This window comes from Mesoplodon mirus (genome assembly GCF_964341445.2).
Source record: "Mesoplodon mirus genome assembly, chromosome: 5".
In the NCBI taxonomy this organism is placed as follows: Eukaryota; Metazoa; Chordata; class Mammalia; order Artiodactyla; family Ziphiidae; genus Mesoplodon; species Mesoplodon mirus.
The window spans coordinates 57385374-57454335 of record NC_138980.1 but is presented as its reverse complement, the minus strand read 5'-3'; the positions used below and the strand labels follow the sequence as shown (position 1 = coordinate 57454335).

Genomic DNA, 68962 nt, shown 5'->3' with positions numbered 1-68962 from the left:
GGACATCTGCTGTTGATTTACTGGGTAAGTGACACAATGTCTCTGAGCCTCAGTGTCTCCCCAGGTACACTGAGGGAGATGCAAACCTAGAAGCATCAGCATTTACTGGGGAGCTTTGAAAAATGCAGATGCAGGGGCCCCATAATCAGAATTGCCTGAGGTGGGGCCCTGGAATTGTCTTTCTAGTGAATCGCCAGGTGATTCCAATGCTTGGGCAAGTCTGGGAATCGTTAGACGGTCATTCCAGGTTGGACATTCACGTCTGTGAGAAAACTCTATCCACATCACCTATTTTCTCTCCCCACCCCCAGTGCCTTCCTGCATCCTCGTTAATCATCACCCTGAATAGTTTATGCCAAACAGGGTGCTGGGTGAGAATGAGGAAGCAGATGAGCTTCCAGAATGCAGCCCCTCTCAGCCTCCCACTCCTTAGTAACTGCAGGAAAGCTGAGAAAGAAGGCGGGGAGAGGGGCAAGCACTGGTACCCTCCACAGGGAGAGGAGGGGCTGGTGGTGGGGACACGGCCCATCTGCATAATTCCTGCCCTTCCGCCCCAAGAACCAACACCCCAGCCCCTAGAGACAGCTCCTTCCTCTCCTCCCTCCCTCCACGCCCTGGCGAGGGCAGGAGTCACTGCAAATCACAGAATTCTAGAACTAGAATGTCAGAGGCAGACCAATGTTTTCCCAATTGCAGCCATTCACCGCTGTCTTACCACCTGTACTATTATTTAATTGATACTTTCTTTTACATTGACTCACCGTTTTTTTTTTTACTTGAATGCCTACTTTAGCCCCACTCTAAGCAATGATACCTGTGAAATAACAGGTTTGAGGTGCTGGTTGTTTTTTGTCTAATACACTTTAAAATAAATACATAATGATTTCCATTTTGAAATGTCCATCTATGTATCTCCTGAAATCATTTTGTGAGTCACCGCACTTTTCAGAAACATTAAACTTGTCCATCCCTCTTGTTTACAGAGATGCAAACTGAGGTGCAGGCAGAGGTGGCATTTGCCACAGGTCACAGCCCTGGGTGGAACCTCATTTTTCCACAGGCATCCACACTGGAGAGACTAAGGAGTACACACCACAGGGCTCTCCGTGGGCCCCAGGCACCCTGGCGACCTTGACCTTTAGGGAGACCTTCTTTGGTTGTGCACTGCCCCCTCCTGGCCCGTTCTGCTGCAGTGTGGCTTCTCCTGGAAGGAGCAGCCGGAAGAGGGGGGGCTTGCTGCAGACGACGATGCTGAGAGGAGAAGCTGGGGTAGTCAGGGAAGGCATCATTGTGGAGGTGGCATTTGTACTTGGTTTTGAAGGATGAACAGACCGGGATAGGCCTGAATGCCTATTAGGAAACTGTGATTTGATCCTATGGTCAGTGGTTCATCTGGGGAAGGTTTGGTAAGCAGCAGAGTGGTGCAGTGCCAAATGCAGTGTGAAGAACACACAGGGGAAGGGAGAGCGACGGGGAGAAGAGAATGAGGACAGAGGTTGCCTGGAGGGAAGAGCAATGTGGCAATGGTCCAGGCAAAGAGGGACAGGGCCTACCTCTGACTACCCCACTGGGGACTTCTCCAAGTCAGTTCCTACCTTTGGGCCTGTTTCCTTATGGGCAAGAGGAGAGAGCTGGGCTCCATGCCCTCCAAGGACCCTTTTGGCTCTGAGAAATAACCACATAAAGAGGAAATTATGCAATAGCCAGGTCATGGAAGCAACCTAAATGCCCATCAACAGATGAATGGATAAAGAAGATGTGGTACATGTATACAATGGAATATTACTCAGCCATAAAAAGGAACAAAACTAGGTCATTTGTAGAGACGTGGATGAATTTAGAGACTGTCATACAGAGTGAAGTAAGTCAGAAAGAGAAAAACAAATATTGCATATTAACGCATATATGTGGAACCTAGAAAAATGGTACAGATGAACCGGTTTGCAGGGCAGAAGTAGAGACACAGATGTAGAGAACAAACGTATGGACACCAAGGTGGGTAAGCGGCCGGGGGTTGGGGGTGGGGGGTGGGATGAATTGGGAGATTGGGATTGACATGTATACACTGATGTGTATAAAATGGATGACTAATAAGAACCTGCTATATAAAAAAAGATTCAAAAATTAAAAATAAATAAAGTGTATTTGAGTCAAAAAAAAAAAGAAGAAATTATGCCGACAAGACCAGATTGTTACAACCCTTTTGGCAGTTAATCTGGCTTTAGCTATTAAAATAAACCTATTCATCTCCTCTGGCCCCCTTTTGATTCCATCCTACGAAAATTAAAGGTCTGGTCTGTACGAATGTATTTACTAGGCTGTTCTGAGCGGCACTGTTGTATTAGCCAAACAACTAGAAGGGAATAACCTATATCATACTATCTCCCGCCTCTGTCGGTCAGTGGTGCCACGGGGGAATGGTTAAGAGCACTGAACAGCTGGAGTCTGTCTGAATGCTGCCATTCACTGGCTGCACGGCTGAGGCCTTGACCTCTCTGAGCCTCAGTTTCCTCATCTATAAACAGGGCTGATAGCCAGTTATATGCTGCCTAGGGTGCACAGAAGAGGCTCATGGTACCCACTCTACAAATGTGAGCTGTTACTATTACTCAAAAGGCCGTGGCAGATCCAAACATCTGGAGAAATGGCTCTAATATGTTTTTTTTGCGGTACGCGGGCCTCTCACTGTTGTGGCCTCTCCCGTCGCGGAGCACAGGCTCCGGACGCGCAGGCTCAGCGGCCATGGCTCACGGGCCCAGCCGCTCCGCGGCATGTGGGATCCTCCCGGACCGGGGCACGAACCCGTGTCTGTTGCATCGACAGGCAGACTCTCAACCACTGCGCCACCAGGGAAGCCCTCTAATATGTTATTAACTGAAAAAAAGCAAGTTGCGTATTTGTGTGTTTAGTACGATCCCCTTTCGTAAAATAAAAAGAAGAGAGAACGGAAAAGGGGGTTGAAACCTGGTGAAGGATGCCTGTGTCTGTGAGGAAGAAGGACGTGAAGGGATCTGACACTAGGCCCCTGAGATGGGTTGGGCAAGGGAGGGACTGAGGGTCGGGAATGTTACCGAAAGCTCGGCCTCTCTGTACATCGGTGCCAAATCAAGGCTCAGAGACAGAGTTCTGGGTGAAGTAGAAAAGGATAGCTTTATTACTTTGCCAGGCAAAGGGGGGCTCCTGCCTTGAAAAACTATGTGTCCCAACCGGGGAGGATCTGATGAGGGGTCTATAACAATGGCTCAATGGTGGGGTCTCTGACAAGATTAGGGGTGAGGAGGGCTTGCGCGCCCTTCATCTCGTCTCAGGTGGTCGGTCTCCTAATCTTTTTTTTTTTTTTTGCGGTACGCGGGCCTCTCACTGTTGTGGGCTCTCCTGTTGCGGAGCACAGGCTCTGGACCCGCAGGCCCTGTGGCCGTGGCTCACAGGCCCAGCCACTCTGCGGCATGTGGGATCTTCCTGGACTGGGGCATGAACCCGTGTCCCCTGCATCGGCAGGCGGACTCCCAACCACTGTGCCACCAGGGAAACCCCGGTCTCCTAATCTTGATGAGCTTCTCTCGTCCCTTTCATCATCTTTTTTTTTTTTTAATTTATTTATTTGGTTGCAGCAGGGTCTAGTTCCTGGACCAGGGATCGAACCCGGGCCCCCTGCATTGGGAGTAGGAGTCTTTTTCTTTTTCTAAAGATTTATTTTATTATTTATTTATTCGTGTAATTTACTTTTGGCTGCGTCTGGTCTTAGTTGTGGCACGCAGGCCCTTCGTTGCAGCATGTGGGCTTCTCTCTAGTTGTGGAGTGCGGGTTTTCTCCTCTCTAGTCGTGGCATGCAGCCTCCAGGGCACGTGGGCTCTGTAGTTTGCAGTACTTGGGCTCCCTAGTTGAGGTGGGCGAGCTCAGTAGTTGTGGCATGCGTGGGCTTAGTTGCCCCGCGGCATATGGGATCTTAGTTCCCTGACCAGGGATGGAACCCGCATCCCCTGCATTGTAGGGCAGATTCTTTACCCCTGGACTACCAGGGAAGTCCCAGAATGGGAGTCTTAACCACTGGACCACCAGGGTAGTCCCTTTGGTTCCTTTAATCTTTCCTCGGGTGGTTTCTTGGCTGCGGAAGAAGGATTAGCAACTGTTCGAATCTGCCCTTTGGAACTCAGGGAAGGTCATGGAGGCTGGAGTCTTGACAAGAAACTGGGGACAAAAGGGCCTCCATGCCCGGGGGCCCCAAAAGGCCTCACTCAGTTTCAGGAGTGGGCTGGGAATGGATGAGAGAAGGGAAGATTAACTCGGTCTTTATATATCTATGAATTGTTTTGTTACTGCAATAATAACTTTTCAATCTTTTATAACCTTTAAAATCTCCAGTGCAGGGACTTCCCTGGTGGCGTAGTAGTTAAGAATCTGTCTGCCAATGCAGGGGACACGGGTTCGAGCCCTGGTCCAGGAAGATCCCACATGTCGCGGAGCAACTAAGCCCATGCACCACAACAACTGAGCCTGCACTCTAGAGCCCGGGAGCCACAACTATTGAGCCCACATGCCACAACTACTGAAGCCTGCACGCCTAGAGCCCATGCTCCGCAGCAAGAGAAGCCACCACAATGAGAAGCCCGTGCACCACAATGAAGAGTAGCACCTGCTCGCCGCAACTAGAGAAAGCCAGCACACAGCAATGAAGACCCAACACAGCCAAAAATCAATTAATTAATTAATTTAAAAAAAATCTCCAGTGCGATTGAAGAAAAAAAGAAACAGAGGAATTGTCATCCCAGGAGAGAGAAGGAAGCTGCAGGAAACACAGCTGGCCCAAGTGACTTGGCCAGGGAGAATCCATTTTCACAGTGGATGAAGGGGCCGACTTTGGGTGCTGGGGGCAAAGGCAGTCATCCCACATGGGCTCCTGTCTTGAGAGTGTCTGTGCTGGAAGGGCTTTTGTCCAGCTTCTCCAACAAAAAGAAAATTTGAAGATCAGAGAGGGCAAGAGACTAACCCAAGGTCACACGGTAGAGCCAGGCCAAAAAAGCAGTTTCCTGACTCCTGGCCCAGTAACCTCTCCCCTGTATCAAGCTACCTCCCACCTCTGTGCAGGAGCCACTCCTGCTGGGAAGAGAAGGGGATAGAACCCTACCTGCTTAGCTTCCTTTCCTTCTACTGACAGTCCTTCCTTCACTCATTTCCTGAGTGCCCTGCTCGAGAATTCAAGATGACTAAGGCATACTGCTTACCCGAGAGGCGCTCACAGTCGAGTGGCCTGGAAGCTTCTGGCTTCTAACAGTAACAAAGACATCTTTTTCTAAGTGTTAGAAAAATGCTCTGAGGCCAGTTTTGTGTGTGTTTTGTTTTGTTTTGTGTTTGCTGTTTTGTTTTTTTAATGCATTCTTTTGTTTGTTGCTGTCTTAATTGTTGCCATGTTATATTTTATCAGTTTAATGTTTTGATTTTGTGCTTGAGCCCCAAGGCAATGCAGCGCAGGGAATGATTTGGAAAATCAAAGAAACAGAGAAATTGCCCACAGAAGAGGCAGCCTCCCGGGAGCCAAGGATAAACCATAAACGCCTAAAATGAATTTCATTAGGAAGAAAACAAAAACAAACTACCTGTTGCCAGACCAAAGGTATTAGATCATCCTGGTTTGGCTTGGTTTTTGTTTTTTAATTTAATACCATTTCTCCATTTCTTCCAAGGTCAGCCAAGGACAGAAGACCCAGTTCCTTCTCCACTGTCTTCTAGAAGACTTCCACATTTCTGCTTCCAGGTCTGTACTCATGGTGTGTGCCCTGCCTGCTCTGCCCTCCTCTCTTCTTCAGGAGACAGGCTGTAACCACCCTTGCACTGGCCAGTATTTACGGACCAGGGCTGGGAATAATGCAGGCAACAAGAGGACCACCAGTCTGCCTTCAGGGAATTTACATTCTACTAAGGCAGGCATTCTCAACTGGGGCCATAATGCCCCAAGGGGATGAAAATTGGTTCTTGGAGGGGTAAAAAAAACTTTTATCTTCCTAATGATTTGCATGCTTATCAGCCTGTTCACTGTCTCAGTGAGTAGCCCTACCAGCCACCCAGTCATCAATTCGAGTTGCCAACCCTGAGCTCAGGCTCCTGGTTACTGACCTTGTGGCTGCTCAGTCCATGAAGGCTTCCACTCTCTCCCTGAAAATGGACCCCATCTGTCTTCACTTCCCACCCCGCCCAGCCTAGTTCCCAAGGCCAAAAGATTGGGCATCTCTTTTGCCAACACTTTAGAACCCTTTGCCCTTTTCCCCACCCATCTGGCAAAGCCCTGGGCCTGGATAAACCCCACCAAGTACTTTCCCCTGTTTGCACGTGGGTAGGTGACCCATGGTGGGGGAAATCACCCAGCCGACAGGACAGGGCACACTGGGTTGTCAACACTGTCGGACATTTGGGGATTTTGTGGGCAAGTTTGCTTCTCAACTGTCTGAATGCACACTCTCCTCCTTCCTTCAAACTCCTCACCACCTCTTCCTCACTCCCAGCAGAAGACCTTGCCTCCCACTTTGCAGAAAAAATAGAAGCTCAAGATGAAATCTCCCTTAACATCCCACTACAAACCTACATCTACATCTGCACCCATCCTCTCTTTGTTCCTTCTTTTGGTTCTAGAGAAGTCATCCCTCCTCCTTTCCAAGACCAACCTCTCCTCCTACATGCCTGATCCCATCCCCTCGCACATGCTCATAAACATCGCTTGCTGATTATCTCCCCTCTTTCCCACATCCTTAATTAATCTCTCCCCTTGATCTGCCATCAGCCTGTAAACAAACTCAGGTCTCTTCCACCTCTAACACACCTCCCCCTGCCCCAACATATGCTTTGACCCCGTCACAGCATCTCTCTCCTCCCCTTCACACAAATACATCTCAAAAGACCCACTGCCTCCTTCACCCCTCCTTCACTCATCAGACCCGCTGTCATCTGACCCTCTCATCACTCTGCAGAAACAGTGCTCCCTAAAGCCACCAGCATCTGCCCGTGTCTGTCATTAACCAAAGCCGCTGCTTCCATCCACATCCTTTTGACCTCTCAGAGCATTCGCCATTGACTCCTCCCACTTTCCTGAAACTCTCAGCTTCCTTCCCTTGGCTATCTTCCCTATGCCCACTCTCCAGGGTTTTCTCCCACCTCTCAGGCCCACCTTCTCAGCCTCTGCAGGTATATCCTCGTTTGCACAACCCTAACCTGTGGTGTGTCTCACAGCTCCATCCTGGGGCACCTTCTCTTTGGACAATCCAGCCCTCATCCACAGCCTCGTGATCATTTGTCTCCTGACAACTTCCCATCCTCATGTGCCTCCAAACCCAGGCCTCCAAGTGCCTACTCAACATTTACACTCAGTGTCCCAAAGGCCTTTCAAGCTCAACGCATCTAAAGTGGAAGTTGCTCTTTTCACGTCCCCTCCACACCCTCCCATCCTCGCTCACCCAACACCACCTCCCAGTGGTCTCCAGTTTTCCCCATCTCAGTGAAAACTACTGCCTGCCTGTTTGCAGGGAAACCTCAGAGTCCATCCTGACACTATCTCTCCCTTACCTTCCATTCCCACACATCTCTGTGACGATTTTACTTCCTGATAACTGGAACCTTCCACTGCTCTCCAACTGCACTGCCTGCGGCACCATCTCTGTGATATTCTCCCTGGATGCCTGCCCGCGCTCCTAACCCTAACTTATCCTGCAGCTACTCATACACACGCTACCCGACTCTCCACTAGGCCTTCACACGGGTCACATTAAAATGCAAATGTCCTCCTGTCCTTCTTGGGCCTACACTGTCAGTGGTTTCCTGTCACTCGGAGGATGAAGAGAAAGATCCTTAATGTAAAATCTGCCTCTGCCCACCTTCTGCACTCCCCAGTCCCCCTGCTCTCCCTCTGGCCCTGTTACATAGGCCTTTTCTCACCTCTTCTCTAGCTGTAACTTCTGCCCCAGGCCCTTTGCACAGGTTCTTTCTTCTGCCTAGGATTCTCCCCGAACCCCATCCTCCCCTGAATATAGTTCAGATTTCCTCACAAAGATCACTTCCTCAGGGAATCCTTCCCCGAGAAGAGATAGGTCCCTCCATCCTGTCAAATGCTTTCACAGTAATGGCTAATGTACACACAAGCGCTGTACTATTCTCTGGAACTCTTCTGTGCATTTCTGCTTAGAACTCAGTTACTCCTCATGGCAACCCTATGAGGTAGAAATTATAATTATCTCTGTATTATGGGTGAAGAAACTGAGGGACCAAGAAGTTATGTAACTTACCCAAGGTCACCTAGTTAATAAGAGGCAAAGTGGGAATTTGAACACAGGCAGCATGACTCCAGTGTAGCTTTTTTTTTTTTTTTTTTTTTAATTTATTTTTGGCTGCGTTGGATCTTTGTTGCTGCACGCCGGCTTTCTCTAGTTGTGGCGAGCAGGGGCTACTCTTCATTGCGGTGCGCGGGCTCCTCATTGCAGTGGTTTCTCTTGTAGTGGAGCACGGGCTCTAGGCGCTTGGGCTTCAGTAGTTGTGGCTCGCAGGCTCAGTAGTTGTGGTGCACGGGCTTAGCTGCTCTGCGGCACGTGGGATCTCCCTGGATCAGGGCTCGAACCCATGTCCCCTGCATTGGCAGATGGATTCTTAACCACTGCACCACCAGGGACGTCTCCAATTCTTCCATAAGAAAACACTATCCTTTTCCTTTCTGCACTTACTACTGTTTGTAACAGTGTATTTGTATGACTGTTTGCTTAGCTTGTGTCTCCCCCATTAGACTATAAGCTCTATTGGGGTAGAGACAGTTTTATCCCCAATAGTAGGTACTCAGTAAATATTTGCTAAATAGCTGAATGTAGATTAGTCTCCTCTCTCACCACATTCCATCAGTCACCTGGTCCTGTCCCTGTTTCTTCCTAGAGCAGCAGTTCCTAAGCCTAGGAGGTTCAGGTATGTGCTTATCCATGTCCTAAAACTGGATGGAAAATGTTATGTGTCTGTACACTTCAAATTTTTCTACAGCAAAGGTTAGGTTCTTGCTGTCTTCAGTTTCTCGATGGATCCATGAAGTTAAGAACAGCTGATTCAAATATTCCCCAGCCTAGGTCACCCTCTCCCTGCCAACCTCCCCTCCACAACAACACCTTCACATCCAGTTTTGTTCTCCAAAAATCCATCATCCATGCTTTGGTCACAGCAATCTTTAAAAAAAATAAACCCAGGTCACCCTCCTGCATAAAATCAGTCAGAGACTATCTATTGCCCTTGGAGCAAAGGTGCAAACTGTGGCTGGGGGGAGGGGGTGCTGTAGGCCCTGCTAACTTCTCCATCCTTTTGTGTCCTCACTCGTTCCCTCAACCCTCCAACTCTACAGCCCAGCAGCACAGACTTGGATTTATGTCTGGGTTTCCCAGCCTGTACCAGGGTGGTTTCTCCTGTCTATACTCATGCAGTGCCCTCTGCGTGGGATGCCATCCCTCTCCTCTGCACCTAGAAATTCCTACTCCATCTTTAAGCTTAAGCTTAGATATCTCCTTGGGGTCAGGGGCCCCTCGTTCTTTCTCCCACAGGCTGTATCTGTCCCGGACAATGCACAGAAGACATTGAACCATAGTTGCTTGGTTACCGACTGTCTCTCTCCTCCCTGCTTGGTTACCGACTGTCTCTCTCCTCCCTGTGAGCTTTGAGGGCAGCTGCCGTATCTTATTCATCTTTTTATCCCCCAATCCTAGCCTAGCGCCAGCCCAAGGTATGGTGCTCAATAAGTATTTGTTCAGTGAATGAATGAACGATGCCAAATAGTACTTGGTTTATGGGTTCTAAAACACCTGTGAAATGAATAAACGAGTGGGTAACTGCAAGTTCGGGTCTAGAGAGAGCTGGAGATTAGGATGTTCAGAGATGAGTAAAACCTGATCGCACCTGTCAGACAGCTAAGTGGAAGACAAATCCCCTCAAGGAACGAGTCCGAAGGATTTAAGACGAAGTCATTCGAAACATGGCCGGCCCAGGGGGCGTATCCGGGTCTGACCACGCCCTTCCAGCCAATGGGAGGTCTTGTTGCCCTCCCTGCCTCCGCCCCTTATACCCACCAGGGCGGGCCGGCCACTCCTGGAGATAAGACTACATGTTCCGGCGTACCGCGCGGCGGGTGGAGGAGGAGCCGGAAGTGGGGGGCGCGAGGTCTAAGGGCAAGAGGGAAGTGGCGGGCGGGGACAGAGGGGGGCGTGCAGGTAAGCCGACAAGCCGGGGGTTGCGGGCATGGCCGAGGCCAGGAAGCGGCGGGAGCTGCTTCCCCTGATCTACCAGCATCTGCTGCAGGCGGGCTATGTGCGCGCGGCGCGGGAAGTGAAGGAGCAGAGCGGCCAGGTAAGCGTGCCCGGGCAGTGTGTGAGGGCCGCGTGCAAGATCTGAAGAGAGGAAGCCCGCGCCTCCTCCCCTGGCGGCCTGGAGGGCGCCCAGAGCCGGATTCCCGCGGTGCTCCGGGACGCGGCCTGGGGTGCCGAAGGAGGCTCAGCCTCTGCTCCCCACCCCTGCGGCTCCCAGTTCTTATGGGCCTCAGTTTCCCTGTCTGTGCAGTGGGCGGGCCGGGACGTGAGATATGACGCTCAGGGCTTTATAATTCCCGCGCCCCTTACCTCCACCCCCTTCCTGGGAGCGGCAGTTTAAAGTTCCCGAAGTCTCGGGCCACGTGGCTCGGCGCAGCTCCCTGGGGCGAGAAGGTTGCTGCGAGTCTGAGAGGTGGATTGTGACCAGCTCTGGTGGGGCGAAAGAGCGCCAAGAGAGGGGGTCTGAAGCCCCTTAATTAAGCTGGAGCTCAAGCCCTTAGCAGCCCTTCTGTACTGAGTCGGACAGCTTTGGGATTCGAACTCGTGGTGCAGTCATTTATTACTTCATCCATTCTTTGAGCAGCTGTTAATCTGGCGGTCAGAGTGCTGGTGACAGAATAATGAGCACGGTCCCCCAATTCACTGTTTAGAGTTTACAGTCTGAATTTGGTAGGGGAGATAGACATAAATCAAAGAGCCATAAAAGCACCTGGACACTTATCACTGCATTAAGTGCCAAGAATGAGAGGCATAGGGTGCTAAGACAAGAATGGCAGTTTGCCCTACTCAGGGATATCCAGGGTTGCTTTCCTGAGGAAGTGGATGTTGCTTTGAGATCTGAGAGAAAGGAGGTGGATATTCCAAGCAGAGGTGCAAATTGTTGCATATGTACTGCCCCAGAAAGTTGACTGAAGTATGGAGTACAAGGGTGATAGAGGTCCCTGGGGAGACAGAGGCAGGGAGTTGGCTTACTTTGGTTTTCATCTGAAGAGCAGCGGTAAGCCACTGGGAAGTTTTAAGCTAGTATGGTGGCTACTGACTTGGTTAATCAGTACCCCTTGGCTGTGGTGGAGGCTGTGGTCATGATGCTTGCTCTCAGGACCTCCTGGAGAAACTAAAGGATAATGGGCCTCACGACATTACCTGTGCTTTTTCCAGTTTTCTTTGGACCTCGGTAGCCCTTCTTACTCCAGTTAACATGACTTAACAGTTACAACGGGAGAAGGAGAATACCCATCTGCTTTGGGGCATTTACCTAAGCAAAAGTATCCTGCCCTCATGGAGCATACATTCCAGCAGGAGCCGAAAGATGACTGATTTTTTTTTTTTTAAGTTAATGATACAGTGTGTGGGGTGATGGTAGGTGCTAGCTATAAAAATAAGGCAGGCATGGGGGGATAAGGAATGTCAGAGTTAAATTATCTATATAGGGTGGTCAGGAAACCCCAATGAGAAGGTGACATTTGGGCAAGGACCTGAAGGAAGTGAGGGAGTGAGCCGTATAGTTGGCAGGAGAGAGCATTCCAGACAGAAAGAATAGCAAGCCCCCACGCGGGCAGGGTGCCCTGACAGATTTGAGGGACAGTGAGGAGGCCAGTGTGCCAGGGGCCGAGGAGAATGAAACTGACACTTTCAATTACTGCCAGTTACAGTCTCAATGTTACTGGCTCCTGTGCTGGGCACTGACTAGATGGTCTCGATCAGGCCTGACAGCAACGTCTTAGGTGGGTACTGCTGTTATCCCCATGTTAGAAAGAAAGAACCAGAAGTTTGAAGAGGTGAAGAGAGTAGCCCATCCAGTTAACACAGGCGCTCTGCCTGAGTCCAGGTGCACCCTCTTGACCACTCTGCCTAAATCCCCGGCACTGCCCTCGCCCCACATTACTCACTCAACCTCCTTGGGGCACTTGACACCCCAGGTTCTTGACATTTGCAGAGAGAATAGGGCTTCTGATCTTGGCTCCAAAGGCCTCTGCTTCTACCAAAGGACTGGCACCATTTGGTTCCAGTCTCTTCCCAGCGGGTGAGCTGACAGCGTGGTGTCTGGGCTGTGGTTCCTACTGTCCTGGGGAGATTGACCAGCCTGGCTTTTGAAAGCCTTCTGAAAGGTCAGGGGTGGAAAAAGCCCTGTCTCGTGGCACCTAAGCCTGGAGAGTGCCAGGGAGGCTGGGGGCTGGATAAATGCTAGCCTGGAACATCCCAACTCTAATCTTCAAAGGTACTCCTCACCAACATGTTGTCTTAAAAGGTTTTAGCTGGAAATACTTGCCCTGCTTGTCTCTGGAAGGTTTGGGTGGTACTGGAAGGGTCAAGCAGACATACTTCCCAGAGCAGAAAGACCCCCTTCTCAACCACCTCTCTGTAGATCATGACGTTGTGAGAGTGGGGCCCAAGGAGGACCCTTACTGTGCTTGGGGGATTGATTGCTGCTTTCTCTTTACTTCTCTGCAGAAAAGTTTCCTGACTCAGCCTGTAACCCTTCTGGACATCTATACACACTGGCAACAGTAAGTCTAATGGGACTGAGAGAGTACAGCAGGGACACTGCAAGCCCTCAGCTTGGGATCAGCTAGGATACTAATCTGGTCTAAGATCTGTCCCCATAGCCCACCGTAGTTACTATTATCACCTGCGGGAAGCCAGGTCACAGATACGGGTGTCCGGTGATGGAGAGGACACTGAGCTGTGATCAGTGCCTCTTAAGGACGAAAGTTTCTCAGCAGCTTTTATTATTCATTCAATCAATAAACATTTATTGAGTAACTACTGAATGCCAGGCTCTGTTCTAAGTACAAAAGTATTGTCATGAGTGAGACATACGTGGTTCCTTCTTTCCTGGAGCTGACATTGGAGTCCAGGAAGGTAAGCACGCCTCAGAAAAAACAAATGAGTGTACAATTATAGTGGTAGTAAGGATTATGCAAAGAGGTGCCCAGTGCCAAAACTACCTAAACGGGTTAGCCTAGCCTCATTTGGGGGTTTAGGGGAGGCTCCCCTGAAGTGACCTTTGATTTGAGAGCTTCAAGGAGTGGGGGAGTGAACGAGGCAATAGATGTGGAGGGGCCAGTAGAGTGTACCTGGCAGAGGGAACTACTGGTCTGAGGCCTGTAGCTGCGGGCACAGTGTAGACGAGGCTGGACCGTCGGCAGGGCCCACTCCACGCAAGGCCTGATCATCCATGGGGAGCAGTTGTGTCTTTACCCCAAAAGCCGTGGGAGCCACGGAAGGGTGAAGCAGAGAGTGGTGAGATCACTGCAGCATGGTGCGACCAGGTGAGGCTGTGGATATCATTATGCAGACAAGAGCTGATGGAGCTTGAGGCAGTAATAACATGGGCGGGAGACAGTAGATTCCAGGAATGTGAGAGGATGAGATGAGGGTCTGCGGGTGGTTTGGAGAGGCAGTCTAGTCCACTCCCAGGTGTCTGACTTGTACACCTGAATGGAAGGAACCCAATTTGGAGGGAAAGATTTCAAAGACATGTTGAATGTGAAATGCCTGTAAAACATGGGAAACAAGGAGGGGAATAATCTAAGGACATATCAGCAGAGGAATGGTTTGAAAATGAAGGAGGGATAATCGTTCTCTCCATGAACTGGCCTGACCACAGCCAACTACGGGAGTGAAGGACCTGCAGTCATGTCCCATGAGGAATGATAGTGAATACTGAACCGTCTGGGATGGGAAAGAGATTCAGAGGGGCAGGCAAGGGACCTCTGTATGCACATCTTTGAAGACAAAGGGAGTGGGGTGGTCCCTGGCGCCCGAGAGACTGAAGTGGGACCCATATGTACCTGCTTTAGGAAGACAGGTTTCAGCTTCTGAATAAAAGCAGCGGGTCATCAGAGCTCTCCAGAAATGAGGTAGGCTACAGTGGAGTTGTGAGTTCCTTGTCATAAGAAGTGTGTAAACAAAGGCAGGCATGGTGTGGAAGGGATCCAAGCTTCCAGTAGAGAGCTAAGGTCTTTGAGAGCCCTGTCAACCCTCAGTTCTTGGCTCTCTTCTGCTGCTGAGGTGAGCACAGGGCACACCCCCACTTCCTTTCCCACTTGCCCAGGTGTCTGTGTGTTTGCACAGCACTTCCTTCCCCAGAGAACTCCTTCAGTGAGCCACAGCGCACGCCCTTCCCCGCCACCAGCCCCTTCTGTGGGTGAGGAGTACTGACTGGGATGAGGACCTCACACCCACCAGAACTAACCTAACCTAGTGGTTCAAACCCAGCAACTAGCCATATGACCTTGGACAAACTTGGCCTCCCAAGTCTGTCTCCATCCGTAAAATGAAGATAATAATGGTAAAGTGCTAAACCTAGCCATTGGAGGCATCCCCCTCCCACCCCCACACACCTCCGTATTTATCGAGCACTTAACTGTGAGCCAGAACTGTTCTTGATGTAGCTGGGAACAAACCGGAGAAAAATCCCTGCCCTTGTGAAACTTACATTCTGTTGGGAGGAGAGAGGCACAGTGAACTGATGCATGTAGTAAATGAAACCTGTTTTTGCAGAAGATTCCCTGGGAACAAGGGACCCAAGCAGCACATCCCAAACTGGCAGAGCAGCATCCGTCCCATCTGGAGAACATGGGGCACAGACAGTGACTCCCTCGGGGCAGGAGGCTGGGGTCAGGGGAGATGATGCTTGAAAGTTCCAGCAACTCAGCCGTCTGGGTGCTTATCCTCCCCAGTGCCTGAGACTTACTCTTTGACTCTGGGCAACTCACTTGGCCGTGAGACTCATACTATGTGCTCCAGGTACTGAGGGAGCTGGACAAGGTTCCTGCCAGCCCTCCTCTCCAGGGGCCTGGCTGTGCAGTGGGGGCTTCAAGCAGGAAGTAGGTTAAATAACAGGAGAGAGAAACGTGCTCTGAAGAAAATGAAACAGGATGGTGGGGCAGAGAATGTCTTAGGGGAAGGGGGGTGATCAGGGAGGGCCTCTCTGAGGAGGCTGTATTCGAGTTGAGGCCTGAAGGACAATAGGGACCGACCTGGGCAGACTCTTCCAGGAAGAGGACACTGCAGGTGCCACAAATTCTGGAGGAAGGAGGAGCCTGGATGGTGCTGTGAAGTGTCTGTAGTGCCGGCACTTAGCGCTCAGTGACTCTTAGCAGCTGTTATATAATATTGTCCACCCTTCCTGAGTATTTGAAGACTCATAGACAATTGTAAAAATACGATGAACTGAGTGAAAATGCAGAACACAAAATTGTATCTAACACTGTTTCATCACTGTTTAAACTCTCTTTATGCACGTTTCCTTTGGGGGCAGGGAGGATGTGGGGAGGTTTCCTTTTCAACTCTCCTGGGGTTATCCTTGTCACCTGGTTGAACTAGCCAGTCACCCTTGTCCTGCAGAACCTCGGAGATTGGCCAGAAGCGGAAGGCAGAGGAAGATGCAGCCCTGCAGGCTAAGAAGACCCGCGTGTCAGACCCCATTAGCAGCTCAGAGAGCTCAGAAGAGGAGGAGGAGGCGGCGCAGGAGGCAGCAGCGGGAACCACCAAAGCCAGTAAGAGCCCTTTGTGCTGGGGGCTCAGCTCAGTGCCCTGCACCTTTCGGGAACAGGCTGTTGTATATTGGATTGTTCCAGGGGAGAGTCTACCTCCAGCTTCTCCTTCAGTGAGCCCTCAGAGGACCAGCCCTTTTAGAGGGAAGGTTGGAAGGGTCCCACATACCTATTTCAGTCTTGATTTGAGCCCTTCCTCTGGGCCAGACATCGTGTCCCAGGTGCTAGGAATCCAGTGGTGAACAAAAACATGGATGGGCCCTTACAGTCTAATTTGGGGTACTTGGAGTCAGCCCCTCCAGTGGGGCCCAGGAGCTGTATTTTTACAAGCCCTCCAGGTGATTCTGGTAAAGATAGAAAGAAGCCCACATTTTCAGAAGAACTGCTAGAGAGATTTCAGAGAGGGCAGCTGGCAGGCACCTCTTCTGTGTGCTTATGGGTTGCTTCAGGAGTTGCCGATCTTCCTGTTATTTTGGAAGTGTGCAGGTGAGCACTGGCAGGCCGTCCCGGGCACTCTGGTTTCAGGGTGTTGGCAGGGGTGACTCGGGGAGGCCTTCACAGCCCCTTCTCCCCATGTTCTCAGGGCAGTTTGTGCTTTAACCAACAGTGGTCATAGCTCCACAGAGGAATTATCGTTCTTCTTTGCATTATTGGTTTTTACTTACATAGAAGATAATTTCTTAATTTTTAAATACGTTTTCTGATGGTAAAAGAAATATAGGCTTTTTATGGAGTATTCATTATAGAATATGTGAAAATTACTTTTCAGAAAGGTAGGGAAAAATTACCCATATTCTTGCCACATATAATTTGGCAAATTATTCTTCCATTTATTGTTCCTGAACATGTTTTTTCAAATACTTGAGATCATAGTGAATATGCATTTTATACCTTGCTTAATCTTTTAGAATTATAATGCAAAGCAAGTTCACTGTGAACTGTACAAAGCATACAGAAGAAAAGTGGGAGGTTGCCTGTTCCCCTTCCACTCCCTAAATGTATTTCCTGGAGGGTAGCCTTACAGTGCTCTCCTTTGTATCTGAAATCATACAGATAGACATCCATACTTGCCTACGTTCATACCTATACACTATTTAAAACAGAAATTGTAAAATTTCCTACGGACGGGCTACTCGATATTAATACATTTTTAAGCTGTAATCATGGAATTATAATTATACTTTTTAAGAGTCCTCATTGAGAGAAACATGCAGAAATATCTGTGGGCAACATGATACGATGTCTGATGTTTTCTTCAGAGTAATACTCAGCAGGGCATGGCAAATGAGGGGACAGTTGAAATAAGATTGGCCACAAGTTGATAACGGTTGGGGCAGGGTGGTTTTATACACTTTCTCTCTACGTAGGAACGGGCTTAACATTTTCCGTAATTAAAAATAGAGAGAGATGGAATTAAATGTCAGGAAAAGAATTAGATCATATCATTCATCTCAACAACATCCTGTTTATTTCACAGCATACATTAGAAGCCTTTCCCTAATCTGAGCTCTAAGGAGACGATACCCCGGTGTAAAAGCAACAAGAATCTGGAAATCTCGACATCTAACAGGGTCCCGGTCTCATGGTTCAGCTACTTCTCCACTGAGAAACCGCTTAATTCGAGCAGCTTTCTCTGTGGACCTGGGGCTGCCTGACCTGCCCCTGTCTCGCTGAGTGACGTTAGGGCTGCAGTGTGGCAGGTGGCCTGTGAGAATGGCACCCTGGAGTTGTGCGGGGCCTCCGGGGCAGTATGCAGCAGGACCAGGAGCCAATCCCTTTTCCTCTGGGGGCTTCAGCGTCTCGTGCCACCAGGGAATCGGGACCCCCATGGGGGATGCACACACATGGCTTTCATGTCGTCACTCTCCTCTCTTGCTCCTGGGGGATGTGGCTGATGCACCACCGAGCTCTTTCCCAGTCCAGGCTCAGCCTCAGATCTCATGCCAGCACCAGGCAGCCATACCAGTTGAATTATTAGGTGAGCTGAGCCTGTTTGCCGCTCACCCATGAGAAAATGCTCATCTGGCTCACCCAACCGGTGTTTGTGTCTTGCAGTCCCGGCACTAGCATCTACCAACTCCTCAGCCACGGGGATGGTTTTGCCTTCAAGTGTGAAAGAAAAAGCCAAGGTGAGTGAGACCACCTTCCAAGCTGTCGCCCGTGGGAGTTGAAGTGCCCTGGAGGACACAGTCCCCTGTGTCAGAAGGATAGGATTGTGGGTAATGGCCCAACCCTTGGATTGGATTCAGATCTCAGCCTCAGTCACAGTGTGATTGTGGTCTGTCCCTTCACCTCTGTGGTTCTCAGTTTTTTTTTTTTCTGTAAGATGGGGATAATACCTACTGCCATGGGCCACTGGGCACATTACACACCTGGAAGAGACAGTTCCTTTCCTTCTCCGGCCCCGCATTCACCTGTTCACTCAGCAAATCGTTACCAATACAATTATGTTCCAGGCACTGCACAAGGCAGTGGAGACACCAGAGCAGATAAGACACTTGTGGCTCTGAAAGCTTGAGAAGCACTTTATTTTGTTTTTTTTGTTTGTTTTGGTTTTTTTTTTGGCCGTGCCGGGGGGCTTGTGGGCTCTTAGTCCCCCGACCAGGGGTGGAACCCGTGCCCCCCACAGTGGAAGTGTGGAGTCCTAACCACAGAACCACCAGGGAAGTCCCTCAAGAATCACTTTCTAGGCTGGAAACTACTTGGAAAGTAGAATATCCTTTTTTGGTCATCCACAAAGCAGTGTCACAGGCATGTAAAGGATTATGTCCCTGATATTGCCTGTAGCATTAGCAAAAAATATGTAGAAAGAATTATGAGGCCATGGTAATGTCCACAGCAAAATGCTACTCACCACTGAGCAAAAGTGCTGTGTCCCAAGAGCTATAATTCGGTTCTCTCCGCACCTCTGTGAGGGGAGGTACCATTTTTAGCCCCACTTTGAAGATGAAGAAACTGAGGCTTAGGGATGTAGTGTGCCCAAGCCCACAGGGCTAGGAAGTGGTGGACCTGGGATCAGATGTGGTCTGTGCTCTCATTTGCCAGGCCATACCCACTGTCTGTCACTCCTGTTCTGTGTAGGCAAAGACCAAGAAAGCCAGCAAGACGGTGAACTCCACGGCACACCCTGCCTCCACGAAGGCAGTGGCCCACCTCCTCACCAGGAAGTCACCCCAGAAGGCGGCAGGGCCCTCGGCAAATACCGTCCTGGTCTCAGAAACTGAGGAGGAGGGCGGTGTCTCGGCCCTCAGAACCACTGCCAAGCCTGGTGAGCAGCCCTGCCCTCTAGGACCAGGCCCCCCGAGTGTGGGCTGAGGAAGCAGACCTGGGCGCTGCTTTGTCAGGCCCTGGGACCCTCTGGAATTCAGGGGGTTGTCTCTATGACAGCGAGGACCGCCACCTCAGGCCATTTTCCCCTCCCCTGGGTGAGGAAGAGTCAGCTGCAGGGACACCTCAGGCCTTGCCAGGGAGTGTGAGCAGCCGGGGTGAGCTTGGAGCCCTTTCTGGTTTATTGCTCTCAGGTGGGTGCAGGGCCCGCCGCAGAGGCTCAGAGGCTAAGTTGAGAGGCCTGGGCTTGCCTCCATCTCCCATGTAAAATAGGCGTCTGCCCTGCCTGCTGCTGTGTGCTGGTGGGAGGAGATCATCTGAGCCATCAGCTTCTGGCGCTCGTGTGCTAGGACCTAACATCACAGGCCTTACCAGGGCCTCAGAGCCGCGCAGGAGCACAGGCAGAGTGACATGCCCCTCGGCTGTGCGCCTTCCAGAGAGCGCGGAGCTGCGGCGGGAGGAGGAGCGCTCACACCTGGCCCTGAGTAGTTGGCGTGGAGGGTGCCGGGCGAGGGGTGGGCGGGTCTGGAAAGGCCCTCAGCCCCTCCTTGTTTATTCCTCAGGAATGGCGGCCGCCAGCCAGGCCGCCAGTTCCAGCGAGAACACCTCCAGCTCGAGCGATGAGACGGACGTGGAGGTAATTGCCGCCCATCCTGAGGAGCTGCCCTCTGCAAACCTCTAACCCTCCTGGGGGCCTGGCCGGGGCCCCACCTACCAGGGGCACCGGATCAGTTCAGCAAGGGTGTCAGGGTGACCGGGAGCTGGGAAGGCTGAGGCCTGCGGAGGCGGGGAGCCAGGCGCTGCTCACTGTACTCCAGGCAGGCGAAGGTGTGGAGCTGGGGGGAAGAGACGCCATCCTGCCTGTGAGGTGGGGGGAAGCCTTCCTGGGAGAGGCGGCACTGGACCGCGGCCTTGACGCACAGGAGGCTTCACCGGGGAGGGAGGTGGGGGGAGGGGTATTTGAGCGGGAAGAACTGCGCAAGCAAAGGCCCCAAGCAAAGGCCCCGGGGCAGGAACGTGGCTGTCCGGGGAATTGGAGTGTGGGTGAGGCTGCTGCAGAGTCTCTGGGCCTGCTGGTGAATGCCAGGCCTCAGCACCGGCCAGGGATAGGCAGGTCTTTTATTCTGGGGCCGTGTCTATTCTGTGAATCGTGACCTGGGGGGAGTCCCTGCAAGTTATTCCTTATTGTGCACCTTCCAAGCACCAGGCCTTGGGGAAACAGTGGTAAGCAGGACGGGTGAGGTTCCTGCTGCTGTGGGGAAGTGGAGGGTTCCCTCAGAAATTTAACGCCGTGGTGTTGGTTACTATGAAAGGGGAACATGGAGAGCTCTGAGGCGCAGTAACGGGAATGTGACGCAGACAGAGGGACAGCAGGGGCAGAGGCAGACACAAAATGAGTTTGGTGCTTTTAAGCAACGGTGATCTGCAATTTCATGAATGAGGCGGAAAGTGATACAAGGTGAGGTCAGAAGTAGGCGGGGGCCAGATCCATGCCTGACCAAGAGGACTGCTGAAAGGAATTTGGGTTTTATTCTGGAGGCTGTGAGAAGCCACTGCAGGGCTACAGGCCCAGCGGCAAGGTGGCCTGACTTACGGTTCGGAAAGATGGCTGCTCGTGGCCTGGATCGGAGGACAGTGCTGAATAGATGTAATGGCATGGTTGAGGGGTTGTTGGAGTAGTGCTGGCAGGAAACGCTGGTGCCTGGCGCCAGGACACCTGGGGAAAGGTGTTGCAGAGGGAGAAAAGTAGCATTCAGGGATGGATTGGCCTGGCACCCACGGTGCTTCCTACCTTGCCTTCCTGCCTTAGCCAGTCACCCACGAAGGTGGAGACCTTGCTCCCAGCTACCCCGGGCCTAGCTGTGGGCTGCTCCCCACATTCCGTCCCACCGTTGGGCCCTCGTTACAGCCAGCCATAAGGACGCCCTGGGCTCCCATCCCCCAGGCCCTGCCAAGGGAATGAGCGACACTCCCGGCCCTGGGAAACCAGCAACCAAACACATAGCTTCAGTGGGCCAGAGCCCAGAGAGGGAAGGAATATGCCCCAGGAATCTCAGCAAGCCAGTGCCAAGACTGGGGTTCAGATCCTAGCCTCCTGGCCCTTGGGGTGGCCACCATGACCAGATACTGTAGCTGGAGGGACAGACAATCATGAGCTGTCCTGTTTGAGAGTGGCTGCCCCTCTGCTGGGCCCTGTGTGCCAGGTGGGAGAGGAGCATCGTGGTTGAGAGCTCTGCCCCCAGGGCCATATAGACATGGGTTCAAGTCACAACTCTGCCCTTAGTATTGGTGTTGAGTGGTTTAACCTCTCTGAGCCTTTTGCCCTTTACTGGAAAATAGGTGTAAACATAGTATCTGTCTTAGGGAGTTGTTTGAGAACCAGATGACATTAGGAAAGAGCTTTACAAACTATGAAGCATCTTATACTCCTCAGGGGTGGAGAGGATTATTCTCTTGATTCCATCCTCTCGTTCCAGGTGAAACCTGCAGTAAAACCACCACAGGTCAAAGCCTCAGCAGCTGCGGCCAAGGAGTCTCCAAGGAGAAGGGCAGCCCCGACCCCAGGGAAGGCGGGATGTGTGACACCCCAAGTCAGAGGGGATGCCATGACCCCAGCCAGCAGGGCCACGAAGCCAGAAGAGGTCTCAGAGAGCAGCGAGGAGTCCGAGAGTGAGGAGGGGGCCCCTGCGGGGACACCCAGCCAGGTGAGGCCCAAGGGAGGCCTGCTCCTCAGGGTTCCCTGGTTCCCTGGCCCCGAGACTGGTGGAGTAACTGTGTAATGAGCACCTTCTCTGCCAGAGGAGACTCACCTTGGAGTTTAGGGAGAGGGAGACAGGGCTATGGGAGTTGAAGGGCAAGGGCACCTGGTTTTGCTCCAGCCGCTTCTGGAAATGACCCTTCCTGTCCAAGCAGTGGCCTGGAATGGCTGCTTCCCAAAGGGCAGGTGCTGCACCCCACCCAGTCAATAACCACTCCCTTCACCTCAGTTTCCCTGTCTAGTAAGTGGGCTGCTGTCCTTGTCCCAGCTAGTCCTGCTGTGAAGGGACTTGAGAAGTTTTAATTACCTGGTCCTCTGGCTTCTCAGGCCAAATCATGGCTTGTTAGCAAACAGGAATCTGCTTCCATTCCATCTGCTGGGACCCCCTTCTCCTCGCTTGGGTAGCCAGAGCTGCAGCTGTGCATGTCCTAAGGGAAAGCCAGAGAGGCTGGGAAGCTGTTGGAATCAGAGAGCAGGGAGGAATAGGGGTCAGACAGGTGGTAAAAGGCCCCTGGGATCCCTGAGCCTGCCCACCCTGGGGCAGGGCCATCATGGAGAGCTGCTATAAGGAACTGGCATCTGTCTGGGACCCAGAGGATGAGGCGGTAGTGGTCAGGTGAAATGGGCAGGGGTTGTGAAGTCCTCGGGAATGAGGAGGTATGGCCACAGCAGCTGGAGCACCAGTCAAGGTGGGGAGCGCGGAGAGAAGCAGGGGGTCTTGCAAGCCTCACTAAGGCTTTGAGCCTTATTCTTAAGGTGTCACGAGGGGGTTTTCAGAAGGAGGGGAGCAAACTGCACTTTCTCTTTTACCAGGTGAAGGCCTCCGAGAAAACTGTCCAGGTCAGAGCTGCCTCGGGTCCTGCCAAGGGGGCCCCTGGGAAAGGGGCCACCCCAGCACCCCCTGGGAAGGCAGGGAGGCCAGAGGAGGACTCGGAGAGCAGCAGCGAGGAGTCGGACAGCGAGGAGGAAACGCCAGCTGCCCAGACCGTGCTGCAGGTAAGGCCTGGGGAGGGAGAGTCCCACAGCCAGCGCCCCATCCCAGGAGGCCTTCAGAGGGCTTGTTCTCCCACTCCGCATGCACCCCAGCCATGCTCAGAGCCCTGCGCCTTCTCCCCATGTGGTGGTGTGGTGTCTGCGGTGTCCTTAACCCTGTCCGCTCTCCTGTGTTTCCTCACGCCCACCGTCTGGGCTCCCTCCCCTGATACTGTTTCTCTCGCTCCAGGCAAAGCCCTCAGGGAAGCTCCCCCAGGTCAGAGCCACCACAGCAGCACCTGCCCAGGTGCTTTCCCCTAGGAAAGGGGCCCCTCCAGCACCCCCCGGCAAGGCAGGGCCTGCAGCCATCCAGGCCCAGACCAGGGGGCAGGAGGAGGACTCAGAGAGCAGCAGCGAGGAGTCAGACAGCGACGGGGAGGCATCCACAGCCGTGCCCCACACCACGAGCCTGGCTCAGGTGAGGCTGGAAGGATGCCTGGCCCGGCCCTGTGCGTCACCTGCAGAGACCCCGTGGGCCTCTCCTTCTCTGCACCCAGAACCGCTGCCCTCCATCCGCCCTGCTCACCTCCTGTCTTACCTCACACACATTCCCCCCAAGCCCCCTATCCTGACCCTGTCCTTTGTCACTCCCAGGCAAAGCCCTTGGGGAAAAGCTCCCAGGTCAGAGCTGCCTCAGCCACAAGCACGGGACCCTCAGCCAAGAGCGCTGTCCCAGCGCTTCCTCGGAAGGCAAGGGCTGTAGCCACCCAGGTGGCAAAGGGGGATGAGGACTCGGAGAGCAGCAGCGAGGAGGAGTCGGACAGCGAGGGGGAGACGGTGAGGGCAGCGGCCTTGGCCCAGGTGAGGCCCTTGCTTGTCAGGCTCTTCTCTCCGGCTCAGTGCCGGAAGCCCCATCCCCCTCCGCTCACCGTGCCTGTTGACCCTCTCCGTCTCTCTGTCTCTGCATCTCTGCACAAAGCCACACTTTGGGTGCTCTCCCCTGAGCCTGTGTGTCTCGCTGCAGGCAAAGTCCTCGGGGAAAGTCCTGCAGGGCAGACCTGCCTCAGGTCCCACCCAGGGCCCCCCTCAGAAGGCCAGGCCTGCAGCCGCCCAGGTCAAGGCCAAAAGGTCCAAGGAAGACTCGGAGAGCAGTGAGGAGGAGTCAGACAGTGAGGACGAGGCCCCCACAGCCAAGACCCCAGCCCAGGTAGCTGCCCCCGCCGGGGGAGCAGCTCCACAGGGAGCTGTGGGGGCGGATGGCAGTGGGGCTCCAGCCCTGAGCGGATGGGGGCTCTGAGTCCAAGATCCTTCTGTAGCTTCTGACTTCCGTGTCCTCTCAGGCAAAATCAGCTGTGAAAACTTCTCAGACCAAGGTCTCCCCAAGGAAGGGCACCCCCATTACACCCGCATCTGCCAAGTTCCCACCAGGGCAAGTAAGTTCACCAGCCCCCTGGAAAGCAGGAACGGTGACTTCGCCAACCTGCACGTCATCCCCAGCCGTGGTCAGGGGCACTCAGAGGCCAGAGGAGGACTCCTCAAGCAGCGAGGAGCCGGAGAGCGAGGAGGAGACAGCTCCTGCCGCATCCGTGGGACAGGTGAGGCGAAGTTTGTTTGCCTGGGTCAGGGCCAGCCCCCACGTGGTCCTTTGGCTCCTGTGACGTGCCCCTTTTCCATGTCATTCCAGGTGAAGTCTGTAGGGAAAAGCCTCCCGGTGAAAGCTGCCTTGGCACCCACCAAGGGGCCTTCAGGGCAACGGACCACCCCAGGGCTCCCTGGGAAGGCAGGGCCTGCAGTGGCCCAGGTCAAAGCTGAGGTGCAGGAAGACTCAGAGAGCAGTGAGGAGGAGTCGGACAATGAGGAGATGGCCTCAACTGCAGCACAGGTGAGACCTGGGAGGAGCCAACCTGCCCCACCCACACCGTCGCCTGGGATGGGGCTGAGGATGCGCTTACCTAGGCTGCTCTTGCCCCAGGTATGCAGCAGCCTCAGCTCAGCCTCATTCCACACCTTCCACTCGTCTCCTCTGCCCATCAGAGCTCCAGGGTCGAGCTCCAGGGTCTCCTTCATCACCTTTTGAGCTGCCACTGAGATTTCTTTTTACACAAGCTCTGTTAAGTGCCCCATCCGCCAGGTGCCAACTTGTCTGGGGCTCCTTTGGCCCTAGCCCTTGGAGTTCCCAGCCTAGATGGGGGCGGGGCGTGGACATGTACAGATTATTTCAGCGTGGTGTGTTAGTAGGACTGAGATGGAGGATGTGTGCCTAGGCTAGCAGGGCGTGGCAGGTGATGGTGTCTAGAGGTTTTTCGGGAGAGAAGACCTCTTGAAGAAGTGGCATCTAAACTGTGGGCTGAAAGAGTTGGCCAGGTGATGTGGAGTGTTCCGGGCAGAGAAACCAGCCTGCGCAAAAGCCAGGGGATGGGAGAGTGCCTGGCTTTGTGAGTTTCCCCAAGCAGAACATTCTGGTGGGATCACTAGGGGAGACCATGTGAATGGCGAATGGTGGGAGGTTTGGAGCCAGGCTGCCTGGGTTCAAGTCCTAGCTCCATGGCCTAGCAAATGAAGTAATCCATTAGGGCCTCTGTTTATTTTTCTGTAAATTGGAAATCAACCTGCACAGAGTTGAGAATTTGATGAGATCTCAGCTGCCACACCCAGCAGAGGGCCTGCACACAGCAAGTTCTCATCCGTCTCCCTGAGGGAGCAGAATCAAGAGTTGCCTTCCAGCCTGGGAGAGGTGAAGATATCTCACTCCCTGCATTCATCCACCCACCATTTATTATTTTTAATTGTCACTCTTTTTTTCGCTAACCACTCAAATTAGTCATTTCTTGTTTCCCTGTACCAAAGCACACATTTTTATGGATTTTTTTTTTTTTTTTTGGTCCTGATCTCACTATTATCTTGTAGGACCCAAGGTCCTGTCATTCCTTTACTGAGATTTTAAACTATTCTTGGCCTTCCCAGAGTCTCAGGTCAGTAGTCTCCTATCCTGTTTTTCCAAGATACAGACATATTCCAGACCAATGCCTTAAAAGTTTCAGTGTGCCGTTCACTTAAATATCTGTCTTCCCGTTTGAGCCTCCCACCTGTACCATGAGACGGTGTTCATTTACTTTGGTTTCTGGAAGAGCAAATTGGAGCTTAGAGGACTTGTTTGGTGACTTGCTCCAGCCCCACCAGCGCCTGCCTCCAAAGCCTTTGCCTTTCCCACTTCCTTCTGCTATATCTTGGCCAAAGCTTTTCCAGCCACAGAAATGGTCATACTTTGGGGCCTTATTTTCTCTCAGGTAAAATTGAGCAGCCAGTCCCTCTCTATAGGGGCGTAGCCTTATAGCCTGATGCTCTGTCAGAAGCTACTGCCTTTCCTAGCTTCAAGAGGTCTGAAGAGCTTCTGCTAAAACAAGCAGGGCTGATAGGAGTCTTGTTGACCACCTTCTTTTCCTCGCCTTCATCTGAAGGATGAGGATAATAACTGCTTCTGTTGTGGGGTTATTATGAGGATTGAAATAATACTTGTATGGCCTCACCTGCAAAACGCTGTTCTATTCTGCTTAGCATTGCTGGGGTCAGAAATGAGTCACAATCTCTGATCTGCCCAGAGACACCAAGCCAGCTCAAAGTAAACCATCCATTGAGGGAAATGAGGTTCAAAACAAATTAACAGGACTTCCCTGGTGGCGCAGTGGTTAAGAAACTGCCTGCTAACGCAGGGGACACAGGTTTGAGCCCTGGTCCGGGAAGATCTCACATGCCACAGAGCAACTAAACCCGTGCGCCACAACTACTGAGCTTGCGCTCTAGAGCCTGCGAGCCACAGCTACTGAAGCCTGTGCACCTAGAGCCCGTGCTCTAGAACAAGAGAAGCCACCACAGTGAGAAGCCTGTGCACCGCAACAAAGAGTAACCCCTGCTTGCCGCAACTAGAGAGAGCCCACATGCAGCAACGAAAACCCAATGCAGCCAAAAAAAAAAAAAAATTAACAAAGTCAGAGAGTCCGTTCTGGAAAACCAAATGTGCCAGAGACTCAGGAAGGAGATGATTCATGACTTAAATATCATAGAAAGACAGCCCTTGTGTGAGAAAGGCAGGAGAGAGATGTTCAGTCAGTGTTTGATGAATGGCCAGATAAGTGGTGTGGTGCCTTCTGGGCCTAACCTTGTGATGTATGTTGATCTCATGTCCTGTGACATTGTTACACATGCTTACCAGTTCTAGTGGCTTTTGTAGATTCCTTAGGATTTTCTGTGTACAGATCATGTCTGCAAATTAAGGGCAGTTTTACTTTTTTCTTTCTAATCCAGATGGCTTTTCTCTTGCCTTATTGCACTGGCTAGAAGCTCCAGTAAAATGTTGAATAGTAGTGATGAGAGCAGACATCCTTGCCTTGTTTTTAATCTTACTGGTAAAGCATTGTCTTTCACTCTTAAGTGTGATGTTAGCTGTAGGTTTTTCATAGATGCCCTTGATCCGGTTGAGGAAGTTTCCTTCTATTTCTAATTTGTTGAGAGTTCTTACCATGAATTGGAGTTAGGTTTTTATCAAATGCTTTTTCTCTATTGAAGTGATTTTTTTTCTTTGTTCTGTTAATATGTGTTACATTAGTTATCGTCAGGTATTAAATCAATGTTTCATTCTTGGGATAAATCCATCTTGGTCCTAGTGTATATTCCATTTTATTTGTTGCTGGATTTGGTTTGCAAATCACTTGTTAAGGATTTTTGTGTCTGTGCTCATCAAGAATATTGGTCTGTAGATACCGTGTGATACCTTTGCCTGGCTTTGGTATTGGGTGATACGGCCTCATAAAATTAGTTGGGTAGTATTTTCTGCTCTGCTTTCTGAGTGTTTGTGTTGGATTGGTATTATTTCTTTCTTAATAGAATTCATCAGTCAAGCCAACTGGGCCTGGGCTTTTTGTGGGCGATGGGGGGGAGATTTTTAGTGACTAAGTCAATTTCTCTTAATTGATATTGGTATATTCAGATTTTATTATTCTTGAATCAGTTTCTATTTTGTACCTGTTAATAGTTCTGTGCACAGTTAATAATTTGTGCCTTTCTAGAACTTGTCCCTTTTCATCTCAGTTGTCTAATTGGTTAACATAAATTTGTTCATAATATTCCCCTATAATCCTTTTAATATCTATAGGGTCTGAAGTGATGTCTTGCTTTCCTTCCTAAATTTTGGTAATTTGTGTCTTCTGTCCTATTCTTGGTAAGTTTAGCTAAAGACTTATCAATTTCATTCTTTTCAAACACCTTTTGGCTTCATTGATTTTTCTGTATCATTTTCCTGTTTTCTGTTTCATTAATTTCCACTGTGACCTTTATTATTTCTTTCCTTACTTCGATCTTTTGCTCTTCTTTTTCTAGCCTCTTAAGGTGGAATCTTAGATTTTTTTTTTCTTTTCTTTTTAAAATTTATTTATTTTGGCTGCGTTGGGTTTTCATTGCTGGGCATGGGCTTTCTCTAGTTGTGGTGAGCGAGGGCTACTCTTTGTTGTGGTGTGTGGGCTTCTCATTGCGGTGGCTTCTCTTGTGGAGCATGGGCTCTAGACACGCGGGCTTCAGTAGTTGTGGCACACAGGCTCAGTAGTTGTGGCTCGTGGGCTCTAGAGTGCAGGCTCAGTAGTTGTGGCGCATGGTCTTCGTTGCTCTGTGGCATGTGGGATCTTCCCAGACCAGGACTCGAACCCATGTCCCCTGCATTGGCAGGTGGATTCTTAACCACTGTGCCACCAGAGAAGTCCCTGGAATCTTAGATTTTTGATTTTAGCTCTTTCTTTCTAATGTAAACATTTAAAGCTGTAAATTTCCTTCTGAGGACTGCATTAGCTTTGTCTCATGAATTTTGAAAAATTTTTTTTTTTTTTTTTTTGGCGGTATGCGGGCCTCTCACTGTTGTGGCCTCTCCCATTGCGGAGCACAGGCTCCAGACGCGCAGGCTCAGCGGCCATGGCTCTCGGGCCCAGCCGCTCTGTGGCATGTGGGATCTTCCCGGACCGGGGCATGAATCTGTGTCCCCTGCATCAGCAGGCGGACTCTCAACCACTGTGCCACCAGGGAAGCCCGAAATGTTGTATTTTTAAATTTTTATTCTTTGAATGTATTATTAAGAAGTGACTTAACTTCCAAATATATGGAATTATACAGATTTCTTTTTGTTGTTGATTTCTGATTTAATCCTGTGTGGCTGGAGAATATATTTTGTATGATTTCAGTCCTTTTAAACTTTTAAGACTTGTTAGGTCAACTTAGACTTGGTATCTTTTGTTTTGTTTTTGTAAGTCTATGTAAAAAACATTATTCCCCTCTGGATGACTTGAGTTCCGTGCTGCTAACCACCTTAGCCTTAGTCATACATAGTCCATGCTTTAGAGAATTTTCTTTCTTCAATTCATGACTGATAATTTATTTCACTTGGTCCCATGCAAATGAGGGAAGCTGGGTTGTAGGGCATATCGCTGTTCAAATTACATCTCTGAAGGAGACAGGGGCCTTGAGATGATGCCAAATTCCTCATCCGATTTCACATTAGCAAGGCTTGCTTTCACACTCTTATCAAGGATTTTGCTCTTTGTTGCTCTTATGTCTATAGTTCTGTCTATAGACTCTGACAAGCTTTTAGGGGATTCCTTGAATATCAGTTTAGTTTAGGTTAAGCTGAAGAAAACCTCAAACAACAGTGGTTTTCCTTTTTGTTCTGCCATCCTGAGTACTTGGCTCCCATTTCATAGACTAAGATGGCTGCTTGAGCTCCAGCTATTACCTCAGCATTCCAGGTAGCAGAGAGGAAGGAGACACATTTCCTACGTGTGTAAGAAAGTCAAATGTGTACTTGACTTACATCCATTAGCCAGAAGTTAATCACAGGGCCACCTAGCTAAAAGGGAGCCTGGAAAACACCTTTGCTCTGGGTAGTCTTATACTTAGCTAACAGTAAGAAAAGTTCTCACAGTAATAAGTTTGAGTGCTTATTGTGTGCCAGGCACTGTGTTAAACACTGGAAATCTCCCATTTAGTCCTCACCCTCCCTATGGGTAGGCCTCATTTATTCCCATTTTATAGAGGAGGAAACTGAGGCCCAGTGAGGTCGAATGATTTGCCCAGGTTCACACAGCTATTACTGGAGGAGCCAGAACCCAGACTCAGGCATCTGACTCCAGAATTGGCATTCTTGGCTACCTGCTCTATTGCATCTCACCTCCTTTCCGTAATTCCCTTTTCTCCTTCCAGGTGAAGACCTCAGTGAAAACCCCTCAGACCAAAGCCAACCCAGCTACCACCAGAGTGGCTTCAGCCAAAGGGGCAGCATCAGCTCCTGGAAAAGGGGTTTCCGCAGCTGCTCAAGCCAAGCTGGGGTCCCCAGCCAAGGCAAGTAGGACCAGCGCCAAAAGAGGTGCCAGGGTGGGATGGAGAGGAGGCCAAGCAGTGGTCCCAGCCTGGACAAGGGCCCTGCACAAGCGGGAGTGATCTCCCCACTGCCATGCCCTGGGTGGGGCTCCACTTAAGGGGAACTGTGCTTTCCTCTTCCTTCCCCAATACTGTTCCCTCCTCATGATTCAGGTAAAGCCACCAGCAAGAGCCCCCCAGAGCAGTGCCGTCTCGGGCAGGGGCCAGGTGTCTGTGCCGGCTATGGGGAAGGCACTGGCTGCAGCAGCCCAGGCCCAGCTGGGGCCGGTCAGGGGCCCACAGGAGGACTCGGAGAGCAGTGAGGAGGAGTCGGACAGTGAGGGGGAGGCGCCCGCTCAGGTGAGGCCTGGGAGGGCAGAGAGCAGCCCTGTGCTTCCTCTCTGTGCCAGGAGCTGCCCATAGCACAGCTACACATGCCCCATCCATCTCCCGTTGCCCTTCCCTGACTCCGCTTCTCTCACTCCAGGCGAAGCCCTCAGGGAAGACCCCCCAGGTCAGAACTGCCTCAGCCTCCACCAAGGGGTCCCCCAGGAAAGGGGCTGCCCCAGCACCCCCTGGGAAGGCAGGAGCCCCAGCTGCCCAGGCCGGGAAGCGGGAAGAGGACTCGGAGAGCAGCAGTGAGGAGGAGTCAGACAGTGACGGGGAGATGCCGGCAGCTGTGCCCCCAGCCCAGGTGAGGCCTCATGAGGAAGCAGCTACAGTGCCAGGCCTCTGAGCCACCGACTGCCACCTACTCCTGCATCAGAACGTGGGTTCAGGGCCAGGTGAAGAAGGAATTAAGACCAGATTAAGGCTCTGACCCCAGGATCCTTTCCCCCAGCTGCTGTCCCCCATGTCTCCTTAGGTGAAACCTGCTGTAAAAACCCCCTAACCAAGGCCTCCCTGATGAAAGGTGTCCTGTGCACTCCCATATCTACCAAGGTCTCCACAGCACGAGTGGGCATACCAGCCCCATGGAAGGCTAGGCCAGCAACTCCCGCCAAGCCCCCAAAGATGTTACAGAGGGCCATGAGGAGGCTTGGACTGTGATGCAGGTACCATGAGGCCCTGGGAAGCTGGAGGAAGTCACATCCCTCACCTGGGCCTGGGGCCTCCTGTAGGCATGTGTATCTCTCAAGGAGAGCTGTTCTAGCTTAACGTGAAGCCTGGGAAGTGGGGAGAGGGAAGGAATGAGCAACCGACTTTTATCTTGACCATTTTCCCTCTGTCTGCTTGCACAGAAGTTCAGGGTGACAAACTCCAGGACTCAGACATGTGATGGAAACGACGGGCTCAGGCCTGGTAGGGGTGATAGATGGCAACTGACATGGAGCCTTGGTGTCAGGAGAGACAGTAGGGAGTGGTGGCAACTAGGACAAACTGGAGAGCCCTTGTCTCATCTAGAAAAGCAGTCCCTGTCAGCTCCAGCCAGTTGTGACCTGGTGGAGATGGACCCTTTGTGAGGCCAGATCTTCATTTCTTTTTTTTTTTTTTTTTAATTCATTAATTTATTCATTTATTTTTGGCTGCATTGGGTCTTCATTGCTGGGCGCAAGCAGACTCTAGTTGCGGAGAGCGGGGGCTACTCTTCGTTGGGGTGCGTAGGCTTCTCATTGTGGTGGCTTCTCTCGTTGCGGAGCACGGGCTCTAGGTACACAGGCTTCAGTAGTTGTGGCGCACGGGCTTAGTTGCTCCACGGCATGTGGGATCTTCCCGGACCAGGGCTCGAACCCGTGTCCCCTGCATTGGCAGGCGGATTCTTAACCACTGTGCCACGAGGGGAGTACCTTGATCTTCCATTTCTTAAGGGAAGCTGGAAATCCCTATTCCACGCTGAGCTCCAGCCCCTCCTAAATTTCTGTTTTCTTCATGAGTAAACAAGCACCAAGAAGTGTAAGTGCTCCTAGCACTAACCTCTCTTCCTTCAGTGCATCAGACCACTACTGAACACGCTGTCTTACTGATAGGGACAAAGGGATGAAAGATGTTGGCCCTGCCCTCAAGGAGCATATAGTCTGTAGGGCAAGACGAGGTGACCAGATTATTGGAGAATGTTCTGGTTGTGCTCTGATGGTGCTGGGAAAACAAGTGTCTGAGAGGCCAAACGAGACGATTGAGCTGAGCTTGGAGGAAGACCTGGGGTTCCCTAGACACAAAAGTAGAGACAGACCCTCCAGGTTGGGGAGGGGAGTGTGGAAAGGGAGGGGGAATGTAAAGTCAGGTAGGTTCAGTAAAGGCCAGCTGTCCTGTAGGCAATAGTCACTTCTAGTTGCTTGTTACCTGTAACATTTATGGGGGCCTAAATGCCAGACTAAGACACAAGGGTCCCAGCCATGTTTTGGACTGTGATGCTTTTTGTAAAGTTTCTTTTGTTTGTTTTTTAATTTTTTTTTTTTTTTTTTTTGGCTGCGTTGGGTCTTTGTTGCTATGCTTGGGCTCTCTCTAGTTGCGACAAGCGGGGGCCACTCCTCGCCGTGGTGCGTGGCCTCCTTATTGTGGTGGCCTCTCCCATCGCGGAGCACAGGCTCTAGGTGCGCGGGCCTCAGCAGTTGTGGCTCGTGGGCTCCAGAGCGCAGCCTCAGTAGTTGTGGTGCACAGGCCTAGCTGCTCCGCGGCATGTCATATCCTCCTGGACGAGGGCTTGAACCCATGTCCCCTGCATTGACAGGCAGATTCCCAACCACTGCGCCACCAGGGAAGTCCCTGTAAAGTTTTAAACAGGTTATTGTATCAGTCGGGACATCCTAATCTGCAGGAGAAAACAGAGCTACTTCACAAGCGCTTAGATGCTAAGGGGATTGGTTATCTCATTGCACGATGTTTCAGGGTAAGGTGTCTGTAAAGGTGGTTCCTTCAGCTCAGCATCATCAGTGACTCAGATTTCTTCCGTCTCTATGCCTCAAGTGCCTCATTGTCACAGCAGGGCTGCAGCATCTCCTAAAGAGCTAGGAAATCCCCCAGTTGACTTCCCCTCCCCTTGTCTCCTTGACCAGATCTAAGGCATGTGCTCTGCCTGCCTCCTGCCACCCCCCAAAAAAGTCACTCACTGATGAGAGGCCTGCAGTTCCTGTGATTGGCTAGAAGAAGGAGCCACCCTCTCCAAAGCCTGTGGTGGGGACCCCCAGAACAGAGTCAGGGTTCTGTGAGCAAGGAAGCCATGGGGGCGTGGCTGTTGCAGTGTGCATTGTAGTTGATTCTTTTTAAAAATTGGGAAATACGCAAATCAGGATCTTCTAGCTTTTCTTAAGAAATTGGAGGCTCAGGCAACATGGGTCCTGCTTTTCTGAGTGGTGAAAGTGGGGCCTTCGCACCAGTAGGGAGGCCCAGAGCTGCCCTCTGCACCTGCCTGGGCTCCCCTGAGCTGGTCACCAGCAACGCCTTGCTGATTAATCACTGCTCTCCGAGTCGTCCTCTGGCTCCTGACGGCTCTTCCCAGCCAGCCCGCCCCCCTATCTACGCCTGGCCCGGCAGGAGGGGATAACAGCCGCTTGGAGCACTCTCAGCCAACTCCTGCTTTTAGCTGGGGCTGTGACAGCCAGGTGTGTGAGCTGTGCTGGGGCCACTGGCCCCACCCCTGCCACCTTGTCCCGGGCCACTATCACCTCTCATTTGGATGCCCGGCCAACAGCACACCAGCCCTCAGGTTTTAGTGGTGTCTGACTCACACATCCCTTTCACATTCAGAGTCAGCTCTGGAGGAAGGATAGACGGAGTGGAGACCTGTGTTCCCAGTGGCTGGGAGGCATGCCGGGCCAGCAGCTGTGCCCCAGCTGCTGTATATAGGGGGGTCATGCTATCTTCCCCAGAGACTGAGGATCATTGCTCGCTGGCCATGGTTTCCCCACCCCGGCCTCTCAGTTTTGCTTCCCCTCGGCTAACAAATGCCCCCTCACCCACCATATGCTTGTCCCGTCAGAAGGAGGGCAACTCCAAAACTGCCAGAAGCAAGACCCTGGCCCCAGCGCCCCCGGAGAAGAAGGCAGAGGGGTCCTCAACCAGCAGTGATGAGCTGCCAGCAAGACAGGTAGGCCAGGCCTTGTCTCTGAGGACCCTCAGGCTCAGAGCTGGGCAGGGGGCCCGGGCATGGGGGCAGATCTGTCCCACTTAAATAGCACTTCCCAGTTTCCTGAGCTCTTTCTTCTGTTTTAACACGTTCATCCTCACAGTAACCCCGGGAGGCCGGCAGCAGAGCCAAGGCAGCAGAGCCAGACGGTGTAGGGTCAGAGCCGGCTGCCCCGCCCACCATCTCCAAGGCCCGGGCTCGCCTTAACCATGCTGAGGCCCGGCTGTTTCAGCTGTGAACAGGCAGGGTGGCAGTCCTGCTTCCCCGCTCTGCATGCTGGCGCAGGTACACAACGTGCCGCCCGACAGGGAGGGCCTGTGAATGCAGGAGGGCACGTGGTGGTGCATCAGGAGTCAAGGCCCAACAGCTTGAAGTGATTTCTCCAGACTCCTGTGACCCATAAAGATCCAAGGAAGGGACAGACGCTGATACCCCGGCTTCCTGTTGGGAACCGGGAGCCTTCTCTGCAGGGCCTGTCAGAATCCCACAGGCCTGGTCCCAGACTGCCCTCACGTACCTGCGGCCCATCCTCACACGCTGCCGGCCGTCCTCCCCTGACTCTACCCCTGAGGGCAGGACCAAGCCCATCTTGTCTGCCCAACTCCAGAGGCCCACTTTCATCTGGCAGGTGTCTGAGCTTCTGTGTGAACCCCAGGCCTCGCCTGCAGCTGGCACTGCCCTTTGTCCTCCTCTAGCCCCAAGTTCCTAGAAGGTTCTGCCAGGCCCTTCGGAGATGCTGGAGCCTGCAACCCCCAGACCAGTGGGTCTCCTTAACCAGCTCCCCTTAAGGACTTGCCTGGCGGTCCAGTGGTTAAGACTCCGTGCTTCCCATGCAAGGGACACAGGTTCCATCCCTGGTCGGGGAAGTTCCGCATGCCACGCGGTGCAGCCAAAAAAACAACCAGCTCCCCTTAGATATCATACCACGTGCTAATCAGTCCATCGGTAGAGTCAGATGCCATTTGCATACCCCCAGTGCTGGGGTGCTCACTGCCTTTCTCTCCTTAATAGCCTAGATTAGAAAAATAACCATGAGCAACTCCATCTACCATTGGTCACTTCCTGAGTGCCAAGGACTGTGCTAGGCCCCGTACTTATATTATTCTGTTTAATCCCCACAACAGACCTATGAGGATAGGTGCTTCTTTTATTCCCATTTTGAGGAGGAAAGAATGAGGAGTTCTCACCCAGAGAAGTTGGGTGAGCTGCCCTGGTGTCACAGGGCTGTAACAAGGGGACAGACCCGGTGTTTGAACCCAGGCTGTCCGCTCCCTGGCACTACCCCGACACTCCCCTCTCCATGGCAGGAAGGAAGCAGGGCTTGGAAACTGCCCTCTGGCTCTCTGGAGCCTTTTGGAGGGTGCCCCCTTCTCTGAGCAGGATCGAAACAGCTGGGAGGGAGGGGGGCCACTTCGCCCTTCTCTGCGGGGGTGGACTAACACAATTAATATGAACATCATGCTTAAACTGAACCATTTAATTGGTACGTTAGTCCTCAGTGTTCTGGAGTCCCTATTGAAAAAGAGAAAAGAAAAAAGTCGGCACTTTGTGCATTCCCCGGGAGGATTCAGGGAAGATGGCACAGCTTGGGGAAGCTGCAGCCTCCTCCTAACTGGGGGATTTTTATCTCCTTAATCCCAAGCTCACTAATTATTATTATTACCGTTATTATGCGTTTATCAGGCACTTCTCTGTTGACGAGTTTCACTGTTTTTATTAATAGCCCGTCCGTGCGGGAAAGGGATTGATCCCAGGGTGGGGGGCAGAGCCCCAGGCTAGAAGGCAGAGGGGATGTGGTCCATTCCCAGGCCCCCTCACTGTGCCTCAGCCTCCCCCCATGCAGGGGGTGGGGCCTCCCCCCTTTCTCTGAGGGGCACCTCAGGGGGTGGTCGGTGGCTCAGCCCTGTTGTGCTGGCATTAACCCCAGGCCAGGGTCTGTGCTGGGGCCTGGGGTAAGTACCAAATTAAAAAGACAAGGCCCTGCCTTCAGAGTTTCAGGTTGAGTCAGAAAGAAGAGACCTGTAAGAAACTAAATGAGGGTGTTAAATCAGAGACTTAGCATGGTTGGTCCTGGAAGGAGTTCCTGTCTGGTGCCTGGAGGACTAGCTTCCAGCCCTGGCTCTGACACCAGTTTGCTGGTGACCCTGGGTAGGGCCACTTGCCCTCGCTGAGCTTCAGCCTTCTCAACCCCTGGGGTGAGATTCCCTGGGGGCTGATGAACCATGGAGGCTCCAGGCCACATCCCTGGGAGTGGGATTTCTCATCTCCCTGGGGTGGAGTGGGCCCAGGATCTGCTAACCAGTCCCAGGCAGTTCTGGGAGAGGCTTTGGAGAAGTGCTGCCGTCCAGAGCTCGGGTGCCTTCATGGCCATGTCCCTTGGGGTCAGCAGCCTGGGCCAATCCACCCGACCCCTGCTCTGCCCCAGACTGGAACGAGGGCACTCTTGTGATGCGCTCAGCTGTGACTTCTAGAAGGCCCCTGGGTTTGGTCCTACAGGCGTCAGACCCTGTAGTAGGAAAGGAGCGCCTGCATTCCCTCTGGGCCCTCACTGCCCAGCACCTACACGGGGCGTCCAGCCAGATGTTCGGGCTGCTTCCATTTCCAGTGCGTCTTTTCTGACGTGCCCCAGAAAGAAGGCCCTTGTCACCCCTGTGTGTACTGGGCAGACCAGAGGCCCTCCGGTGTGTGAGCCCAGGCTGGGGTTACTAACAGCCCTTTCAGCAGGTGGGAGAGTGAGGCCCACGAAGCTCAGGGGCTGGGCTACAAGGTGAGGTCGTGGCAGAGGTGGGATCAGAAGTGCATCCCACATACCCCTGGGCAGCACAGCCCTCCTTCTGAACCCTCCTCCCAGTCCAGGGCTCAGCCAGGGTCCCCCTCGTGCCCCGGCCCCCAAAGCCAGGCCCCCTGCCCAGCCCCCAGCCCGGGGGAGGGAGGGGTGCACGGCGTGGGCAGGTGGAACAGGGAGGAGGCTTCTGCTGCGGAGCTGCTTTTAACATCCCAGACGCTATTGTTTGCCTCAGTGGGCTTGCTGCCTCTCTTCATCCCCGACAATCTGTTCCTCTGTCTTCTCACATATATATAGATCCCCCCTCCCTCAACTGTAAGCCTTCTCCCACTTTCCATCTTCTCTCTTTCATCACATGGGAAGGAAGGCTCTGGAAGTGGCAGATCGGAGCAGCCATGGGGGAGGCCGTTTGGCAGGGGTAGGAAGGGCCCAAGCCCAGCAGAGCTTCCCCCCTTGGGCGGGCCCCTTTCTGCTTTCCTTTTTACTTTACCTCTCCCGCAGCACCCTGGGAGGAGGTGGAGTCAGGCTCGGGAGGTGGGCAGAGACCTGGGTCCCAGACCATGGCCGTGGCCGTGGGCAGCTCCCGCCTGCTGCCCTCCTCTCCCTGTGGGGGTGGGGCTGGGGCCAGAACCCAGACCAGACCTGACCTTTGGGGACTGGAAAGTAGGCTCCCCAGTTGCCCTTCTGTGCAGTGGGCATACTCACTGGAGCTGTGGTTCCCAGGCATCTGTAGAATACCAGGTGGTGCTGCTTTCTTTCTCTCTGTTTCAGTGTCTCACTGGGAAATGCAAAGCATACCCACAGATAGAACAGTGTACAGAGCCCCCAAGTACCATCCCCAGCTTTGGTAGTTCTGAACTTGTGACCAAGCTCGTTTCATCCAAACCTTCAACTCACTTCCCCAACACCACTGAATCCCTTTTTTTTTTTTTTTTAAGCACAATCTCTAAAAAGTTGACCCACCTAGTCAGTGTCCCCATTTCCCCAGTTGTCTCATGAATGACGTTTTCTATATCTGGCGTGGTCAAATAGGAGTCCATGTAAGAGCCACACACTGTACTGGGTCCCTTTGGTCTTACTCTGTTGATTTTCCCTGTGTAGTTTATTTGTTGAAGATACTGGGCCGATGTAGTTGGGTTGCTGCGTCCTGGCTGCACCCTCAGGAGGCGGCATCAGACTCTTGGGCATTGGGACAACTAGATTGTGAACAACTCCCCGGGTGAATCATGTATTACAACCAGGCAACTGAGGGGGGCGCTGCTTGGAGCGCCCCATGCGACAGGTGTCTCTGAAGTCAGCCAGAGGAGGGAAGCTGAATTGCACGTTCTGGCCCTGACTCTGCTTCCGTTGGGCCGTGTGACCTTGGGCAGCTCTCCTCCCCTCTCTGGACTTGCGGTTTTCCCATCTGTATGGTGGAGCTAATGCTGCTGACCTCAGGGGTTTATGTGAGGGTCTGATGGGCTCCTGTGAGCTGTGAGGTGCTATGCGGGGTCTTAGCGGGTGCGTGGGCTGGGAGTGAGCTGGGAGTGCCCTGGGCAGCTAGGATGGCCTCTGACTGTGCCCAGCCACCCCAAGCTCTCTAGACCCCTTGCCTTATAAAACCCTCCCCTACCCACCTTCCCCTTCCTCTTCCCCTGGCCAAGCCTTTAATCACTGGGGGGGTGTGTTTTGTTTTTGTTTTTCAAGGTGATTAAAACCCCTCTGATTTTTGTCGACCCTAATCGTAGTCCAGCTGGCCCAGCTGCTACCCCCGCCCAAGCCCAGGCTACAAGCACCCCGAGGAAGGCCCAGGCCTCAGAGAGCACACCCAGGAGCTCCTCTGAGAGTGAGGATGAGGACGTGATCCCCGCTACGCAGTGCTCGACTCCTGGTGAGCACAGGCCCACTGTGCAGGGCTGACTCCCCTGCTGCAACTGCCACACACACGCACACACACCCGTGTGCACACACACATGCACACACACCCCCACTGGGCTGGCTCAGGAGAAGTAGCTGCTGGGGCTTCTCTGTGCTGGCTCCAAAGGGTAGAACCCAGACCAGAGGCTAGAAGCTGCAGGGACCAGGTTTGTAGTATAAGGAAGAGCTTTGTAACAACTGACTGACTGAACATGGAGAGGGCTGTGAGGTAGTGAGCCTTCCATTCTTGGTGGCATGTAAAGGGGGGGTTAGGTAATCCCTAAACAGAGACATGTAGGGAAGGATTCCTGGAGACAGGACCAGATCTGGTATTCTTTGACTTTTTTTTTTTTTTTTTTGCGGTACGCGGGCCTCTCACTGCTGTGGCCTCTCCCGTTGCGGAGCACAGGCTCCGGACGCGCAGGCTCAGCGGCCATGGCTCACGGGCCCAGCCGCTCCGCGGCACGTGGGATCCTCCCGGACCGGGGCACGAACCCGTGTCCCCTGCATCAGCAGGCGGACTCTCAACCACTGCGCCATCAGGAAAGCCCTTCTTTGACTTTTGACAATCTGTGATTCTAACAGTGATAGCAAGAAAATGTTTAATTACTATTATTATTACTAGAACACTTTTTAATGAAGATATTAATACCTGATCTTGGTAGGCTAATTAAGAAATGCAGATTAGCACAAAAGGAAGAACCTCACTTGGAATCCCACTGTCCAGAATAATTACTGTTAACATTTTACAACTATTAACTTTGCAAAAACCTAAGATAACGCCATGTGCTTTTAGTGAGACCACACTGTACATACGCTCAGTAATCTTTATTTGGTATGTTGTGACGTTACATATTTACAGCATGATGCCTGCTGGCTACAGAGTGGTCACTGGGGTGGGATCCCGCAGTTCGCTTAGCCAGAGCCGCGTTGGAGGAAGCTGAGGGTTTTGTTTGGGGTGTTTGGCTGTCATGAACAGTGCTGCAGTGAACGTGTGTAATTGAGCCTCTGCACATGACCAAGGCTGTCCTCGAGAGACTTACATGCGCGGAGAGTCACGTTTGGCTCCAGTGCTCTGCCTGTTGCTCAGGAGGAGAGGCCTGGCCAGTGGGGGGTGGGGGGACTGAAGGTGGGGAGGGGCCGAGGAGGAGGCCTGGGGTGACAGCCACAGCAGTCGTGTTATCTCCCTGTGATGTGGAGACAGTGGCAGATCCTGCCTGGAAGGCTCGGGAGGGGATTTAACGGGCTTCTACCACACAGGCCCCGGGCACTGCGCCAGGTCCCCAGGATGGGCTGAGAGATTGGGTGTTGCTCCTCTGGGGAGGCCACGGGCTCCTGTGCCCTGACGCAGCCCCTCCCGCTCCGTCTCAGCCATTAGGACCAGCGTGGCGACTGTGCCCACGGCCCACCCCAGGGCAGCCCTCAGAGCCAGCATGGTGGGGGCCGGCAGCAGTGAGGACACTAGTCGGGTGTCTGAAGGCAAGAAACAGGAGACGCCAGCCACTCAGGTATCCGACGGGCCAGGGGGCGCTGTGCGGGCTAGCAGGGCTGAGGGATTCCCTCCTCTGCCCCCACTTCCCCACAGGGCTTCTGGGTGGCACCGCAGTTGCTTTCACCCACACCCTCGAAGCCAGAGCTTTTCCTGGCCTGGCCGCAGCCCTGATCCACGCTCCCAAATTAGCCTTGTGTGATCTGGCACGTGGCGCCCAGGCAGAGTCAGCCCTGCTCCCTGAGTCCCTCAGCAGCTTTTTCAACAATGTCAGGCCTTTGGTTTGTTTTTTTCTCTCCCGGTTTGAACAAAAGTTTGCCCTTGTCAGTGTTTGTCATAGTGACCATGAGCGTTCTTCCCAGCCTTCACGGATTTTGGTGCATTTTTATTTATTTGGTCCTTGCTGGAAGTTAAAAACCGGGCAGGGGAGAGTTAATGGCTCATCACTCAAATGATGAAACTGAGCACCGCGCCCTCAGCAAGAGGGTGACCAGGATCAGGCAGGGTCAGAATCGGGGCTCCTGCCTCCCAGTCCACTGCTCTTGGGGCTGTAGGGTTTGTTTCCCTGACCCCTTGTGCCCGCCCCTTTTTGCTGAGAAGGCAGGAGGAGGGAGAGCTGGGGAGGCGGCAGCAGGACTCGGGCACCTCCACTCAGAGGGGCTCATCACGAGCTACAGCTCAAAAAGAGCTTCCTGGGAGCATGGGTGCTGAGTGGGTGGCTCGTTTGTGGTCACGGCACCCAACAGCCTGCATCCATTTGGCTGTTCAGCCAGCAGTTGGTGCTGAGCATCTGTCCATGTGGGACACTGAGGATACAACAGGAAGAAGACAAGGAGGGTCCCTGCCCTCGTGGAGTTCCCAAGGCGGGGGTCAGCCATTAAACAAGGAGACCAAAAGTTAAAGTACTCACCAACTAGGGAACCGGGGGATGACCTGCTTTAGGAAGGATGGGCCGGGGTGGCCTCCCAGAGGAGGCAGCACTGAGGCTGGAGAAGCAGCCAGGCCTGGGCGAGCTGGGGAGCCCTCCAAGCAGGGAGACCCAGGTGCAGGGACCTCTGGGGAAGCACTTGGGGGTTGGAGAGCTGGAAGAAGCTGGGGCGGAGGGGCCAGGCCTGAGGCCTGGTGAGGGCCGCGGGGGGCCTGGAGGTTTCAGCGAGGGATCACACCCAGGTCTCGTTCCGTTCTCTCTCCTTGGCCGCTGCCGTGTGTGGGAAGCAGGAGTGGCACCAGGGAGACCGTTAAGGAGACTGTTACAGCCATGAGTCTAGAGGCTCAGATTGAGTGGTGGGGCCTCCGGTGGAACCTGAGCTGCTTCCCCCCGCTGGGCTGGGAGCCGTCTTTGGACCTCTGAGAACGCTATGATTAGCTCATAACCTGAAGCCTGGCACCATTTTCTGCCCAGATGGTGGCGTTGCCCCTTTGCCCCTCAGTCCTCCACTCCAGCCCCAGGTTCCTCTTGCAGCTACAGGTCCCCTTCCACCCCAGCCAGACAGGATCTGACCAGGCTGTGGCATGATGGCATCCCGGGAACCTGGGAGTCTCAGGGCTGCCTTTGGCTGTCCACAGGTAACAAAGAGGAACCCAGCTCACCTCCCGCTGACCCAGGCTGCCCTGAAGGTCCTTGCCCAGAAAGCCAGTGAGGCCCAGCCTCCTGCTGCCAGGACCCTGTCTTCAAGTGGGGTGAGCTGGGGAGCCGGGGGCCAGGCCCCACTCTGGAGGGGATGGTCATCAGAGACCGCAGAGGGTAGAAGGCAGGGCCCAGGCAGGGGCCTGAGTCCCAGCACCAGCACTTACCAGCACTGGCCTTAGCACACGCACTTACCTCCCGGGCTTCTGCTGCCCGTCTTAGAGAGTTGTGGGAGGATTAAATGAGGCCTGTGTGCGAAGCAGCTAGCACGGTGCCTGGCCCTTAACTGAGGTGTTCAGTAAGCACCAGATCTTATTTCCCCTAATTTTTCCTTTCACCCTTTCTCCTCTCACCAAATTAGACTGACAGTGCTCTGGGAACACTGCCCATGACGAGTCCCCAGAGCACCCCCGCGCAGGCCAGAGGGGCCAACAAGCTCAAAAAGCCTGAGGTTCCTGCAACCCAGCGGGCCATAGCCCCTCCCTCGGGACGCCCCAAGGCCAAGGCCTCTGGGACCTCAGATGACAGCAAGGACAGCAGTGGCACCTCTTCAGGGAGTGAAGAAGATGCTGAGGGGCCCCAGGTGGCCCCATTGACCCACAGGCCAGGTGAGGGTCCTGGGAGGAAAAGGCTGGGGGACCTGGTGGAGCCCTCGCCTCAGGCCTCTGCTTTGTATCTCCACTTGTTCTGCAACTTTGGCCTAGCCATCCCACCCAGGGTCTCAGTTTACCCAGCTGCACAACCCCATAACAGAGTTGGTCCACATGATGTTAGAGGCCTTCCTACTCGGCTGTTTGGCCACTCCCAACTATTTGGTATCAAGCTCCCCTAACTGAGCCCCCAGAATCCCAGGGCCATGCCTCCCTTGGGAATTAGAAGGTTTTGGCATTCAGGTGTCTCACTTGGAATGCTGTGAATAGCGGTAGACCTTGGAAGGGAGCAGATGAAGCCTTGGGTGGGAGGGTGAGGCACATACACAGGGACCAGGCCATCCTGGGGCCCTCCTGAGGGCTCTGGCCTGTCTAGCTGGCACAGGGTACCTGGGACTGCCAGTAGGATACCTGTGCTTCTCCAGTAGGCCCAGCCCCCTCCAGGAGGGAGACCTTGGTGGAAGAGACCACAGCAGACTCCAGCGACGATGAGGTGGTGGCACCTTCCCAGGTAACCGCGAGGGAAGGGGCTGGCAACCTTGGGGGCCTTGGGGCAGGAGCCCCAGGCCAGGCTCTTGCCCACCTATGCAGTTGTAGGCCGAGGCCACCCCCTGGCTCATGGGTCTGGGCTCTTCCTTTTCCCGGGGGCCCTGGGCAGGGTCCTGTCCGTGTGGAGCCAGGCTGGCTTCTGCCCCGAGGCCCCTTTTCAGCATAAAGTCGTGAGCAGCAGACTCTTCAAGTCTATAGACAGGGCTTACCTTGATTTAGGTGATCCCCATATAAAAACGCTCTTTAACAGATGGGATTTCTTTTAAGGTTATCATCTGTACGTGGCAAATGCTAGTGCTTTTCTGTTTGCATTAGTAATAAGAAGTTTCTTTTTTAAATGTGCTTGTTAAAACTATGTATTAATTAAAATAGTGCAAGAGGTACTCACAGAGGGCTGATGTGCCCACCACCCAGTAGGGCTGGCCCAACCCTCGGGGTCCCTGTGCTGGGGTCCTCATAGCAGGCCATGCACTGCTGGGCCTCTTCACACTGGGCTTCTTCAGTCTCTCCTCTCAGGTTATGTGACCCCTGGGCTGACTCTGGCCAGTTCCCAGACTTCAAAGGCCACTCCCAAGCCAGACCCCAACCCCTCGGTTTCCTCTACTCCGGCCACCAGAGATGCCCCGGACGGCAAGCAGGAAGTAGAGCCCCAACAAGCAGCAGGCATCATGTCCCCTAAAACAGGTGAGTCGAGGGCTGCAGGAAGGACACAGCAGGATGTGGAAGGACAAGGCAGGGGCCCCTTTCCCTCCCTCAGGAGCCGTCCCACCAACATGGTCCTGTCTGCCAGCAGGGCCTCCCCAAGTGAGGCCTGGTACCCCTGCATCAGGCCTGGAGGTGCTCATCAAAGGGCAGGGGCCTGCGCCCGGGGGACTGGCTGCTGTGGTCTAGGGCAGCCTGGAGGTTGGGTTATCCAGCCCTGTGGGATGCTGGTGCACCTGGTAGGGTGACCCCTGCCTTAGAGGAGATGCACCTTGACTTTCAGGGCAGGCCTTGGCTCTCTCTAGCTGTCCATGTTGACTTTTCTTCCTAACAGGTAGGCTCATGGTGTGCGGGACATCGGGACTCAGGGTTGCTCAGACAGAAGGCGGGGCCGCGTTTGGAGAAGTCTTCAGCACATGGCGATGACCCCAGGCTATGGACTGACGTTCTCTAAAGCCTCAGACGAGCCCCTGGCCTCTCTGGACCTCAGTGCCTTAACCAGACAGGGAAGGGGTTGATGCCTCCATTGGTGTCACGTAGAAAATGGCACATGTGGAAAATGGTCACGCAGCGTTTGGAGGGCAGACTGGAGTGCTCAGGTCACCTGGCCTGGGGCATCAGCCACCGCTGACTGTGCCAGTGCTATGGGACATTTAGAGGGTACACCTGGGACAGCTCTAGGGGTTCCCCGGCCTTGGTGTCCTAAGGTGTTTGGTAGACAGGAAGTAGAGGGGTGGGCTGCAGGGTGAGAGGTTGCCGAGGCACCTGGTGCCCTCCTCAGCTCCCTGCTCTAGCCGACTCCTGTCCTTGCCAAGAAGCACCAGAGGACTGAATTGGGCCTCCGTCTGTCCTGCGACCCCCTCTGCCCACCACCCCTGGCCCACTAGGGCTCTGGAGCCAGAGCTGCTGCAGGGCCCACTGCACACTGCCGGGAACAGCCCTTTCCTCCCCACGTGGAGCCAGGGCCAAGCCACCAGCACCTCCCCAAGCCCAGGGTGTCGGCACACTTGTGCTGTGAGGCCCCGAATGGAGCTGAGACCTGCCAAGTCACCTGTGAGGTTGGGGCGGCGTCAGGACATGCGCTGAGTCCCACATCCCCCAGTCCCTGGGCTTTTCGTGCAGCTTGCCTGGTGCCAGGTCAGCAGAGGAGTCATTGCTCACTTTTTTCCCCAGCGTTCTTTTTGTGAGAGGCGGGTGTGACAGGGAGACATTTTAGAGGGGGCTGTGGAAGGTTTTTCACACGTGTAGTCAGCATACAATTATCAAAGGAGAGCAGAGGCGTGGAAAATTCTAAACAAAGGCTGCAGCAGGAGTCGCTCTGGCAGGCAGTAAACCTGCTTAGTCAGCCCCCATGTGCATGTTCACTGCACCCAGCACCCCCAGGCCACGCCACCTGGACCCCTGACCACGGAGGGCCTGGGCCCACTGTGTGCAGGTGGGTGTGAGTTGAATGACTGCATGGCCTTCGCTTTTATTATGAATCTGTGATTTAGATTGGGGGTGAGGGGGCTCACAGTTCATCTAACCCCTCATTTTACAAACAGGGAAACTGAGTTTGGTTGTCAGACCCAGAACCCAGGTCTCCTGCCTCCCAGCGCTAGACTCCTGACTGGTAGATACTATCCCTGTCCTGACGGTTAGATTCTTTGATTTGTTGGTAGATTTCAAGCCCATTGATGAACATTCTGGAGTTAATTTCCATCCCCAACCTGAACTTGAGTTTTTAGTGTGAGGAGACAAGAAAAGAGCTCTAAGTTAGAAGCTGGCAGCTGGCCGGAGACCCAGCGGGGCCCCGCCGTCCCCCTCTGTACTGCACCAGAGGAGGTCAGGTCTGTGCTGGAGCCCCTTGACTTTCATTCCACGAGAGGTCTATTTCCTGATTCTCTCAGATCCATGACCCCGGGTCTTCTCTCCATAGGCAGAAGAGAGGCTAGCGCCACACCTCAGAAGCCCCAGAAGACCGGGAAGGGGCCCAGGAGCCCCCAGGCCTCCATGCTGGCGCTGCAGAGCGACATCACCCGGCGCCTGCTGAGCGAGCCCTGGCCCCTGAGTGAGGCGCAGGTGCAGGCGTCGGTGGCGAAGGTGTTGGCGGAGCTGCTGGAGCAGGAGAAGAAGAAGGCTGTGGGTGCCGCCAAGGAGGGCAGCCGGAAGGGCCGCCTGGGCAACAAGCGGAAGCTCTCCGAAGACCAGACGGCTGCCGGTGCCCCCAGGAGCAAGAAGAAGAAGCAGCTGGCGGCCGGGGATGGTGGGGAGCGTGCGGTCTCCCCAGAAAAGGCCCCCAGGACTTCCAAGGGGAAATCCAAGAGAGACAAAGCGAGTGGTGACATCAAGGAGAAGAAGGAGAAGGAGTCTCCCGGCTCCCAAGGGGCCAAGGAGAAGCCAGAAGGGGAGCCGGGGAAGGTGAAGGGTGAGGGGGGAGACCAAGGCAACCCAAAGAGCAAGAAGGAGAAGAAGAAAGCCGACAAGAGTAAGTGCCCAGTGCAGCCCCAGAGCACGTTCCCCAGCCCCGCCGAGCGCTGTCGGTCACCTCCCGGGCAGGCAGCCTCCAGCCAGCACAGAGATGGGGCTGAGAATGGCTTGTCCATGGAGGGCAGGATGGGCAAAGCCAGAACCAGGTGCCACAGCACAGGGGCCACCACTGCTGAGAAGGTGCTCACGGCTCCAGGGCTTGTGCCCACGGAGCCCCGAGCTCCCTCACAGCAGCCACTGCCGCGTGCACTTGCAGCTCAGGCCCCTGCGATCCAGGCTCCTGGACAGCAGCCGCCCCTCAGCACGCTCTGCGACTCCGCATGCGGCAGGGCTGCCTTTAACCCTCACTCCGGCCCTGTACGATGGGTGATAACTCATTCCCATTTACAGGTTGAAAGGGTCTTTTTAAAATAAATGTGTAGAAGTTTTACAGAGTGAGTTCAAGGAAAATGGTAATAGTCCAGATGGTCCATGGATGGAGCAGAAATCACGAGGCTGGCCAGAGGGCCAGGGCAGGTGGTCGCAAAGGCCTACGGACCTGTGCTTTGATGGCTCCCCACGGTGTGGGGCATCGGGAGGGGAGAGCTCCAGGGCCCCTAGAGACCCGCCCCCTGTGTCTCTCAACATTGACGCCAACATTTAAGACTAACTCCTGTTGTTTAGCAAGTTTACTTTCTTCCCTTAGAAAAAAAAGACAAGGAAAAAAAGGAAAAGAAGAAGAAAGCAAAAAAGGCCTCAACCAAAGACCCTGACTCACCATTGCAGAAGAAGAAGAAGAAAAAGGTAGAGTGAGTTCCTGAGGAGTCTCAGGCGCAAAAAGGGGGCCCAAACCCAGTCCCCAGGGTGAATGTGATCAGCCCCAGCCTCTGCATGTCAGGGTAGGGGTTCGTGTGGGCCAGACCTGGTCCCTGTGCCCCTTCCATTCTCAGGGTCCAGAACGGGGGCTTGTGCATTGTGATACACTAGAGAAGAGCTAGGGGTGGGGCATCACCCTGAGGGGCACGAGGTCTGTGCACATGGGCACCATGGAGTGGCCCTATCTTGCCTGTGAGATAGAAGGATATTCTTATGACAAGTGAAGAAAGCAGAGCCCCCCAGGTGGGCAGGGAGGCCAGGTAGGCTGTTGCAGGTTTCCAGGTGAGAGGAAACGTTCTCCTGGGATGTGTGTGCCCCAGCGGGCAGGGCATCCCCACCACAGAAACACACAGTCTGCTTCGTGCATGTCAAGGGCTGATTGCCTGGCCAGGGAGCCCTCAGCGCCTTATACTCAGGCGCAGTTCTCACCGTGGCCAGCAGGGCTTCAGCTGTGGTCAGAAAAGCTGAGCATCTGCTGCTGCAAAGTCCTGAGCTCCTTCCTCCAGGGCACACGGGGCGCCATCCCTACCCTCGGGATCTCTATATGCCCAAAATCTGTTCTGGGGGAGCCACGAATCCTCAGGAGACAACTGTCACATCCCCTCCTGGTGGGGGCAGCGTGGGTGGGGAGATGCTTCAGGTACAGGAGCCTCTCATACGTACTTCTCTCTTCACAGAAGAAGACGGCAGAGCAGACTGTCTGAGGGACACCAGGCGGCAGGTGCACTTCCTGACCCGGGAACCCCTGCTGACCATCTGCTCCCCGGGGAGAGTGGGAGGGCAGGCCCAGCATTCACCGTGGTTCCGGGGAGCTAGACTGGGCTTCGTGGGTAGGCCCTGAGGGGAAGGGGGTTTGGAGAAAAAGGTTGCATTCCTCAGGGTGAGTGGGTGATGCTGGGAACCAGAGCTATAGAATCAGAAGTGTCCGGGACAGTCCTGGCATTGACTGACACTGAGTGTGCAGTGGGAGGTGGGCACTGGTCTGGTGCTTCTGTACATGAGGATAAGGCTTGAGGTCAGGGACAGGTCAGTCTCTCCCTTGCCACTGCCAGTTCCTTTTCCTTATGATTTTGTAATTCTAGGGCATTTGCTCATGGGAAGGAAGATGATTTGCTCAAAACAAGCCATTCTGATGGCTCTGTGCTTTCCAGGTAGTGGTGAAGTGGTTAAGTGATCTGCCTGGCTGAGCTGGCCCCAGCCTGCTGTAAATGGGGGTAATACAGGCCTAGGCTGGTAGTGAGGATTCAGTGCAGTTAATTAAGCTCTAAAGCACTCAGCCCAGTTCCTGGGACATGGTCAGCACTGACAAGTATCCACCGTGGTTAGTTAATGCCCCTCCCCTGCATAGGAGATGCCAGATTTTGAGTTTGTTCTCCTTGGTGGAGAAACAGGTCAGGAAGTGTGACGTTTCCTTCTCCCAAGGATTTCTTAGCCAAGCGGTGGCCAGCCCCGTGCCTCTTCCCTCTGCCCACCAAGGGTTGGAATTGAATTTTTAACTTCCCCTCCTTCCCCAGAAGATGATGGCCAGCTGCGGTGTCCATGCTGGCCAAGCCAGTGAGCCCTGCAGAGAGGCTGGTCCCGGGAGGAGGAACCACGCCCAGCTCCCATGACCTCCACTCACTGACCCTGGCCTGACTTCTGTGCCGACAAAGGATGCCTCGTATGGACATGTACAATACATATATATATTTTTTAAGTGACCTGCCCCTCCCTTCTCAGACCCAACATGCCCAGAGGTCTCGGGACTTTCCACTTCGGCCCTGCAGACCCAGTGAGGCTCAGCCTGCGACTCCTTCCATGCCCCTGGTCTCCAGCTATGCTGAGGCTTTGTCCTCTTTTTGTCAGTTTTCTCCCATTTTGTTTGTGTTTTTTGTAATAACTCAGAAAATAAAAGACTTGAAGGAAAGGTGCAAGTTCCCATTGCATCTGGGGCAAACGTTTTGCAATTGGTTGATTCTTGGAAGGGAGAGTCTGGCTGACACTTGCAGATGGACAAACCATCGCTCAGGATTTATTCTTGACCGTGTATCAAGGCTCTGTGATACTGTGGTGAGTGACACACTGTTTGCCAGAGAAGGAGACTCAGCAAAAGGCCCTGGTGTTGAATTGGGTGGGGAAGGCTTCCTGGAGGAGGTGGCATGTAAGCTAAGGGGGAGCTCAGGCATGGTCATGGCTGGTTGCTGGGGTAGGTAGGTCAGGCAGATACCCGGAAGCAAGAAATGGAAGGGGGTCTTCCAAGTCACCTTTTGAAGTTAGGACAAGCTGCGGGCAGGCTCTCTTGAGGTACTTGGTGGCGAGTAGCTGGCAGGGACAGTAGGAGCAGGAAGCCCAGTTAGGACAGAGTTGTCCACGTGTCTAGGTAACAGAGGTTCTGCGATGATGAAGGCAAGAAGTGGAGGAACCTGAAAAATGTGTCAGGGCGACGTCCGCAGGACTTTGTGATGGCCAGTGATGCAGAGGTCCACTTCCCTGAGCCCAGAGTAGTGTGGAGCACCCAAGGTCATGGAGTCCGCTCCAAGGCTTTTAGCCTTCTGCTAGAGGCAGCAAGAGGCCATGCAGAAACAGAACACTGGGCTGGGGAGGTCTGGGAGAGCCAGGGTGGCATCCACATTTACCCTAACTTGGGGCTCCTGGGCCAGGCCCTCCCCCAGGGAGCCTCTCTCCCCTTAAGTGTGTTGATCTAGAACAGAGGCCACAGAGCAGTGTCCTATTGGGCTTCTTTGACCCACAGCAAGTTTTCAGACTTAGAAATGGAGATTTCAGTGAACTTCTTCATTTGGGGCTCCTCTTGAAAAGTCCAGAAATCTGACCGCAGGGGCCTCTGCACCTCCTGGCAACGAGCGGCTGGGGCACCGCAGCGGCCGCCGCTTAACTAGGACATAGGCCCCCACTTGCACAGCCGCCACTCCCTGGTGATCCCGACACAAGGGCCCATGTTGTTGCCATCTGTCATCACACTTGTACTGTTCTCAGTATAGAAAAGAAAATGGGGACGTGAGAAGCCGGACCCAGAGGAGCTTGTGCTTAAAGAACTGTGAGCAAGAGCCTGTTTCTTCTTGGAAGTAGGGAATAGATCCCGTGTGTGGAACATGGAGACCAAGCGTGTCTGCGTCCAAAGACTGCAGCCCCGCTCCCCACGGCCCGGCCCCGCCCACAGGCATCTGTGTTTGGGCTCCCTGGGCTGTGTCCTCCCACCTAGACCACAGGATGCAAGGTCTGCAGTTCACCCCCTTCGGGGAAACGAACCGGACCCAACAGAGCAGCCGGGAACTGGGAGAGTTCTATTCACTACCTTTTATTCTCACAGGCACCGTGGCCCTGAGGGCCGATGACAAGCTTGGCTGTGCAGACGGAACGGGGGGTTGGTAGAAGGGAGGGGCTTCGGGTGGAGAGGCTGGTTCTTCCTGGGTGGGTGATGCTGGGGAGAGGGAAAGGGTGGCTCCTCCCCCACAGTTAATGGGCTGGAAGGCCGAGGCCAGTGGGGGAGGGGACAGCAGAGGCGTCCATCCTGGGGCTTGGGTCAGTGCCATCCCTTCTCCCTACACCTGCCCACCTCTTCCATGTGCCTAGATCTTGGAGCACCATGTGGTGTCAGAAGTGGGGGTCGGCCTGGTTCATGGTCCATCTCCCGGGGCCTTGTGTCCCTGCTAGTGGATGGGGTTTTGAGCAGCAGGGCCCTTCTGCATTGTTAATCTGTGCCGTTCTGATGATTTGATGTGTCCAAGGATGATGGAGAGCCAGGCGCCAGAGTCTCATAGAATGAGGTGCAGGGTGGGAGACGGCAAGGGGAGGGGTGTGTAAAGGAAGGAGAGGGGCTAGGGTAGGGGGCCTGGGAAGCTGTGGCCATGCAGGGCTGGCTGAGTGCTGGCATCTGCGTCTGCTGTGCTCACAGGATGACTGCAGAGAGAGACAGAGCAGGTTAGGGTTGGAGTCAACTGTTGCTGCTCCTTCCCAGCATCCTGTGGCCTCAGAGCAGTCGAGGACTCTACCCTCCACTGCCTCCCGCTTGGGTACAAGTACTGACCGTCATAGCCCCTGAAACCCCCAACCCTGGTCCTCATCTGTGAAATGGATGTTGGAGAATGGCCCAGGGTCATCTACCCACGAGGGAGTAGGCCCCTTGGGGGGCAAGCTGCTAGGGACCAGATCCCCTGCAGGGGCCCTTACCCTGACTGAGATCCTGCTTGGACATGCCCAGCCCAGACGACAGATCCTCCATTTCCAGTGGGTCTGCAAAGGAGCACAGTGTCCACTTGTTAGTTGCAGCCCAGCCTACCGCACCCGTTGACAAGGGGCCTGGGTGGGCTAGTTCTTCCCAACCTCGCCCCGAGCCTGGTGCTTGGTAGAACAGACGTGAATGGAAGGATGCTTGTTGGATGGCTGCAAGGGCAATGAAGTACAGCCGGGGAATTGAATGAGCAAGGCCAAGGAGGGGGTGATGAAATCAGACGGGTGGATCTGGAGACTCCTGGATGCATGCGTGGATGGGTAAAGTGGAAGGACTGAAGGATAAATGAGTAAGTAGATGAGTGTGGGCAAAGGAGAGAAATAAATGCACAAACAGATAAGGAATGCACAGGTGGGTGGATGCATGGCTGAGTGGCTGCCCCCCCAGGAGTTGTCACCTCGAGTGTCCTGGCCCCAGGTGTGCCAGGAGGGACCTCCTGCCCCTCAGCCTTCCTGGTCCTTCCTGCTCCTGGCACAGCGGCCACTGCTTACCGCTGCAGTTATGGTGCCCACGGCTCCTGGTGTGGGGGACCTCGGTGCCGTTGGGGAAGACGCACCAGCAGTAGCCGATGCTCCCATAGCATTGGAGCGGCATATAGTTGCCGTTCTCGTCGCACTTGGGCCTGAACGTGCCCGGGTGGATGTCAGGGATGCGGCTGACCTCTTTCTGGCACTTGGTCAGTACTGAAGCGACAGGCATGGTGAACACAGTGAGTGAGCGAGCTCTGGGCCAGGGTCTCAGCAGAACCAGAGATCCACATACCACTGCTGTGCGCTTAATGCCTTCTGTCCAAATGGCTGTACTTGCTCTACCCATTGCACAGATGGAGAAACTGAGGCCTGAACCAACAAGGTCCAGGATCAAAGAGGAAGTGAATGGCTGTGTGGCTAATTCATCCCAGAACATGATTTCTTCTAACACTCAATGCCTATTAAAGTTTAGAATTGCACCTGTGATTCTGACTTCTAGAGAAAAGCAATGGACACCTTGGTAAGTCTGAGCTTGCATTACTGGGGGTATCCAAGTAGAAGTGGGGGTTACTATGTGATGGGGATGTTATAGAGGGGATTCAGACATTAGCTGGGAGTTGGTCGAGATAGCATCCGATGTGCCCTCTATGACTCTATGATGGAGAACCTGAGGCCCAGAGAGGGGTGGACTGTTGATCTTCCACTTCTGAAACTGAAGCCCAGAGGGAAGAGACTTGCCCAAAGTCACACAGCGAATTAGCATCAGGATGAGAACACAGGACCCATAAAGGCTTTAGGGCTGAAAACCCTGATATACATTGTCCATGAGATGGAAAAACCCCAAGGCCCTCTTATCTAGTACCTGCTGGCTGTGTGACCTGGGAGAGGTACCTTTGAAGGGTGAGAATCATGAGCCCAGCCGTCTCATGGGAACCTGCAGGGTGCAGTGCTGGGTGGGGAAGGTCATTGCCATGACTCCTGGGGGGTGGTTTTTGCTCCAGGCCCCCTTGTGCAGTACCATCCTCCACAAGGAGGGTCACCTCCTGAGGGGAGGACTCTGTACCCCAGACAGGATGGGGGCTGGGGGCAGCCGAGCCCAGAAGAGCAGGCAGGAGAGACAGGAGTGAGAGCTGAGAGGCTGGGAGAGTCCTGTGCATGGATCAGGGAGTGCCTAAGGCTCTACCCCTGAGGGAGCTCCCAGAAACCCTGCCTCCCCAAGGCTCCCATTCCCTCTACCTTTTGGTGGAACTTCAAAAGGCTTGTCCTCCTGCGAGATCTTGCTCATTTCAAACAAGAGCCACTGATGCATCCAGTTCTCAAAGAGCTAATGGGGATAAAGGCAGAGAGTCAGGCTCAGTAGCCCTCTCCAACCCAGCCTGACTCTGTCCCTGGGGACAGAGACATGGAGGGCCAGCGGGAGCCTGGTTCCTCCTTAGAGACCCCACAGGGCTTGGTCACTCTTCCATGGCTGTGGTTTTCTATGTGCTGGTAAACCACCTCCAGCTTCCTGAGAATGGCTTCCCTGCTCACCCCGCCTCTTCCCAAGGCTGCTCTAGATGTCAGGAGAGGGAGGGTACCAGGACAGGGGAAGCTGCTGACCTTCCAGTCCATGCCATCCATGGTGTCCTTAAGGTGTTTCAGGTTTTCTGGGAAGCTCCCCTTCAGCTTCGGGTACACCTTCAAGGGGTCAGCCTTCTGCAGGGTAGCAAGGCAGGCAGGAAGGTTAAAAAGCTTCCTGGCAGGCAAGGTTTAATGTGCAGCCCATGTTCCCCTGGTCTTCTGAGGGCTGGACCCCAGCCCTCAGCATGTTGGAGCTAGTGGGGAGGGGAGGTGGACTGGGTAATCCGGCCACACAGCTACAAGATCCCAGGGCTAGGAGTCGGGAGACCCAGTTCCAGGCCCAGTTCTACCAATAACCCTCAGACTTCTACTCCTTGCAGGCTCCTGTTCATCTTTCGGGTCTCACCTCCTTCAGGAGGACTTCCTTGACCTCATCCCAACCGCCCAGCTAGGTTGGGTCCTCGGCCTCTTTTCTTACAAAGCCCCCTGCACATCCCTCATCACCTGGTCACTTGTCTGTCTCCCATGCTAGCCTGAGATCTCCATGGGACTAGGAGCTGGATCTGATGGCTCCCGATCGTGGGTCCAGAGCCTTGCACAGTGCCTGGCACTGAGTAGACATGCAGCAAAAATTTGGGAAGGAAAAAACAGGCATCTTCAGCAAGTCACTTCCAGACTTTGGGCTTTGGTTTCTCCATCCCAAACACAAAACAGGGGGTGGCAGGTCTGGACTTCATATAATGTTTAAGGGCCACACTTGTCTTCCTTCACTAATCTCGTGATCTCATATTGGATGTCTGCTGTGAGCCAGGCATGGTGCAGGTCTTGAAGCATAGCCTCACTGGGGGCTTATGGGGATGGGGCAGGAGGTCAGGGATGCCTGGCCGGGTTCCACTCACCAGGAGCACCTGCATCACATGGTCCTGTGTCATGTTGCCGTACTTGGTGACGTTCTGCATGGGCTGTGGAAGGAAGGAATAGGGTGTTTCCCAGCACTGGCCCATGGAGGAGGGGCCCTAGAGCAGAGCCAGTAGCTGGGGTCTGGGTGAGAGTGTGGATTCCCAGATGTTCAACAGGCCCACCTCTGCCACCTCCAAATGTGAGAGCTCAGGCAAGTCACTACCTTCCTGCCTCAATGTCCTATTCGTCAACTCTGCATAGGCTTTCCTGCCCAAGGCTTTGTGGACAGGAGATCGTTTTGTGAACAGAGACATTATCCATATGTGATATCAAGGGCTTTGAGAATAGGAGGGACTGTGAGATGCTCTGGGAAATGAGAAGTATTTTGTAAGTTGTGGAGGACTGAGCCCTCTTCCCAGGGAGGGCCCCAAGAGGCTCCTTCCTCCCCCACCTCTGGAGTTCCTCCTCCTCCCCCAGCAGTCAGGACCCCCTCTCCAGCTCTACTTTTCCCGGGCCAGCTGTCCTCCCCTGTCCCTTGGCACCTGCCCTCCATCCAGGCTAGGTAACGCTTCCCTCTTCCGCCGCCCTGGGGCTGGCCTTACCTCCGGGCCTCCCATGGGCAGCACCTGCATCAGCATCGGGGTGGCGAGCCGCATCTTGCTCAGAGGCTTGGCAGCTGTGGGGCAGAAGATACAGCGTGAGCGTGACCCCAGGGAAGAGGGCACTCAGCTCCGGGGACCGAGATCTCAGACCCAGATGAGGGGCTGGAATTCCAGACCAAAGAAGGGACGGCGGGCACAGCTGGGTGCAGGAATGAGGGGTCTTCTGAGGTGAGGGACAGGGGGGTGAGGGCTGTGGGGATAGAAGTGGGGCACGCACACTTGGGAAGCTTCATGCGCAGGCTCTCCAGCTGCAGGTTCTGCGAGGTGACTGTCAGCTTGTCCAGGCGGCCCTGCTGCTGGTACAGGAAGTAGGCGGTGGTGGCCTGGCCGGCCAGGAGCAAAGTCACCAGGACGGAAAAGCCTGTGTACAGGGCTCCACGGCTGCACTTGCTGTTGGGGGAAGGGGAGATAGGTCGGAAGAGGGTCCGCGGAGGCGGCTGCCCCGAGGACTAGCAGGGAGTGGGGAGTGTGCCCCCCATTTCCAGCCCTCGGCCCTCAGCTACCCCTAACAAACACACACTTTAAACACAGGTGCCTATGAACCTGAAGCTTGAAGATGTTCCCCAGACCCCCTACCTCCAACCAGTGCTGCCCCTATAGCCCTTCCAGGTGGAAATCCTGGAGCTGCCCCTGGGCCTAGGCTGCGTGGGGAAGAACCGGGGACAAGTGCCTTGTCTTCTCTGGGCCTTGGTCCCACCTGTGCAATGAGGGGTCGAGGTGGAGGGTCTCCCCAGGTTCCCTCTACCAGAGGATCTCCTGAGGATCAGGGCTGCCCTCCAGGCAGCCCCCACTATGCACCCAACCCCTGCAGTGAAATCAGAGACGAAGGAAGGAAGTAGGGCCTGGACAGCAGAGCATGCAGCCCACCTGAAAAAGAGAAGTGAGGCCTTGCCATTTTTAGGAGTGGGTTGGGTGCATCAGACAATGTCTGGCTGGAGCAGGGCCAGGGACCACCCCCTGTGGGAATACATCCGCTGCCCAAGACACTCCCTGTGCCTCTGAGCACATCTCTGCCATTCTCTGGGCCTGTTTCATGGGTACCTCTCACATCAGCAATTCTAGAACTTGGTGGTCATCATCTGAAGTAAGATCTGTCTGTGACCACAGAAGTATTCTGAATGGTAATATCTACCGGGGGTGGGGGTTAGGGAGCAGTGTGGGGCATATCTCAGCAGGAGTTTGGTGCCTGAGCCTGTATGACCTGGGAGAACGTCTCACGCTCTCTGGACTGGCTGGCTGCACAGGGAGGGGTGGCCGGACCTCGGCCAGCCCTTGGAGCTATTGGCCTTGGATACAGTTTTGAGGGCACACGTACATATTATGTGTGGGGGAAGTAAGGATCCCACCCCAGGACCCTGAGAGTTCCTGACCGGATTGTTTTTTCCCACCTACCCCAGGAATAGAACTACTAGGACCCCACTGGAAATTGAGGACGAGACTGCACCCTGCTTACTCCAGCAATCAGCAAGCACAGTTTAGGAACCTCCCGGAATACCCCGCTGCCTAGTAACTCATGACATCACACACATGGCTCATTCTCACTGGCTCTCTGCTTGTCAGTCCTCTGTGATTTCTGGGCCAAGGCCCAGCCCAAGGAATTATTCTGAAAGGAGAAAGTAAAAAGCCTGTGTGGAGAAAAGGAGAAAAACCGACAGGAGGGGAAAACAAATCCTACTTGTTGGCCTTCCCAAGGAACAGGGGTGGCCTGGCCTCTGAAGTGGTGAAAAGTCCACCCAAGTCTGGGTCTTGCCTGAGTTCAAGCTCTACAGTCTCACCCCTTCAGCAGCCCCACCCCCAATCTAGCCCCAGCTCTGCCTCCCGCCATCCCCTCTCTGAACCTCAGTTTCTCATAAGGCCTGAGACTCTAGAGGGTCATAATGAAGACGAGACCATGTAACCTGGATTGGAATCCTGGTTCTGCCACTCCCTTAGCTCGGGGACCAGGGGCACGTCACTTAACCTCTCTGAGTAACTTGAGGTAAGAACATCTACTCTACTCAAAGGTTGTTATATAAAATAAGAGCGGGGGTAAAACTCTCGACTCCATACCTAGCATGTAGTTAGCACCCCATAAGTAACACTGAGCACTAATCTCAAAGGAGTTAATAGTTAACTTTAGCATCTGGATTCCTTCCTCTTTATGCATCTTGATTGCCTGTCTCCTGCTTCTAGACAAAGGCCAATTCTTGTCACCCCTCTCTTTTTTTTTTTTTTTTTTTTTTTTTTTTGCGGTACGCGGGCCTCTCACCGTTGTGGCCTCTCCCGTTGCGGAGCACAGGCTCCGGACGCACAGGCTCAGCGGCCATGGCTCACGGGCCCAGCCGCTCCGCGGCATGTGTGATCCTCCCGGACCGGGGCACGAACCCGTGTCCCCTGCATCGGCAGCGGACTCTGAACCACTGCGCCACCAGGGAAGCCCTTGTCACCCCTCTCTTCACTTCCTCCTTTCTACTGCCTCTTTCTTGACTAGTTATAATAATTGGCCAAAGTCGGGAGCCAACCAGAACTAGCCAACCAGAACTACAAATGTTGCCAGGCAGAAGTGTTCACAAAAGGGTCCAAAACAGGCCAGGACAGTTTTTAGAAGCAGTAATTGAACTGAAAGGAAAATGAGACAAGGATTTGACGAGGGGGCACCCTTTCTGCTCACTGAGCCCATGCTGGGTCTGCAACTCACTGGGAGGCCTGAGCTCAGAGGGGGACCCATCTCCCCTCCCTGCAAATCGTGCCTCTAGAAGGAGGTCAGATGGTAGAATAAACTCAAACTTTGATATCAGACTACTCCTGGGTTCAAATTCTGGCTCCAATATTCAGTAGCTGCGATAACTTAAGTAAGTCACTTACTGATATGTCTCAACTTTCTCTTATGTAAAGATGGGAATAATAAAAGTACCCAACTCATAGGGTTTCTAAGAGAATTACGATTGAGTTTAGCATTTAGTTATATATCTGGCACAAAATTAATCATAGTAATGACTAACAGTGACTGAAGATTGGTGACAGGTATACAGTGAATAGGAACTATTATCATAACTCCTGTCATAGTTATTATTATTACTACTACTGAGACCCAGAGAGAAACACTGATTTATACAAGTCACACATGACAGTAGCAGAACCTGGACCAGACTCCAGCCCTCATAAGAGTCGGCCCTCCTAGCCATGGGATTCCCCAGGATTTTCACAGGCTGTGAAAATGGTCTCTAAAGGTCTCTATCTAGTCACCTGTCCCACAGTATGCAGTTCCTCATGACACCTCTGAGAGTCTCTCCCAAACCCATTTCTGCCTGGCAACAGCTGACATCACAACTGTAGTTCCCTGTCATTTGCAAATTATTTGGGGAAGCAGGGGCATTAGGGTAGCTGCATTCTAACCACCCCCCTTTCTTTTCAGGGGAACAGATGGATGAGGCCATCTTGGAGTTGGGAAGGGGTCCTCTGGATGGCTGTGCTGGCCCCTTGCTGCAAGGGAGAGGGGCACAGGCAAGGTACCACCCACATCAGCCCACAGTCCCTTCTAGAAATTTAGCCAGAGCCCCCCTCACCCTTTTTTGATCCCCTTCCAACATCTCTCATTCCCTCCTGTGATGGCAAATGTCTCCATCTACTCTGCAGACACCTGCAACTATAATTCCCTTGATATAAACACATATAGCAATTTATGGTAACTAGGGGGAAACTCCTCTATGATGAGCTGCTTCTACCAATCTCTTTTAGAAAATTTACTTCTCCATCTAGGATCCATACTATTTTCAAAACCTGGTCCAAAATTTCGAACCTAGGCCTCATGGCCCAGCTTCAGGGGACTCTGTGAAGCTCCTGATATTGTGTGAAGCTCTAGGGAAGGAATCCAGAGCTCTCCTGATTTTCAGAAGAGAAGTGCATGATGCATAGAAAGTTAAAACCCCTGTCCTAGAGGAGCTCCCTCACTTTACAGGAGGGAGAACTGAAGCCCAGAGCGGGCTAGAGACTTGCTCAAAATCACCCAGTTAGCACTGGGGTCAGAGCCCGAGTCCATGCCTCCTCTGACTCCTGGTCTACTGCTCCTCCTGTAGCACGTGCGCACTCTGTGCGATCCAAGGTCTGTGTGCTCTCTCCTGCCGTTCACACATACCTCTCCTGGGCTCCGGGGCGCTGGCCCAGCATGGGCATCTGCTCATGGTTGGAGATGAGGTCGCGTTGGTCTTCCATGGTTCTGACCTCTGGTCTTCCCCACGCCTGCTGCTGCTGCTGCCTCCTGCCTGTCTGGGATGCTGAGCCCCTGGCTCACCTCTTGAAATTGGGGCTGAGAAGGAATCTGATTCGTCCACAGGAGGGTACTCCGCCCACCTAGTAGAAGTGGAAGTGAAAGCCACAGAGCTGGAAATACCCCCCACTTGAGAAAAGCTGCCTTTAAGGGGGCAGGATGAGTAGGGGGAGGTCCCCCAGGCAGGTGGAAAGGCCAGCATGCTTCCACTGGCTGCCCAGGGCCCTCGTCACTTGTTTCTGGGCAGACCTGTGGATTCATAAGGCTCTTTGGATGTTTTGAGAAACAGGCAAATGTTCACTCCCTAGACAGGAAATCACTTTGAAGCAAAAAATACCGAAAATGCTTTGTTTGTCTCCCCTCTCACCTATGGATGAGTGGGTGCAGAAAGGGGCTGTTCCCCCTTTGTGAACTTAGACAAGTTCCTCTCCTTCTCTCAGTCTCAGTTATTTCATCTCAAAATGGAGGAGGAAAGTTGGATTCACTGTTCCCTCTGCTTTCTTCTAACTCAAGCATTTTATGAACCTGAGTCCATGGTTCGAAGGCTCTGGTACTAATATTTGCCACAACTTACCAAGCCCTCCTTTGTGCCAGGCACTGTGCTAATCGTTTTGCTTGCTTTGTTTCATTTAATCTTTACAGTAACCCTTTAAGGGCTGTTTTATTTTATTATCTCCATTTACAGATAGGGACACTGAGGCTTTTGAGAGGCTACATGTTTGCCCAGGATCGTGCATCCAGGAATTGCAGCCCATGATTTTAACCATTCTACCCTCTGCCTCCTCATGCTCAAATTGCGTCATTCAAATTCATGAAAGCAGGGACCTCTACAGGGAGGGAATGAGGAGGGACTGGGAAAGGGTGCCCAGGGGAGGTTTAACTGTGCTGGCATGGTTTTATTTCTGACTATCTGTGGCTTGTAGACCATATTTTTTTTTTTTTTTTTTTTTTTTTTGCAGTACGCGGGCCTCTCACTGTTGTGGCCTCTCCCGTTGCGGAGCACAGGCTCCGGATGCGCAGGCTCAGTGGCCATGGCTCACAGGCCCAGCCGCTCCGCGGCATGTGGGGTCTTCCCAGACCGGGGCACGAACCCATGTCCCCTGCATCGGCAGGTGGACTCTCAACCACTGCGCCACCAGGGAAGCCCTAGACCATATTTTTAAAATTAATCTTTATGTCTTTTGTGTGTGTGTTTAAATTGTCATTAATAAATTTATGGTCGATAAGTACATGAAAAGATGTTCCACATCACTAGTCATTAGGAGGCAAATTGAGGCCACAGTGAAGCACCACTTCACATCCGCCACAAGGGCTATAATCAAACAGACAGATAACAAGTGTTGACAAGGATGTGAAGGAATTGGAACTCATATATTGCTGGCAAGAATGTAAACTGGTGCAGCTACTTCAGAAAACAATTGGGCAATTTCCCAGAAAGTTAAATACAGAGTTACATATGACCCAGTAATAATTCCACTCCTAGATATCTACTCAAGAGAAATGAAAACATGTATCCACACAAAAACTTCTTAGTTTTTGTGTGGATACGCAAATGTTCATAGCACCATTATTCATAATAGCCTCAAAGTGAAAACAACCCAAATATACACCAACTGATGAATGAGTAAACAAAATGTGATTTATCCGTACAATGGAATATTATTTAGCCATAAAGAAGAATTAATATCACAATAAAACTTATTTTTTAAAAAAGGAATGAAGTACTGATTCATGCCACAAAATGAACTCTGAAAACATCATGCTGGGCTTCCCTGGTGGTGCAGTGGTTAAGAATCCACCTGCCAATGCAGGGGACACGGGTTCAAGCCCTGGTCCAGGAAGATCCCATATGCTGCGGTGCAACTAAGCCCGTGCGCTGCAAATACCGAGCCTGCGCTCTAGAGCCCATGAGCCACAACTACTGAAGCCTGCATGCCACAACTACTGAAGCCCGCTTGCCTAGAGACCATGCTCTGCAACAAGTGAAGCCACTGCAGTGAGAAGCCCATGCACCGTAACTAGACAAGGCCCGCATGCAGCAACGAAGACCCAACGCAGCCAAAAATAATAAATATATTTATTTTTTAAAAAAAGAAAACATCATGCTAAGTGAAATAAGCCAGACACAAAAGGCCACATATTGTATGATTCCATCTATTTGAAATGTCTGGACTAGGCAAGCCATAGAAACAGAAAGTAGATCAGCAGTTGCCAGGGGCTGGGGGGAAAAGGGGATGGGGAATGACTGCTAATGGGTATGGGATTTCCTTTCAGGGTGATGAAAATATTCTGGAATTAGATAGTGGTGATTGTTGCACAACTTTGTGGATATATGGAAAAAACACGGAATTGTACCATTTTAAAAGCTTGACTATTGTGTGAAATTTATAGCTCAATTTAAAAACAGATTTCTTGGTAATGATCGCTAGAACACATATATAGCTTTGCTTTCTCTTTCACTTGGCTCTGTCACTAAAATGGCAAAGAGTTGCCTTTTTTTTTTTTTTTTTTTTAGTGTAAATCTATAAGGACAAAGAGAACAGGAGAAAACAGTGTAGAATTTTGGAAGCTGGAAAGCAGGTGGATTAGATGTAGTCATTAACAGACCCCAGAAAGCTTAATCCCAAACCTGCAGCTAGAAAAGCTGAGAAGCCACCAATTTACATGATAGAACAGGCTCAGGAATTGAGGTATTAGGCACACTGGGTGGGAGTACAGGTGGGGCTAAAAAGAAGATTCCTTGGAAGTCTGTTTATGAAAACAGTTGGATATCCATGTCCTCTCCCCCCCCAACTATCCCTCCCTCCCTGAAAGAGGACTGGAAGTCCATCCCCAGGCACAGTGCAGGGCATGGGCCCAGTTCTAAAGCTGAGAGTCCCAGCCTTCTCCCCAACCCAGTTCCCAGAATGCCAGAAGCCAGACCTTCTTTCTCCAGGCAATAAATGAGAGAAGGCTTCCCTGGAGAGCATGACCATCCCACAAGGAATGACCTAAAGATGCTGATATTGGGGTTCAACAATGAAACAACCCAGCCAGATAACCCTATAGGGAATAAGCCCTTCACATGGGTCATGGCTTCCACTTGATTTTTTAGATTATCAAGGGTCATGGGACATCTGAAGTAAACCTCTAACATAAAAGAGAGTGAACAAAACAACTAACCAAACCCCCAAAACCATGGAGGAAGCGAACAGTCATTAATAGCCTTAGGGAGATAAAGGATGATACTGCAGCCATGAAACAAGAATAGGATGATATAAAGATAGAAGTACTGTTAGAAGAAGAACAACAAAAAAATCTCTTAAAGACTGAAAATATGAGGGTAGATAGATATTAAACAACCAGTAGGTAAAAGATAAAGGTTTTGTGTGTATGTATGTGTGTGTGTGTTTTACCTCCCAGAAAGTAGACCACAAAGATAAAAAGAAAGAAATAGAAAAGATAAGAGAATTAAAGACCGGTCCAGGATGCCCAATAGCCAAATATCAGAGATCCAGAAATAGGGAACAGAGAAAATAGAGGGGAAGAAATGAGTGAAAAAAATTCAGTACAATTTCCAGAACTCAAAGACAAATTTCCAAACTGAAAGGGCCCAGTGAATACCAGGGACAAAGTATAAAAATATTTCACACCAAGGCACATCAAGTGAAGTTTCAGAAAAATAAAGACAAAAAGAAAATTCCACAGAAAGAAATAAACAAGACAGATATAAAGGACCAGGAATCAGAATGACTTTGGATTTCTTAAGAGCAACCCTGGAAACCAGAAGATAATGGAGCAATGCCTTCAAAATTCTATGGGAGGGGGGCTTCCCTGGTGGCGCAGTGGCTAAGAGTCCGCCTGCCGATGCAGGGGACACGGGTTCGTGCCCCGGTCCGGGAAGATCCCACATGCCGTGGAGCGGCTGGGCCTGTGAGCCGTGGCCACTGAGCCTGTGCATCCGGAGCCTGTGCTCTGCAACGGGAGAGGCCACAACAGTGAGAGGCCCGCGTACTGCAAAAAAAAAAAAAAAAAAAAAATTCTGTGGGAGGGGCTTCCCTGGTGGCGCAGTGGTTGAGAGTCTGCCTGCCGATGCAGGGGACACGAGTTCATGCCCCGGTCCGGGAAGATCCCACATGCTGCGGAGCGGCTAGGCCCGTGAGCCATGGCTGCTGAGCCTGCGCGTCTGGAGCCTGTGCTCCGCAACGGGAGAGGCCACAACAGTGAGAGGCCCGCGTACCACCAAAAAAATAAAAAAAAATTAAAAAAAATAAAGTTAAAAAAAAAAAATTCTATGGGAAAATGATTTCCACCCTAGAATATTTACTGAGCCAAATTACTAAATAGGTAGGAGGGTGTCATTAAGATATTTTCAGACATTAGGTATCTCAAAAATTTTTTCTTCCTCAGAAAGCTACAGGAAGGTATGCTCCACCAAAATGAAGGTGTTCACTAAAAATAAAGGAAGACCTGGGACACAGGAAACTGAAATTCAGCTCACAAGAGGGAACAGGGATCCCCAGAATGATGATACAGCAAAATCCCAGGAGTAAAGCAACAGATCCATATTGGATCAGGCCCAAAGGCTCTGAAAGACATTTCTTCAACAAGATAAAATTGATATAGATAGCTAATAGGTCTGAACATACTAAGAGGTGATTTAGATCATTTTTTGGAGAGTATGAGGTTGAATTATGATAATTTCACAGAAAATTAAGCAAATGAAAAACCAAGACAACTATTAACTCTTGGGAAAACAAAAGTTATATAGGAAATGAAGAGTCATCATACTATACTACATAGCGCAGCTATAAATGGCATTTACATTGTCATAACATAGTAAACTTTGAATACTGACCTAACTAAACTTACAATAGAGGCATTTGGGAGGATGAGAGGTCAGGAAAAGTCACTTAGAGGAGAAAAGAGGGCTAAATCTTGGTCTTCCACAGGGAAAAGCCAACCAGATAATGTTTAAAACTGAAACAATTTGGAAGTAACAATACCGGTAGTTATTTAGAGATATGGAGGTTAATACCAAAAGAATCGGCTAAAAATGTTTTAAAGTGGTGTGAAAAGGAAGGTAAAGAATTGCTGTTTTTCACAGCCAGCCCTTTAGAAGGATTTGATTATTTAAATATGTGAATTTATAACTTTGATACGAAGTAAAACTCCAACATCAAAGTCAGTTGATTCTAAAGTGACTGTGATAACAAAACGGTAGTCTAATGCCTTTTCCTTGTGAAGCAGCTTTAGGCCAAGGCTGAGGGTGACCCCAAGGGTCATCCTGACCTCGCCCACAGGAGGCTGGAGATGATTCCAGCTAGGAGGGTGGGCTGGATGATGGCTCCCTCCTTTTCTTCTAGTAGGGTAAGAGGTCTCAGTTGTCACACAGGCCCCGCTGCCCAGTGGAGCAGCCCCGTACTACCCACCCTCCTGCATGGGGATGGAGATAGAATGACAGGAAGAAGGAAGGCTTGGTATCTGCCACACCCTGAGGGGTATCCAGGGTTAAGGCAGGATTCTGCTCCCCCACTGTTCGTATGAAGAAAGTCTGGCTCAGAAAGCGGAAAGGAACTGGCCCAAGGTCACACAGAGCTGGGACTGGTCTAAACAAAAGAGCTCTGAGGCCAACTTGCTGGATTCACATTCTAGTTCCAAAATGGCAGATCCCAGGGCTGAGAAAGGGAAAACACAGGTGAGTCGGAGACATCTTTTTTTCCCAGAAAGCGAAGCAGTGCTCAAAGACGGCTGGAGTTTGTCAGAAGGACCCTGGAGCCAACTTGAAGAGGCATCTGCCAGCCAAATATGAGACAATTCCAGCATCAATAAGAATAATTTACCCCGCCCCTTTAAAAGGAACTATATAGTTCAATCCCAGCTGATGAGGAAAAAACCCTTCTTTCTAGAAGAATGCAAGCTAACTAATGTAAAAGAAAAGACAGAATTAGAAAATCACCTGTTTGTACCCCCCAGTGTAATAATTAACTCAGGCAAGGACCACCAATAGATGCCAAAACCATGAGACAAAGGGTTGGGGGAGAACAGGATATCCACATGCCATAGTATCATCCCCAAAGTCCTTGCTGGTTGTTTACAGGAAAAGGCACTCTCCAATGGTGCAGCCCTGCTGTCACCACCACATGATCAAACTTCTGGCATCACCAGTGGTGAAGCAACGTGACATCATGTATTTCCTAATGGGGTAAGATGCTCAGCCGGGGAGTATCTTTGCTAAAAAAATCATTAAATGCATCTGCCTTTAGGCCTAAATTCTAGTTTACAGGACACAGAAGAACAAATGAAATAAAACTATGAGGAAACAGACAAATTCAGAGACAGTCTACAAACAACAACTGTACCCATCGAAGAGTCAATGTCATGAAAAAAGTGAGTGTGTGGGTGTGGAGAGGGTTCTATATTTTAAAAGCTTGAAGAAACGTAACAACCAAATGTAATTTGTAAATTTTGACAAGATTTTGGTTGGGAAAAAATCTGGAAGAGATTTTTATTTGGTTTTGTTTTTTGGGGGTTTTTTTAAATACAATTTTTTAATTAATTTATTTATTTTTGGCTGCATCGGATCTCCCTTGCTGTGCGTGGGCTTTCTCTAGTTGCAGCGAGCGGGGGCTACTCTTTTTTGCGGTATGCAGGCTTACTGTGGTGGTTTCTCTTGTTGCAGAGCACGAGCTCTAGGCGTGTGGGCTTCAGTAGTTGTGGCATGCAGGGCTCAATAGTTGTGGCTCGCGGGCTCTAGAGCACAGGCTCAGCTGTGGCACATGGGCTTAGCTGCTCTGCGGCATGTGAGATCTTTCCGGACCAGGGCTCGAACCCGTGTCCCCTGCATTGGCAGGCGGATTCTTAACCACTGCGCCACCAGGGAAGTCCCTGTTTTTTTGGGGGGTTTTGGCCGTGCCACAGAGCATGTGGGATCTTAGTTCCCCGACCAGGGATCAAACCCGCATCCCCTGCACTGGAAGTGCAGAGTCTTAACCATGGGACCGCTGGGGAAGTCCCTGTAAGAAATAGTTTTAAGAAGCTGGGGCAATTTGAATATGGACTGAATGTTAGCTGATACTTGGGAATTATTACTGCTTTTCTTAGGTGCAATAATGGAACTTTAGTCTGCTAGAAAAATATACTTGTAGAGGCCGAAGGCTGAATGAAGTTCTTGGAGGTGACATGACATGAGGTTTGCAAGTTATTTTCAAAATAGGAAAAAAAGATAGAAAGATAATAGATAAAATTAACAATAGGTGAATCTAGGTGGTGGGTATATGTATGAACATTTTCTCTGTATGTTTGAAATTTTGAATAATAACTGGTTAGAAAAAAAGTAAAGGCAATTGTGTACAAATCCTATTTCCTCCTATATAAGAACTGTGCTAGCTGCTAAGAAGACACTATATTCCCATCACTGTTACCTTGACACATTATTACATTGACAGTGGGCTCTTTCACAGCATGAGCACAAAATGTGTGTTGTAAGCCTCCTTGAAATTTCTCAGAAACTATCAAAAGTTTTGTTTTGATAAGAAAAAAATTCCAGCTCCACTACTACAGGATGTGTGATTTTGAGCAAATTACTTAACTCCACTGTACCGCAGTTTCCTCACCTGTAAAATGGGCATACTAATAGAACCTAAATCATTAGATTGTTGGGAGTATTGAATGAATTAATATACATATGCCTGATGTAGAGACTAAATGTGCAATAAATGTTAGGTAGTTCAGTGATAAATTTTTTTCTGCAAAGCTGCTGCATCTGAATCTGGGACCCTGCCTGTACCCAGAGATTTGGAGCTGCTCAACAGAGCCAGAGGGGGCCTCCTCCTCCCCCTCTGGACCATTCTGGGAGTCTCCTCCTGTGGTGTCCCCATTAAGCTAGTCTAGGTTGAGATGCAACCCAGTGGTCTGGGCACTCCAAGACCCAGAGGTGTGAGTTCCTGCCAGATCACCGGGGTAAGCCAGGAGGTGGAATCCCCCAGGACCTCTCCCATCCTGTTTTCCTCCTTGGTCCCAGAGTCCCTGAGAGGAAAGAGCCACCCCAGGTGGTAGGCAGTGCATGTCCAGCCCTATCTACCACCCCACATGGCCTGGCCATCCTTTCTGTGTGGGGGCCCCTTGGACCCTAGCACACCTTGGCCACGAACAAGGGGTCGGTAAAGGTCCTCTTTGTGGGAAAGGAGTAGGCCTGGGCTACAGTCCTGTACCTGTTATGCCTGGCCTGGGCAAGCCACTTACTTCACTTCTTTCACTCACTCATTTACGCATTCAACAATTATTTATTGCACATCTACTTTGTGCCAGGTCCTTGGGCTACATAAATGAACAAATCAGACAAGTATCCCTGCCCTTATGGAGTTTACATTCTAGTGGGAAACAAACAAGTAAGTTTGTTTATTAAAGAGTGATGGCAGGAACTTCCTTGGTGGCGCAGTGGTTAAGACTCCACGCTCCCAGCACAGGGGGCCCCTGTTCGATCCCTGGTCAGGGAACTAGATCCCACATGCATGCCACAACTAAGAAGCTGGTGAGCCGCAACTAAGGAGCCCATGAGCCGCAACTAAGGAGCCCTCCGGCCGCTACTAAGACCTGGCACAACCAAATTAATTAATTAATTTTAAAAAGAGTGATGGCAGACACTAATATATATAAAATGGATAACTAATGAGAACCTGCTGTATAGCACAGGGTATTCCACTTCGCTGTACAGTAGAGGCTAACACAGCATTGTGAAACAACTGTACCCCAATTAAAAAAAAAGAGTGATGCCAGAGATCGGGAAAAGGAAAGGTATTACTGTAGCAGCAGGATAGGGGCAGGTTGTAGTACTTTATAGGGTGTTGGGCTGGGCCTCATTGACAAGGCGAGATTTGGGCACAGGCTTGAGGTGGTTAATCAAGCCCGTGTCTGGGTGAAGGATTCCCTGGACAGAAGGAACAGCCAGAACAAAGATCCCAGAGTGGGGATGCACCCGGCATAGCTGAGGAACAGCAAGGAGGCCAGTGTAGCTAGAGTGGCGCCACTAAGGTGGAGCATGACAGGACATGAGGTCAGCAAGTTCTGGGGTCAGATCCTGTGGCCATTGTCACAACCTTGGCTTTTACTCTGAGTAAAATCAAGAGCCATGGGAAGGCTTTGAGCAAAGGAGTGTCATTATCTGACTTGCAGTTTAAAAGGGTGGTTCAGGCTGTGTTGAAAATCAGTACAATAGGGGCAGATAATCCCCACTGCCTCATGGCACTGCTGTGAAGGTCCAAGGAGAACTGGGGTGCGGAAACATTTTATACTGAATATAGTATAGTGTTTCTGGGAGAAAGAAACTAGTTGCTTCACTCCTTCCCATCCTACTGAAGGGACAATTGAGTGAGGAGAGGATTTAATTTGCCCTAGGTCAGATGTTCTACAACCAATTTAGGATCTGGGAATCCCCTACTCTTCTCCCAGCTGCTCTTCTTTCTCTGGCAGGTAGGTTAACAGCATGACCTTTGGACACGTGATCCCAGCTAGCACAGCTGAGCAGGACTGACGGAGCCTTCCCCTAGAATTCATTCATCCAACAAATATGT

General features: G+C 52.3%; 2 protein-coding genes across 8 annotated transcripts; one reads left to right on the top strand and one right to left on the bottom strand.

The window, feature by feature from the left end:
- Positions 1 to 10211: 10211 nt before the first annotated feature.
- TCOF1 (treacle ribosome biogenesis factor 1) lies at positions 10212 to 49251 on the top strand. 7 transcript variants are annotated; one of them, XM_082623599.1, is made up of 27 exons: positions 10212 to 10350; positions 12762 to 12817; positions 15663 to 15814; positions 17867 to 17940; positions 18893 to 19079; positions 19702 to 19775; positions 21616 to 21843; positions 22710 to 22892; positions 23119 to 23346; positions 23523 to 23729; positions 23893 to 24075; positions 24209 to 24463; positions 24553 to 24750; positions 30105 to 30242; positions 30435 to 30620; positions 30748 to 30954; positions 34180 to 34284; positions 38795 to 38978; positions 40376 to 40512; positions 42060 to 42173; positions 42482 to 42728; positions 43196 to 43281; positions 43823 to 44003; positions 45940 to 46488; positions 47176 to 47273; positions 48023 to 48066; positions 48860 to 49251. In XM_082623599.1, the coding sequence occupies exons 1-26, from the start codon at positions 10243 to 10245 to the stop codon at positions 48047 to 48049; spliced, it is 4392 nt and encodes a 1463-aa protein (XP_082479725.1). In that variant the 5' UTR covers positions 10212 to 10242; the 3' UTR covers positions 48050 to 48066; positions 48860 to 49251. The 7 variants fall into 7 exon arrangements, with proteins under 7 accessions (XP_082479725.1, XP_082479724.1, XP_082479723.1 ...); XM_082623598.1 differs by having other exon boundaries at positions 34177 to 34284; positions 43199 to 43281; XM_082623597.1 differs by having other exon boundaries at positions 34177 to 34284; positions 48863 to 49251.
- A 1373-nt stretch (positions 49252 to 50624) lies between these two features.
- CD74 (CD74 molecule) lies at positions 50625 to 59524 on the bottom strand. Its single transcript, XM_082622532.1, has 9 exons — positions 59280 to 59524; positions 55383 to 55555; positions 55106 to 55179; positions 54503 to 54565; positions 53643 to 53738; positions 53280 to 53367; positions 52065 to 52256; positions 51513 to 51575; positions 50625 to 51242 (listed from the first exon to the last, which is right to left on the bottom strand). Exons 1-9 carry the CDS (start codon positions 59354 to 59356, stop codon positions 51232 to 51234), a joined length of 837 nt encoding a protein of 278 aa, XP_082478658.1. The 5' UTR covers positions 59357 to 59524; the 3' UTR covers positions 50625 to 51231.
- Positions 59525 to 68962: the final 9438 nt, after the last annotated feature.

Excerpts from the sequence above, each read along its gene's own strand:
- TCOF1 (XM_082623597.1), top strand. The coding sequence starts at position 10,243 with ATGGCCGAGGCCAGGAAGCGGCGGGAGCTGCTTCCCCTGATCTACCAG. Across the intron at positions 17,941-18,892 it reads GTGTGAAAGAAAAAGCCAAG|GCAAAGACCAAGAAAGCCAG; the intron begins GTGAGTGAGACC and ends TGTTCTGTGTAG. Across the intron at positions 42,174-42,481 it reads GGACCCTGTCTTCAAGTGGG|ACTGACAGTGCTCTGGGAAC; the intron begins GTGAGCTGGGGA and ends TCACCAAATTAG.
- CD74 (XM_082622532.1), bottom strand. The coding sequence starts at position 59,356 with ATGGAAGACCAACGCGACCTCATCTCCAACCATGAGCAGATGCCCATG. Across the intron at positions 55,180-55,382 it reads GCGCATGAAGCTTCCCAAGT|CTGCCAAGCCTCTGAGCAAG; the intron begins GTGCGTGCCCCA and ends TCTGCCCCACAG. Across the intron at positions 51,576-52,064 it reads TGGGCACCATAACTGCAGCG|ACCCACTGGAAATGGAGGAT; the intron begins GTAAGCAGTGGC and ends GCTCCTTTGCAG.